Here is a 72,089-nt window from a genome sequence, read left to right as displayed (position 1 = left end):
GTATTGAGTATCCTGGTTGCATGAACTTGCCTAAGTCACAACCTCATTTCCTTAATCTGTAAAAAAAAATACAGAGTGCACAGCTGATTACATGAAGGAAGAAGACTGAAGCAGATGGTTTCTTAAAGTCCCTTTCAGTTCTCATATCTGATGCTGGGAAGCTATTTCTCTTCAAATATGGCACCTGGCTATTTAAGTCATCAATAGCTTAAAAACTCAAGGAATTCACTTAAAAAATGACTTCAAAAACTGGATTAAGATCTGTGACTCAACACACTAATAGTTCCCAAATATAACAGAAGTCTCTGCTGTTTCTTTCTAACAAAAATAAAAACATTGATTTTTAACTGTTTTTGGACCTGGTTCCTAAAACAGTCTGAGATGCTCTACAAGTTCTAGTAAGAACCTCCTGTCTCCCTGCAGATATTAGAAATCTAGAAATTGAGAAGGAAGCATTGGTGAGGTATGAAAATGCAAAATGATTTCAGTTAGGCCAATTTTAGTCACCATCAGGAAGAAATTTCCACTCTGGAGTCTTCATTTCTTCCTCCAGCTCCCCCACCAAACACAGATCAGGCTACACATTAAATTGAGCAAGCACCCAGCAAAACTGACTATATACTTCCAAGGGAAAGTATGGGCATTCAACAAAATAGAAGACTTCCAACTTTTTGCAAAGAAAAGACCAGAGCTCTGTGGAAAGTTTGATACCGAAAATCAAAGAGCAAGGAATACCTGAAAAGGTAAATATTAAGGAAAGGGGAAAAATGTTATCTTCTTTTACTCAAACTCTCTTCTATAAGGACTACATTTATATCAACCTATGTATACTAATATGTGGGGAAAATGTAATGTATAAATAGGGGGTAAAGAAAGACCAAATAGAATAATGGTTCTCACACAAAGATTCACAGGGGAAGGGGAGGGGAAGAAAACTCCTATAAGAAGGAGAGGAAGAGGGGGGGGGTTTACTTAAACCTCAATCTCAGGGAAATCAACTCTGAGAGGGAAAAACATCCAGATCCATTGGGATCTTGAATTCTATCTTACCCAACAAGGGTAAGGAGAAGGGAAAACCAAGGGGGGGAGGGGGAGAGGGAGAACAAAAAGGGAGGGAAAGAGAGGGGGGAGGGGGAGGGAACAAAAGGGAGGGACTAAAAAGGGAAACATCAAGGGAGGGGACAAGGGGGACTGATTCAAAGTAAATCACTGGACTAAAAGGTAGAGCCGAAGAAGAAAAGGTTAGAATTAGGGAAGGCAATCAAAATGCCAGGGAGTCCACAAATGACAATCATAACTTTGAACGTGAATGGGATGAACTCACCCATAAAACGTAGACGAATAGCAGAATGGATTAGAATCCAAAACCCTACCATATGTTGTCTTCAAGAAACACACATGAGGCGGGTTGACACCCACAAGGTCAGAATTAAAGGATGGAGTAAGACCTTCTGGGCCTCAACTGATAGAAAGAAGGCAGGAGTGGCAATCATGATATCTGATAAAGCCAATGCAAAAATAGACCTGATCAAAAGGGATAGGGAAGGTAATTATATTTTGTTAAAAGGGACTCTAGACAATGAGGAAATATCATTAATCAACATGTATGCACCAAATAATATAGCACCCAAATTTCTAATGGAGAAACTAGGAGAATTGAAGGAAGAAATAGACAATAAAACCATACTAGTGGGAGACTTAAACCAACCATTATCAAATTTAGATAAATCAAATCAAAAAATAAATAAGAAAGAGGTAAAAGAAGTGAATGAAATCTTAGAAAAATTAGAATTAATAGACATATGGAGAAAAATAAATAGGGATAAAAAGGAATACACCTTCTTCTCAGCACCACATGGCACATTCACAAAAATTGACCATACATTAGGTCACAGAAACATAGCACACAAATGCAAAAAAGCAGAAATAATGAATGCAGCCTTCTCAGATCACAAGGCAATAAAAATAATGATTAGTAATGGTACATGGAAAACCAAATCTAAAACCAATTGGAAATTAAACAATATGATACTCCAAAACCGTTTAGCTAAAGAAGAAATCATAGAAACAATTAATAATTTCATCAAGGAAAATGACAATGGCGAAACATCCTTTCAAACCTTTTGGGATGCAGCCAAAGCGGTAATCAGAGGCAAATTCATATCCCTGAAAGCTCATATTAACAAACAAGGGAGAGCAGAGATCAATCAATTGGAAATGCAATTGAAAAAACTCGAAAGCGATCAAATTAAAAACCCCCAGCAGAAAACCAAATTAGAAATCCTAAAAATTAAGGGAGAAATTAATAAAATCGAAAGTGATAGAACTATTGATTTAATAAATAAGACAAGAAGCTGGTACTTTGAAAAAACAAACAAAATAGACAAAGTACTGGTCAATCTAATTAAAAAAAGGAAGGAAGAAAAGCAAATTCACAGCATTAAAGATGAAAAGGGGGACAGCACCTCCAATGAGGAGGAAATTAAGGCAATCATTAGAAATTACTTTGCCCAATTATATGGCAATAAATACACCAATTTAGGAGAAATGGATGAATATATACAAAAATACAAACTGCCTAGACTAACAGAAGAGGAAATAGAATTCTTAAATAATCCCATATCAGAAATTGAAATCCATCAAGCCATCAAAGAACTTCCTAAGAAAAAATCCCCAGGGCCTGATGGATTCACCTGTGAATTCTATCAAACATTCAGAGAACAGTTAACCCCAATACTATACAAACTATTTGACATAATAAGCAAAGAGGGAGTTCTACCAAACTCCTTTTACGACACAAACATGGTACTGATTCCAAAACCAGGCAGGTCAAAAACAGAGAAAGAAAACTATAGACCAATCTCCCTAATGAATATAGATGCAAAAATTTTAAATAGGATACTAGCAAAAAGACTCCAGCAAGTGATCAGAAAGATCATTCACCATGATCAAGTAGGATTCATACCAGGGATGCAGGGCTGGTTCAACATTAGGAAAACCATCCACATAATTGACCACATCAACAAGCAAACTAGCAAGAACCACATGATTATCTCAATAGATGCAGAAAAAGCCTTTGATAAAATACAACACCCATTCCTATTAAAAACACTAGAAAGCATAGGAATAGAAGGGTCATTCCTAAAAATAATAAACAGTATATATCTAAAACCAACAGCTAATATCATCTGCAATGGGGATAAACTAGATGCATTCCCAATAAGATCAGGAGTGAAACAAGGATGCCCATTATCACCTCTACTATTTGACATTGTACTAGAAACACTAGCAGTAGCAATTAGAGAAGATAAAGAAATTGAAGGCATCAGAATAGGCAAGGAGGAGACCAAGTTATCACTCTTTGCGGATGACATGATGGTCTACTTAAAGAATCCTAGAGATTCAACCAAAAAGCTAATTGAAATAATCAACAACTTTAGCAAAGTTGCAGGATACAAAATAAACCCACATAAATCATCAGCTTTTCTATATATCTCCAACACAGCTCAGCAGCAAGAACTAGAAAGAGAAATCCCATTCAAAATCACCTTAGACAAAATAAAATACCTAGGAATCTATCTCCCAAGACAAACACAGGAACTATATGAACACAACTACAAAACACTCGCCACACAACTAAAACTAGACTTGAACAATTGGAAAAACATTAACTGCTCATGGATAGGACGAGCCAATATAATAAAAATGACCATCCTACCCAAACTTATTTATCTATTTAGTGCCATACCCATTGAACTACCAAAATACTTCTTCACTGATTTAGAAAAAACCATAACAAAGTTCATTTGGAAGAACAAAAGATCAAGGATATCCACGGAAATAATGAAAAAAAACACATATGATGGGGGCCTTGCAGTCCCAGACCTCAAACTATATTACAAAGCAGCAGTCATCAAAACAATTTGGTACTGGCTAAGAAACAGAAAGGAAGATCAGTGGAATAGACTGGGGGAAAACGACCTCAGCAAGACAGTATACGATAAACCCAAAGATCCCAGCTTTTGGGACAAAAATCCACTATTCGATAAAAACTGCTGGGAAAATTGGAAGACAGTGTGGGAGAGACTAGGAATAGATCAACACCTCACACCCTACACCAAGATAAATTCAAAATGGGTGAGTGACTTAAACATAAAGAAGGAAACCATAAGTAAATTGGGTAAACACAGAATAGTATACATGTCAGACCTTTGGGAGGGGAAAGGCTTTAAAACCAAGCAAGATATAGAAAGAATCACAAAATGTAAAATAAATAATTTTGACTACATCAAACTAAAAAGCTTTTGTACAAACAAAACCAATATAACTAAAATCAGAAGGGAAACAACAAATTGGGAAAAAATCTTCATAGAAACCTCTGACAAAGGTTTAATTACTCATATTTATAATGAGCTAAATCAATTGTACAAAAAATCAAGCCATTCTCCAATTGATAAATGGGCAAGGGACATGGATAGGCAGTTCTCAGATAAAGAAATCAAAACTATTAACAAGCACATGAAGAAGTGTTCTACATCTCTTATAATCAGAGAGAAGCAAATCAAAACAACTCTGAGGTATCACCTCACACCTAGCAGATTGGCTAACATTACAGCAAAGGAAAGTAATGAATGCTGGAGGGGATGTGGCAAAGTAGGGACATTAATTCATTGCTGGTGGAGTTGTGAACTGATCCAACCATTCTGGAGGGCAATTTGGAACTATGCCCAAAGGGCGACAAAAGAATATCTACCCTTTGACCCAGCCATAGCACTGCTGGGTCTGTACCCCAAAGAGATAATGGACACAAAGACTTGTACAAAAATATTCATAGCTGCGCTCTTTGTGGTGGCCCAAAACTGGAAAACGAGGGGATGCCCATCAATTGGGGAATGGCTGAACAAACTGTGGTATATGTTGGTGATGGAATACTATTGTGCTCAAAGGAATAATAAAGTGGAGAAGTTCCATGGAGACTGGAACAACCTCCAGGAAGTGATGCAGAGCGAGAGGAGCAGAACCAGGAGAACATTGTACACAGAGACTAATACACTGTGGTATAATCGAACGTAATGGACTTCTCCATTAGGGGCGGTGTAATGTCCCTGAACAACTTTCAGGGATCCAGGAGAAAAAAAACACCATTCATAAGCAAAGGATAAACTATGGGAGTGGAAACACCGAGAAAAAGCAACTGCCTGAATACAGAGGTTGAGGGGACATGACAGAGGATAGACTTTAAATGAACACTCTAATGCAAATACTATCAACAAAGCAATGGGTTCAAATCAAGAAAACATCTAATGCCCAGTGGACTTACGCGTTGGCTATGGGGGGTGGGGGGGAGGAAAAGAAAATGATCTATGTCTTTAACGAATAATGCTTGGAAATGATCAAATAAAATATATTTAAAAAAAAAATTGAGCAAGCACTTATTAAGTTTAGACCTAATGTTAGCCAAAGAGGATACAGAGGCAGATGAAAAACAGTCCTTGCCCTAAAGAGGTTTACATTCTACTGGGGAAAAGCAACCTATACACAGATAAGTAAATGAGAGAAAATTTGACTACTGAGAATACATTAACATTAATATCCAGGCATCTGGCAAAAGCTTCCTGTTATCTGTGGAACCTCAACTAAGCCTTGAAGGAAGCTAAAGATTCTAAGAGGCATTTCAAGCATGGAGTAAAGGGCTAAAAAGTGGTAAAGATTTAGCCCCAGGAACTAGGGTCATTTAAGAATCCAATAAGTCAGTAAAGGGATTTATTATTCGGTCATTTTCCAAGTTGGACCTGACTCTGCATGGGTCTTCAACTCTTCATTTGGGGTTTTGTTGGCAATGATAATGGAACCGTTTGCATTTCATTCTCTTATTCATTTTACAGATGAGGAAACTGAAACAAACAGGGTTAAGTGGCTTGCCCAGGGTCACATAGTTGAGAAGTGTCTGAGATCAGATTTAAACACAGGAAGATGAGTCTTCCCTGACTCCCATTGGGCCACCTAGCTGCCCTAGTGATAGAGTTGGGAGCAGTGAGGGAGTGTGGGGAGCAGGGGAGCCTCATATGTACTTTAAGCCTCCTTATACTACTGGCCATACTACTTATGCCTTTGGTATGGCATAGATGGTGTGTCTGTATTAAAAGAAAATCACACAAAATACTAACATTAGCAAAATTCACTTGTAGACTCATCCAACCAAGTTAACCTCTCAGGGCAAAATTAGGAGTATTCATTCAATAAATATCAAGGTGTTTTTTTTTCTTTTCCCATTTTTCCTTTTGCTTTCTATTGGATTAAAAGAAAGGAGACATACACAGAATTCAAGCATGGGGTATATGGAAAGATGAATCCAGACAAACTCATTATTGACTATTCAAATCCTACACTCTCCTAATTCCATGCCTTTACTCTTGCTGTTCCTTATGCTGGCATGCCATTTCTAGCCCCCCCCCCCTCCATCTCTGAATTGGGCAAAGTTCATTTATCCCTGGTTATCAATCTTCATGATCAAATGACATTGCTGAGATTTGCTTTTGCAGAAGATAAAATTTTAAAAAAATTAAGGGAGTGCAACTGTAAATGCCAGGATTCAGGTGAATAAAATTGTCCATGCTGTTTGACTTTTCAATATTAAAAACCTTCAGTTGTACCAAATGTACATACAAAACAAGATGAGATAACAAATAATCCCCTCTTAGTCATGCACAAGGATCTGATGTCATCAGGTTGGACTATAGCAGAAATCAAACACCCAGTGGTAATAAAAGTGATAGTGATCGTCTATGCTTATTCAATTCATTTCCTACAAGTCTGTGCCTCAGGTATACAGGAAATTCTGTACTCACAGACTGTAGTCCCATATCTTTCAGCTGTCAAATTACCACTGAGTTTCTGCAGCCCCATATTAGCAACCCAAAACTGCAGGAATCATTTGAAAAGCTAGTAATAATCATGCTAGTTGTAGTCTCTTCCCCACAGCGATAAACAGATTGTTTCTCTTCATGAGTGTTAATGAATTACTGAAATGAATGACAAACCACTTATTAAGCACTTTCTACATGCCAAGCATTTTCCTGTGTTCGAATACAATACAAATACAAAAATAGAGTGCCTGCTCTCACAAAGCTTATATTCTAAGAGGAAGAAAAGAATACCTTGTAAAAGAGAATGATACCCAGGTAAAAGAGTTTTGGTCTGGGGAATCCAAGAGATAATGGGTTGATCTAGAAAGGAGTCAACCAAAATGCTCTTTTCAAGAAACAATGGTAGAAATGGCCCAATGCATGGAAAGTAGAAAGTGGGAAGAAGCCATATGTATGCTCAGGGACAGGCAGATGACAAAATTGCTGGCCAAATCACTGGGTGGGATATGAAGATGAAGTATTGCTTTGGATCATCAGCTAGCTATAGTGGATTAAGTGAACTAATTTACACTCAGTCATCAATTAGGACAACAGGTAAGAGTTCTAAAATAAGTGACTTAACTCATATTTCCAGATTTGCTAAAATATAAACTCTACCTGACATTCCAGGCCCTCCATAATCTGGCTCCAACCTACCTTTCCAGATTTATTGCCCATTTTTCCCATCAAACATTTTGCATTACAGCTAAATTCACCATCTCATAGATAGATAGATAGATAGATAGATAGATAGATAGATAGATAGATAGATAGATAGATAGATAGATAGATATCCTATACTTTGCTATTCCATACCTTTATTTACCATTCTTTATAACTGAAATGCAATTTCCAACATCTCTATCCATTGAAAAACCTGCCTATTCTTCAAGCCCAACTTCCCATGTCATTTCTTCTTTGAAGCCTTCTCCTATTCTCTGAGCTCTTATTCTCTTTCTTTAGATCTAACAAAACACCATGCTTGTTTTGTGCTTTCATCAATTTTTTCATCATGGACTTTAGTTAGTCCAAAAAATTCTTAAATTATCTCTCCTGGATTTTTTTTCAGGTCAGTTGTTTTCCTATGAAATGTTTCACATTTTCTTTTCTTTTTTCATTATTTTGACTTTGATTATTTCTTGGTGTCTCTTGAGAAGTATTAGATTTCATTTGCCCAAATCTAATTTTTAAGATATGGTTTTCTTGAATGAGCTTTTGTAACTCCTTTGCCATTTGGCCAATTCTACTTTGTAAAGAGCTCTGTTCCTCAGTGAATTTTTCTACCTCTTTTTCCAAAGGTCCAGGTCTGTCTTTCAAGAAATTTTTCTCTTCAGTTCATTTTTGTATATCTTTTGTCCATTTGGGTAATTCTTCTTTTTAAGAAGTTCTTTTCTTCTTTCAATTTTTGTGTCTCTTGCCAATTGGCCTATACTATTTTTTAAGGTAGTAACTTCTTTAGTATTTTTTTGTTCCTCCTTTCCAAAGCTGTCAACTCTTTTTTCATGATTTTCCTGAATCACTCTCAGAAGTTTTTCTTCTATCTCTTCTATTTGATTTTTTAAAGCCTTTTTGAGCTCTTCCATGAATTTTTGGAGGGGGGGAAGGGGAACTTGAGAGCAAATTTTATTTTCCTTGAAGGCTTTTGGATGCAAATTTGTTGGCTTCTTCTGATTTTGAGTCTATCCCATTACCAAAATAACTTTCTATGTTGAGTTTCTTTTTTTTATGTTTGCTCATTTTACTACCTTTTCTTTTCTTTTAGTTGTTAAAGTTGGAGTCCTTAACTGGGGTGAAGAGAGCTCTGTTTCAAGCTTCAGCTTCTTTGTACAGCTGCTTTCAGGGCTAGCCCTGGGGATTCATCTGCTTTCAGTTTTTCCAAGGTGGCATGATGTAAGGAGAGGTATATTTGATACTCTCTAAGCCTGTGCTCTGGTCTATGAGTAACCCCAAACACTCTTGGAACCCCTTGGAACTTTGACTAGGTCCCCTGCTCCCCTGTGGCTGCAGGTACTGATGTATGCTGATATTCCTCCTCATCCTATGACTGTGCCCCAGTACTGAGACCTGGTGCTAAGTATGGGCAATACAATAAAAGTCTTGCACCCAGAGCCAATAAAGGGACCCTGTTATCTCCCTCCGAACAGTTGTCCAACCATTCTTACCATCTGTGGCTGAGAGTTCTAGAAGCATTGGCTATTGCTTCAGTTGCACCCAATGTCTGTTGCCTTGGTGGGGCCTGCCCTGGTGCTGAGTTCTAACTCCGTCTGGTGTACTAGATCCCTCATGGCAACCTTTTAAATTGTTTTGGGCTGAAAAATTACTTTATCCTGTCTTTTTGTGGGTTATTCTGCTCCAGAATTCATTTTTAGGCATTATATAATTGCTTTTGGGGGAGTATTTTGGTAGAAAACAGCTGGGTCCCTATATGCGTTCTTCACCATCTTGACTGTACCCCTCCTAGAGTTACTTGTACATCTAGTTCACAACTAGTCCATAAAATTTATCTCATGAAGTAGTCACATTATTTGAATTTTCATTACACATTTTCTTTGGGCTAGAAACTATTGCCATATTTTATGTGTAATTTTAACATTGAATAGTATGAATTCAAATAATATTCCCACTTCCTAGGATTCACATTGTTTGTGCTAATGGGGATCTGGCTGAACCTGTATCAGATTCCCCCACTTATGTTCCACAGAGGCAAAAAATGACATTTTATTCATCTTTGCATCTTCTCCAATTGCTAGCCCAGGGGCTCATAGCAAGTGCTCAACCAATGTTTGCTTTATTTGCCCTTGTTGAATTGCTCTTCTTTTGAGGATTTCACACAAAAAAAAATCACCCCTGGCCCAAACTCCCTGAAATTACCTTAAATGGGGTGGCTAAATACGAGGTGATAAAATGTTATCAAGTTGCCTTTCATTTTCCCTTGAATGTATCTTTTAGGTTGAAACAGTAGGCCAGACTGCTGTTCAGATTTTATATATCCTAAAAGAAGTGGAGATTAATTGGAAAACTGTTTCAGAGAGGTATACATTTAGAGACTCTACATACACACAGTCCCTCAAATATAAAAATTTAAGAGAAGGGTGAAGAGAGGAAGGGATAAACAATCAATATTTATCCCTAAATGTACATTTCTGCTCTGGCCAACCTTTGCTGAGTCTCTGATTAAATATCAATGATTTCCTTGACAGTTTCAAGATACAGGAGAAGAAAGAGTCAAGAGGTTTGCTTAAATGAACAATGAAGTCATACATTTTAGGACAATAATGGAAGATTCAATAATAGAATGAATGCTACCTTTCCCCTTCAAACTATAGTAGCTTCCAGTATCAAGTGGATCATTCACATCCCAAGGCCTTAAATAGTATTTTAAAGCTATTCAGCAGAATGCTCATCCTCCCTCACTCCCCTAGTTTGGCTCCACTCTAACTCTTATTGAATTTATTCAGGGTCTACTTCATACTAATTTCCCATTTTTAACACTAACCTTAATCCAGATGCTAATCTAGACCTTAAACTCCTGCCTGAGCCAGAACCTTTTATCTGACAGTTCATGGACCCACACACACAAAGCTTTTCATTGATGTAAGGTGATATTGATCAATGGCTTTTTGGTAGTTCCACCTTCAAGAAATTTAATCAGGTACCCACTTTACATTGTTCCACCTACTCCCCAAAAGAATGCTCTTTTTCCATGAAGAAATGAAAGTCACTCCTCCTAATCTATATTGATTCACATCCCAGGATGTACTGCCCTGAAAATCGTGCCTTGGATTTAGAGTCAAGAAAATCTGGATTCAGCTCCCAACTTTACTAATTATTTACCTGTATCAGCCTGAACAAGTCATTTACTATTCTTGCACTTTTGCTTCCTTGTCTATAAAGGGAAGGGGTTGTACTAAATGGTCAGCCTCTGAGGTCCTTTCCAACTATGGATCTAGGATCCTGTGATCTCTAAGGTCCCCTCCAATTCTAAATCCCTGATCATATATGATTCTAACCCTCTTGGGATTCCTTGCACAAACTACCTATCTTTCATCTCATATTCATGGGAGTGTGTTGCTATTGAGTTTTGTTTTGTCTTGTTTTAATTTTTCATTCTACTCGAACTACTACTCTAATGGATAGGTCCTCCTTATTGTTCCAGTAGATAAAACACTGGACTTGGGGGGGGAGGGGGGCACAGTGGATAGAGCACCAAGCTTAGAGTCAGGAAGACCTAAATTCAAATCTATCTTCAGACACTTCCTAACTGTGTGACCCTGTGAAAATTACTTAAATCCATCTGCCTAGCCCTTGTCCTTCTGTTCTAGATTTCATCATTAGGACAGAAAGTAAGGGTTGAAAATAAATAAATAAAGCATCAGACTTGTGGTCTACCAGATCTGGGGCCATAATCCTTCCTCTGACACTATCTCTGTCTTGTCAACTCTCCCTCTCCAATATCTTATTTCTGTCTTCTTCTCTTTCTATTCACACCCCAATAACCATAATCCAAGCCCTCATTTTCTCTAGTCTGGGCTATTGCATTAGCTCCCTGATCAGTCTCCTTGTATCCCATCTCTCCTTTCTATAACACATTCTCCACAAAGCTGCCATATTTATACATATTTATATTCCCAAGTTTGGGTCTAACTAAATCATTCCTCTGCTCAAGAAGCTTTAATGCTCCCTTTCTGCATCCTCTTTTCCTTTGGTTTAAAATGCAGCCTCTCGTGTCTGGCGCCAATCTACCTTTCCAAAATCATTAGACATTGTTCTAGACAAATCAGCCTGCTTATTCTTCCTTGTATAGAATATCTTGCTTTCCATCTCTGTGCCGTTGTGTAAAATGTTCTCCCTCCTCACTTATTCCTCTCAGAGCCCCCAGCTCCTCCAAGGCTTATCTCAAGGGTCATCACCTTCAAAGATTTTCTCCCTATTTATTGTGTGTTCTGGTGGTAAATATATCATGAGCTCCTTGAGAACAGCATTATCTTTTGCCTCATGTTATATCTCCAGATATAAGGTACTTTTAGCACAGTGCCTAGAGTATTAAAGGTACTTAATAAATGCTTACTAATTCATAGATTTATATAATTCTTTATGTATCAGACTTTTATATGCATATATTTTCTACGTGAACATACTTAATGTGTATTTATGGAAGAGTATGTGAATATATTTCTATATGGGCATCACATATGTGGCACATATATTCTTATATGTGTATTAATATATCCCTATGTGTACATTACATGGGTGGTACACATGTTCCAAATTGTATATCACATGGGTGGCCTATATCCCCAAGTGTACATCACATGTGTTACACTCATGTCACCTGCATGTAGATACATGATTGTGCACGTGTCAGAGCTGGCTGACAAGGGGTCCTACCTGAGGCTTATGAAACAGAAAGATTGAGTAATGCAACGAAGCTTCATTGTGGGAAAAGAAGGAGGGGGGGAAGGGTATAGAGGCTTTAATGGAGAGACAGAGAAGGGGGAGTCCCCTCCCGGGTGGGGGAGAATGAGGAAAAGGAGCAGCGAGGGGGAGCCAGGTGCCAAGAGAATTGGCTATGGAGTCCCATCTGAGTTGGGGAATTGAAATGATTAAAATAAGAAAAACTCTTTTTATATTATTAATTTTAATAAAGTAAGAAAAACTGGAGTTTCCCCCAGCTGAAATTAACTAACTCCCTAAAGCTTGAATCTAGTTAGATTCAAAAATTCCCTCCTAGGTGTGGGATTGATCCTCATATAGATCAATCCTGTTCCTGGAAGTAGGGGGGCGTGGCCCCACCGTAGCATGGGATTGGTCCAATTCAAGACCAATCCCACACCAGAAAGAAAGGGGGGACTCCTGGGGCGCTCTGGGGATTCCCATGGGATCTTGAGATCTTATAGTAGTAGGGGGTGGGATGTTGTTGGCAACAGTTAGCCAGGGAAGCCTTGTGTGTTGGCCTGTTGCTTAGTTGGGTTTCTTGGCCTTCTGTTGCCTAGGCTGGAGTTGTTTGTTTCCTATTGCTTAGCTAGGGTCTCCAGGTTCATCATTCTTTGTATAAAAAAGAAAAAAAAACAGGGGTGGGAGATTGAGGGGGGGTTGGAGAGGGTCCATGAGTCCAAGGGGAATGAGCAATGTTCTTTCTCATCAAAACTGCTTCCTGCTGAAGAAGCCACGATGTTCTCTCATGGTCCCCTCCACATCCCTCAGCCTGGATGGGTGATGATGGTGTCTGGAAGATCTCAATAGGAGAATATTATAGAGGGGGAGGGAGAACTGAAAGGTGCTGGGGGTCAAGGAGAGGTTGAGTGGGAGAGAGGACTGGCTCAGGGTGTAAGAGATCAGAAGAAAGAAAAAGGTTGGTCAGTATGGTATGTGTGTCCATACATATGTATGTAATTATATTTCTGCTGACAAATGCTTACTACATGATCCTGGGCATGCATCTAAAGCACTTGTGCCCCTGGCAACTCAATCTACATGACATAGGAAATGATACACCAGTCATTTCATAGATCCTGTAAAAAAAAAAAATCCTTTACTTAGTTATCTGTGAATATGTTACATCCTTGAGCAAAATGCAAGTTCTTTCAGGACAAGAATTGTCTTGCTTTTTATCCCCAGTATGTATATAGTAGGAGCTTTAAAATGTTTCTAGATTCTGTGACCATGGACAAGTCACTGAAGCTTCCTAAACCTCAGTTTCTTCCTCTATAAAAAAGAAATAACAATACCTGCAAGAGTTCCTTACTAGGATGGGGTTCAAATAAACGATTTATGCCAAGAACTCTACAAATCTTAAATCACTATGCAGACTTCAGATCCTATTTGTTCTTACAGACTCACATTCCTATGGCTCTAAAATCAGCATCAGGGATAAATATCAACACTTCCCCAAATAGTTCAAAAGGCCTGTAGCAAGTGAGAGTCAGCCATGTTCCCCATGACCACCACTTGGATTAATCAGGCACAGGGTTGATCTCCCTTCAGACAGTATCATGTTTGCCACTTCATACCTATGTGACCTTAATCAAATCCTTGGATCTCTGTGAATGAATCTCAGTTTTCTCATTTTTAAAATAGAGTCTGGACCCTTATGTCATTTATTTTGTAATCCACTGGATGGACTGATTTCCTTAGGAGCAAGGATCGCTCTTTTACACTATTATAAATCCTTCAGAGTATTTGGGACAATATCTTGTATATGGTGGATGCTCAATAATTATTCAATAGATCAATGAATGAATGAATGGACATGACAAAGATGGACCCAATGTTATGAAAGAATGACTCTTGAAAGTTAGTTTCCCAACAAAGTTACTTTTCAGTTAAATAGTGGTCTGGAAGGTTCTCTAATATATTTATTTCAAATCTTAAAATAAATCTTATAGAAAATGAACCTATTAAAAAAAACCTTTTAAATAAACTTCCTTTTCTATTTCCTTCCCTCCATTTAATTTGCCTGCATTTTTCAGGACTTAGAGTAGATAAAACTCAGTTCTAACTCAGCACTCTTTCTCAAAGATAAAACTTCTCATTTATTTCAATCAGCTTAATATTTAAGGCCCTGAAGAAACTCAGTCATCCTAAATGCATCACTTTGACCTGTTGGATTTTAATTATAAGAGCTAACATTTATATAATTGTATAAGTTCTATCTCATTTGAGACCCCATAATAACCCAGGAAAGTAGGTCTTAGTACTATGCCCATCTTTCAGATGAGGAGGCTAGAGATGAAAGGTCAAGTGAGTCACACAATTAGGAAGCAGATGAGGCAAAATTCAAATCCAACCCTCTATTCATTTTGAACAATGGACAATTACAAGATTTCCTTCTCAATTGAGGAGTCAAATTTACCATAAGCATGTGTTTGCTTTTCTTCAAAGAAGGAGCAATTAAATTCTTCTGACAAATATCAGCTAGCATTTAGATCTTTTAAAACTTTGTCCCTCTCTGGGATGCTCTTATGTTTACTAGGCGTTACCATGATAGAGGGAGGAGGTAAGTGGGGAGAGAGATTGTCTTCAGGAATCAAATCCCTGCCCCTCCAACTCCCCAAGAAAGACTAAGTGAAAATGAATTTAGTAGTTTCATCAAGATCCAGGCGAACATTTGTCTGGCTCATAGAAATCCCCACACAAATGTAATTTAGAGGCTCAGGAGGAAAAGTGCCAGAGCCTAGAACTAAATATACCTTTCAGAAAGCTGAGCCAAAAAGCCAAAAGGCTGAGAATGTGTGTGCAAAGCTGTATCCCAGAGGAGACTTTAAACTGCAGGGTGTGGGAGGGAGAAAGAAATGAGTAAAATGAGAAGTCGACTTTTCCTCTCCCTCCAGAATGATTAGTCCCCACATCCCCTTTCATTTCCTGCTTAAATGAAATTTAAAATTTGCATAAACACACATAGAACAAAGATGTCAAAAAGACTGACATCTTGGTTTCACTCTAAATGGGTCATTATGCAACCGAATTCTATAGATTGAGTATTTAAGCATTGGTGATTTCAGTTGATCTAGGAGAACATGATCAAGTTTTTCTTTTGTTTTCTTCTTGCAGGTCCAATGAAACTGGCTTAAATTATTTTATGTTTAACTGCTTTGCCTCAGTGCTTACAATATGGAACTCTCGGAACAGCTCAAAACAAGTCTGTGTATATTCAGCCCAATTCTCTTCCTCTACCAGAGGCTAGAAAGCTGTCTAAAAGGCAGAAAAAGAATGCTCTTAGAGTCTCCTTCCCTATAGCTTTCCTTTAGGGACAGGATGATATATTTCCTGCCATTAGTAGCACCAAGATTTATGTAGAAAAAACGCAACCTACAATTGTGGAACAGGCACAGGAGTGTGAAAAAGCAGGCTCCATAGCCAACGAACCAAGGACAGCTCTGCTCAACACCAAGAATTGTAGCTCCTATCTCCTCTTGGCCGCCATATGCATCACTGAATTAACAAAACCACCAGTGCAAGAGACCCTTTGCAGCTCCAGAATACGTTTGTTTTGAGTGGTTCGGTGTCAGCATATTTGTGTCCCTACATTACGTTTATTTTTTTTTTATTTATTTAAGGTGAGGTTAGCCTCGTAGAGCTTGCAGCAATAGAAAAAATATCTTCCGATTATCCTTTGCCAGCTTTTACTGCTACATCACACAACATGTTTTCCAGGGCTGAAAGTGGGAAAATTTTAGTGTACCTCACAAGGATTATGTGTGTGATCCGTATATTCACTGTATGCATATATGTGTACTATATATATATATATATATATATATAACATATAAGTATGTATACACATTTTATATAGATACATATACATATATGACATATGTAATCCATGTATCCATATGTAAATCCACATGCTATAGATATGAATATATTTATGGACATGCTAATATATTCGTGCACATGTCTATAGAAGAATCTACACATATATGTCTACATGTGCATCTATATTTGTGTGTTATAGACATGTGCTACATATACTTACATATAAATGTGTATTGTTTATGGTGTAAGTGCATATTGTATACATGCATATAGCCATCAGACAGACATATAACCAACTCTGGAAACTGAGGAAACTTTGTGCTTAAAATTTCCACACTGGGACCCATTGACTAGTTTGCTGTCAGTCAGCCTGCTTCATGGGATTCAAAAGCTTAAAGGTTTTCATCATTGTCTAGAAGCAAACAAAATAGAAGGCCCTGAACAAGCCCATGCTTATCCTCTGCAAGTATTACAGCCCAAATATTTACCATGATAAGACCTTTTATTGCCTTTGCCTCACCTAAGATGGAGATCAATGATGCACTTGGAGGATTCTATAAAGAGCTCTTCATATAAAGCTAATTTCAAAAACTGAAATTTTACCAATATGATCAGCTGAGAAGGTCATTGTTGCTTAGGTTGCAGCACTAAGTCGTTTGTTTCTTACACAAACAGTTCATAATTAAGTCTTCCAATGGTGCCTTTTGACTGAACCAAATTTGACATTTCTAAGTGCTGCGTCCTTTTTTCTGTAAAGTCGAAGGGGTTAATGAGGAAGGAAGCAGAATCAGGACATCTTCCACTGGCAGGGGTTTGAACAAGTTGGGAGAATGAGGCCAGCTGGCACACAGAAAGGCTTGCAACTTGCAGATGCTTGGGCAGTCTCCGAACGTGACAAGGCTCTTTGTCTAGCTCAGCCCCTCATCTGTCTCCCATCAGCCTGAAAACTGGACCTTTCTTCTTGCTAGCCTCCCTGCCAGATCCTGTTGTAAAGATCTATGAGTCTTTTCCCTAAATGGTCTCCCATTCTTTCTCGTTCATTGACCTGTCCACCTGATTACTGTCATCATGCTCTTGACCTCATTTTGCATGGGAACTTTCATTATTTTTATTTCTCCATTCCAAAACTGGAGACATGAACTAGTCATGGCTCCTGCCAAATTCCAGCCCAGATCCTATCCAAGAACTGGACTGAGTGCAAGCCAGTGCAAGGCACTAAACCAGTGAGAGAACATCACAAACTTTAAAAGAGGAGGTTCTATTAAGAAGTGACAATTACCCTCAGGAAAAAAAAGATAGCCCTTGTCCCAGCAAGAAACAAAGGCAATGTAGGGTCAATAGAACAAAGAAAATGTGTGTTCAATGATATTTGTGGATCAGATGTGCCAACATTTCCTCATGTAAAAAATTGTGGTATATGATTGTGATAGAACACTATTATGCTATAAGGAAAGATGGTCAGGATGATTTCAGAAGGAGCCAGAAAGATCTACATAAACTGATGCAAAATGAAGCAAGCAGAGCCGGGAAAACATTGTACACAATAATAGCAATATTGTGGAAGGATCAAAAGTGATAGATCTAGCTATGATCATCAATACAACGATCCAGGACAATTCTGAGGGACTTTATGACAAAGAATGCTATCCACCTCCAGAGAAAGTTGTTGGAGTATAAATGCAGATGAAAACACAAGATTTTTCACTATTTATTTGGGTCTATGTTTGGGGGTTTTGGTTTTATATGATTATTTACTTACAAAAATGAACAATAAAAAAATAAATATTCACTAAAAAATAATGGAAAGCTATTAGAGGGCTAGGCTATAAATGATTTGGAATGACAAACAGCATTTTTATTTGCTCCTGGAGGCAATAGGAAGCAACTGGAATTCACTGGGAGTGGAAGGTAGAAGGGGACACAGGGTAACATGATGGGGACATGCCCAAATAGAAAATCTCTTTAATTGCTGAATGAAGGATGAATTGGAGTGGTGAGGAACTAAAGGCACACAGACACATCAGTAGTCTATGGCAATAATCCAGGAATGAGGTGATGAGGGTCTGTATCAGAATAGTAGAAGTGTCAGAGGACAAAAAGGGATTCAAGAGATGTTGTAAACAATATTTCTCATGCTGTAAATGATGATATCTTGGTTCTGTTCATTACACTCTTTATCAGAGAAAGAACTGATAAATAGAAACAAGTAAGACATAATTTTATGTATACTTATATCTTTTTGTCAAATGATGCTTTCTCTAATGAGAGGGAATCAGTGAGTTAACTGCTAATTTTAATGTAACAAACAAACAAATAAATTTAAATTTGTTAAAGAGATGTTGCAAAGGTGGAATCAAAATATCTTGGTAACAGATTAGATATGTGGGATGAGAGATAGAAAGAAAACCAGGATGACTCCTAGGTTACAAACTTGAAGTACTGGGAAGTTGTTGTTGCCCTCTACAATAATAGGAAAGGAAAGAGATGGGGATGATTTAGGGGGAAAGACAATGAATTCCATTTTGGAGATATTGAGTTTAAAATGTCTATTGGATATCCAAATTAGATGTCTGAAGGTAGTTGGAGGTATGAGACTGGGAGTCAACAAAGAGTTTGGGGCAATACAGGTAGACTTGAGAATCATCAATATAGAGATGGTAATTAAATCTATAGGAGCTGATGACATCACCAAGTGAATATACAGGGAGAAAAGGACCCAAGACAGAACCTTTTAGGGCATCTATAGTTAAAGGGGATGATCTAGATGAGAATCCAGCAACAGTGACTGAAAAAAAAGCAGTCAGATAAGTAAGAGGAAAACCAGGAGAGAGTGGTATCTCAAAAAACCAGACACAAGTTAGCATTAAGGAAGAGAAGATGATGAATGGCATCAAAGACAAAAGAGAGGTTGAGGAAAATGAAGTTTGAGAAAAAAACACTGGATTTGGCAACCAAAAGAACATTGGCAACTTTGGAAGAAAGAGCAGTTGGAAGGAAGCCAGATTATAAGGAGTTAAGAAGAGAAAGTGGAAGCATCTATTTTAAATGTCCCTTTTCTAAGATTTAGCTACAAATTGTGAATACAGGAAAATAAATATAAGGATAAAGTGAGGGTTTTTTCGGCATATTTGTAGGCAGTAGGAAAGTAGCTAGTAAACAGGGAGAGACTGAAAATAAAAGAAAAAGAGTAGCTCAATGGCTCATTGAATAAAGAGCCAAGCCTAGAGATAAGAAGAGTTCAATTCTGACTTTAGATACTTCCTAGCTTTGTGACCCTGAGCAAGTCACTTGACCTCAATTGCCTTGCCTTTACTGCTCTTCTTCCTTGGAACCAAATCTTAGTATTAATTGTAGAACATAAGGTAATGGTTTAAAAAAAAAGAAAAATGAAAGAGTAGGGCTGACAGAGGCGATAGGATGGAATAGGATCACTTGAACACGTACAAGGGTTAACCCTGGTAAAGGGAAAAGTCATTTTATCATGTGAGACAAGGGTGGAAGGGAAAGTGGTAGAAGGCAGAGTGATGGAAGGAAAAGATAGAAAGAAGGGAGAAGAGAAAACACAGAGTAATGGACTCAATTTTTCTGTAAGATATGAAGTAGGGTTCTCATCTGAGAGAGTAGGAGGAGGGGGACATTGGAGATTTGATGACAAATGAAAGGATTTGTAGAGGGAGTAATAGTGAGTTGATAAGGAAAATATAGTAAGATTACCCAGAAGCATTGAGGACTTAGTTGAGGTTATATAACAAATTTGTAGTGGGCCCAGTTAGAACAGTTAGAAGAGTTTCATGACTTACTCCATCTTCATTCAGCAGAACATAGTTAGTAGTGAAGGAAAAGGATGATGGAAGGGATCCAAGGGTGGGGCTTGGCTAGTCATAATCAGCAACATGATAAGGTTGCTGGAGAGTCAAGAGAGGAGGACAGTATAGAGTGGAATTGGTTTACCAAGAGGTCAAGATGGGGAGAAGAGAAGAGAATGACTAGTGTAGGGAAGATGTTCTCGTACGAAATTGAGAGTCAAGAAATTGGGGGCCACAATATTGATGAAGAGTGGGGCTTGGTAAGAGAAAACAGAGGAAAGTCAATACAGTTGGATAAGGGTATTTCAGAATTCTTAAAGGTAGAAGTGGTACATCTGTAGTTAATAACAAAATCAAGGGTATAACCATCTTTATGTGTGGCCAAGGTTGGGTAGAGAAGTAGCCCCTGGGAAGTGACTAGGTTGAAGAGCTAAGTAGAGTATTTGAGGGAGAATGAATATACATGTTGAAGCTCCCTAGCATGTGAATAAGAATTGGTGAGGAGAGAAAAATTATGAGCCAAGTATCAAATCCATTGAGGAAAGAAAGGCAATGACTTGGGTATCTATAAGCAAGAACTCAGATTTGCTTGACTCCTGAGTCCTGCATTCTCTCTACTGCACCACTTAGCTGCCCACAGTGAGAAAGTCTGGCATTCAAAATCCATTATAATGAGGTCCAAAATAATACAGCCATTCTGGAGAACAATCTGGAACCAAACTCAAAGGACCATAAAATTATATCCTTTGACCCAGCAATACCACTTCTAAATATGTGTCACAAAGAGTCAAAGAAAAAGGAAAAGAACATATAGTATAATATTTGTAGCAGCTTTTTCTGTGACAGCAAAGAATTAAAAACTGAGAAGATGTCCATCAATTGGAGAATGGCTGAAAAAGTTATGGAATATGATTCTAATGGACTACTATTGTGCCATAAGAAGGAATAGAAAAACCTAGAAAGACCTATATTAATGATGCAAAGTGATGTAAATAAAAGTTACAGAAATGATCAACTGTGAAGGACATCAATAATGCAAGGGTCCAAGAGAACCCCAAGGGACTTATGATGAAAATCTTATTTATAACCATAACAGAAACTGATGGAGTCTGAATACAGGTCAGAGCATACCATTTTCACTTTATTTACTTTGTGGGGTTTTTTTCTTGTATATGTAATAAGTTTCTTCTTTCATGACATGAGGAATATGGAAGTTTGCATTTCATAATAGCACTGGTATAACCTGTATCAGATTATTTACCATCTCAGAGAAAGGGGCAGGGAAGGAGGAAGGGACAGATTTTGGATTACAAAATGTCAGAAAACAATTGTGAAATTTTATTTCTACATGCAATTGAAAAAAATGAAACAAAAATTAAAGTTAAAAAAAAAGAATGAGGCCCCAAAAATATCAGAGCAGAGTCAGTTAGGGATGTTCATTATAAACATTGAACTAAAACCCTACAATTATGCCATTTTCATAGAACTCATGACAAAACACCTCCAGATAGTCATGAGTGATCATCAATGCAGGTTGAAATCCAGTCATTACAAGATGACCAAAAAGTCAATCAAGTGCCTCCTACGATATTTCCTCACAAGCATTTGAACAGTGACCAAGAATTCCTCAAGATGACAATAACTATAGAATCTTAGCAGCAGAAAGGTCAGATTTAGAAATCATTGAAGGAACAAAGACCCAGATAGATGAAGTGGCTCATTGATCGCCACATCACTAAAAAATGCCAGGGAAAGAATCCAATCACTGTCTTCTGACTTCAGGTCCAATGCTTTTGCTCCACTACAGTCAAGGAGATTGCTGGAAGGCAGTTTCAAGTACTTGTAACCTCTCACCTGCAATAGCCTTCTGGTTGGTCCTCTTGCCTCAAGTCTCTGTACTCCAATCCATTCTCCACACATATGCCAAAGTGAATTCATTGGCACAACAGACCCCAATGTCTGTCTTTTACTTCTTAGATCAAATATAGACTCCTCTGTTAGGCATTCAGTACTCCTAGACAACCTGCCCCAACTTTCCAGTGCTGTTTCACATTACCCTTCTTCATGAACACTGCAGTCCAGCCAAACTGGACTTCTTATTGTTCCTCATATATAGAATCCCATGTCCCAACTTGATGCCCTTGCATTGACTGTCTCTCTAGCCTGAAATACATTCTCTTTTCATTTCCACTACTTAGAATGCCTGTTTCCTGTCAAGGATCAACTCAATCACAATCTTCTACATGAAGTCTTTTCTAATTTTCCAAACCTTTTCTTACTTTCCCTCAAAAATTGTCTTGTATCTCTTTTGTATATATTAATATATGTACATATTATCTCCTCTGGATAGATTATAAACTCCAAGAGGGCAAGAACTATTTCATTTTAATCTTTGTATCCCCAGATCCTAGCATGATCCTTGGCACAAAATAGGTACTTGATAAATTCTTTAGTGTTTCATTGGCCCCTGGCTAAAAATATATTGACAGCTCTGTATATTTTTTAAAGCAATGGGCATCTATTTAAGCAAAGTAACCTTAAACTAGTTATTTATGCCAGGTGTGAATTATAGCAGTATCAATATTCAAAATGAAAGGCAAAGCAAGATTTTGTGACCCTAGGTAAGTCATGCTTCCATTTCTCCATCAGTGAAATGGGGGCGCAGGACAAGAAGATCTTTCTGGCCCATAGAGATCCAAGATCTTGTGAAGAGTACTACAAAGAAAGACTTAGACAGAACCCATGTCCAGGCATACCTACTTTAAAACTAAGGCAAAAAAGGTAAGGCTCACTGGAGGTATTCAATTTCTATCATAATTTCCTCCCACTGATGGTCTGCATATCTAGGGTCCACAACCAATCAATTCTTTACTCAGTTGTGAGCTTTTAGCAGACATTGGGGATAGAGACTAGAGGGGATCATTTTCAAAACTGGATATTATCCAAACTTACCAATGACTGACCAATGATGCCACTATAATCCCTAGATGTAAGTCATCAAAAGATAAGCTAATTTTTTTTTAATTTCTAGCTTTGCTGTCCTTGGAAATTTCTAAAGGTTCACAGAGACCCTGACTTCCAGGATTCTATATGATGAGCCATATTTCAATGATTTCATGAAAGCCACAAACCATGAACTTGCAGAAAGACTACAGGGTATAGTGAAAGGGATTCCTGTTCAAAAAGAGATGATACTTGGAACTAGATGCACTCTAAGACCCCTTCCATACTCAAGATTCTGAGATCCTAAGTTCTGTATGATGATGTATATTAAGTGTTTCAATAGAAAATAAGAAATATGGTACTAGAATACCCATGGTCAATTATCTTGTTAGACTCCCATTGATATTCATTCCATTGAAGATAAAGTACTTGGGAACTATGATGCACCTCTTCCAAAGACAAATCCAGAATATTAAGACTCCTGGGGACTACTTATTTTCAAGCATGTTTTTTTCTTCTAGAAAACATATTCATTGCCAAGTCATTTCATTGTCTACTGGATAAAGACATGCAATGAGTTAAAGGAAGAATTTATGACTGATAAAGAACATTGATAGGATGCAGAATGGGTAATTTTGATTATATTAAATTAAAAAGATGCTGTACAAACAAAACCAATGCAACCCAAACTAGAAGGAAAGAAGAAAACAGAGCAGCTAGGCTCTTCAGTGGATAGAGAGTTAGGCCTGGAGATGGGAGGTTCTGGGTTAAAATCTGGTCTCAGTCACTTCTTTGCTATGTGACTCTGGGCAAGCCACTTAACCCCAATTGCTTAGCACTTACTACTCTTCTGCTTTGGAACCAATACTTAGTATCAATTCTAACACAGAAGGTAAGAGCTTGTAATTTAAAAAAAGAAGGAAAGTAGAAGGCTGGGGGGGAGGGGAATTACAGCAAGTATCTGTGATAGAGGTCTCGTTTTTTTAAATATTTAGAGAACTAATTCAAATTTATAAAAATATAAGTCATTCTCCAATTGATAAATAGCTAAGGGATGTAAGTATAGAATTTTCAGATGAAGAAATCAAAGTTTTATACAGTCATATGAAAAAAAGTTCTAAATCACTCTTGATTAGAGAAATACAAATTAAGACAACTCTGAGGTACCATCTCACACCTATCAGATTGGCCAATATGACAGAAAGGAAAACGACAAATGTTGAAGGAGCTGTGAAAATTAGGATACATGCACTATTGGTGGAGTTGTGATTTGATCCAATTCTTCTGGAGAACAATTTGGGTACCTCCATACCCTTTAACCTAGCAATACCACTACTAGGTCCTGTATCCCAAAGGAATCAAAAAGAAAAGAAAAGAAAAAAGATCTATTTGTACAAATATATTTATTGCAGCTTTTTTTGTGTGTGGTGGAAAAGAATTGAAAGTTGATGAATTGTCCATCAATAGGGAAATGGCTAAAGAAGTTGTGGTATATAATTGTAACAAAATACTATTATGCCATAAGAAATGAAGAGCAGGATGATTTTGGAAGAAGCTAGAAAGATTTACATGAAATGATGCAGAGTGAAGTGAGCAGAACCTGAAGAACATTGTATATAGTAAGCAATATTTTTCGATGAACAACTGAATGCTTAATTATTCTCAGCAATACAATGATCCAAGACAATCCCAGAGACACATCTGCCCTCAGAGAAAGGACTAATGGAGTCTGAATGTAGACCAAAACACGCTATATTTCATTTTCTTTCCTTTTCTTTTTTTTTTGTTGAAATCTCATCCACAAAATGACTAATATGAAAAATGTTTTACATGGAGTGCTCATATAAAATCTATATCAGATTACTTAACATCTCAGGGATTGGAGAGGGTTTGAGGGAGGGAAAGTGGGAAGAACTCGGTTTTTTTTTAATTAATGTTTTTAAATTGTTTTTACAAAGACTTCCGGTCAAGATGGCAGCTTAGAGAAAGCTAAAGTTCAGAGCTCCAGAAACCTTTCCTTACCGATCTCAAACTGAATGCTCCTAGGGTACCGGAATTCAAAACAAACAACAGAATAGACCCCGGGAATACTCCTCCTGGACCTGGATCAAAAGGTACGGCCCCCCAAAAGTCAGAACCCGAGATCACTCAGATCTAAGGAGTAGGCAAAAGGAAGGTCCCAGGACCCATCCCCCCCAACCCAGAGCACTGAATCCAAGGCAGCAGCAGGAACCTCAGGGCAGGCAAAAGGGCCTCGGGAGCTGGCTATTCTGAAGGCCGCACCCTGAAAACAACCTGAGCCAGTCGAGGGGGCACCCAGACAGCAGGGAAACAGAGAGAGACGGGGGAGCCTGTAGCCCCCTGACCAGATCCTTCCATCTGAGTCTCAATGAAGGTCCCTGACTCAAGGCATACTCAGTCTGAGGTTAATCCTATCACCAGCTCTTGGAGGTCCAAGAAGCCACGGCCCCTCCCCCTCAGAGTGCAGGCTCCTCTGGCCAGCAAAGGCATTGAAATACATCTGAGAGTGTCAAGCCAGGCGCAGAGCATAGAAGTAAGGCAACAGAGAAGCATCAGGAGGGAACTGAGGAGGGTAGTAACACCGAAACACCAACCAGCAATTCCGGGCTTCCTGGGGAAGACAGACAATTTACCTGGGGCTAAAGCCACTGAACACCAGACAGATAACAGAAGAGCCAGCCCCCCTCACTCAGATAGAGATGGCAAACAGCACAGAAGCAAAAAAGCCTCAAAACAACAGGAAAAACAAGAAGGGGGGCAACTTTGGACACATTTTATGGAGCAGAAATACAAAATACAGAGGAGATAGAAGAGGAAACACAAGCAAATGCGCCGAAACCTTCCAAAGGAAATGGAAACTCTCCACAAACTTTTGAAGAATTTGAATCAAAAATGATAAAAAAAAAAAAAGATGGAAGCCTTCTGGCAGGAAAAGTGGGAATTAATGCAAAAGAATTTCACGCAACTACAAAACCAGTTTGACCAAACTGAAAAGGAAAACCAGGCTTTAAAGGTCAGAATTAGGCAACTGGAAGACAACGAGCAGGTAAAAGAGCAAGAATCAATAAAGCAAAGCCAAAAGATCAAGAAATTAGAAGAGAACATAAAATATCTCACTGACAAGGTGACAGACTTGGAAAACAGAGGAAGAAGAGATAATTTAAGAATAATTGGATTACCAGAAAATCCAGAAATAAACAGCAAACTCGACATCGTAATACAAGATATAATCAAAGAAAATTGCCCAGAGATTCTAGAACAAGGGGGCAATGCAGCCACTGAAAGAGCTCACAGAATACCCTCTACACTAAATCCCCAAAAGACAACTCCCAGGAATGTAATTGCCAAATTCCAAAGCTTTCAAGCAAAAGAAAAAAATCCTACAAGAAGCCAGAAAAAGACAATTTAGATATAAAGGAATGCCAATCAGGGTCACACAAGACCTTGCAAGCTCCACTCTGAATTATCTTAAGGCATGGAACATGATTTTCAGAAAGGCAAGAGAGCTGGGTCTTCAACCAAGAATCAGCTATCCAGCAAAACTGACTATATACTTCCAAGGGAAAGTATGGGCATTCAACAAAATAGAAGATTTCCAACTTTTTGCAAAGAAAAGACCAGAGTTCTGTGGAAAGTTCTATATCAAAAAACAAAGAGCATGGAATACCTGAAAAGGTAAATATGATGGAAAGGGAAAAGGAGAAAATTGTTATCTTTTCATTTATTCAAACTCTCTTCTATAAGGACTACATTTATATCAATCTATATATATATTAATATATGGAAAATGTAATGTGTAAATAGGGGGAAAAGGTGAGAGCAATGAAAGCACAAAGGGCAAGGAATTTAAGGGCAGAGTACAGTATAAAGTTCAACCAGTAAACTAGGAAGTAGCATAAAATCAGAGAGGTATATTAGGCTAGAAAATAAGATGGGCAAGTGATGTAGTAAGAGTCAGGGATATGACTGAGGCAGTGTACATACCTCACAAGTATCTATGTAATATAACATATAGAGGAAGGTCTCTCCAGAATAGTGAGAGACCTTTTGTGCAGGATTTAAGATAGGATGTAGACTAAAGATTCACAGAATGACAAGGTATGAAGGTGACAAGATCTGCCATGACTCATAAGGATGAAATCCCAGATCCAATGAAGCAAGAAAGCCCAAAACTGATTCTCTATAACTTCTAGGTATTGCTCCCAATTCTAACCTTTGAGGCCAGCAGAAAAAACCTTATAACGCTTCTATATGAAGACATTGTTCTCCTTCTTTTTGTCTTCTCTTCTCTAGACCAAATATTCCCAGTTTCTTTGACACATTCTTACACAACATAGCCTTGAGATTTTTTTACCACCCAGCCAGCTTCCTTAGATCATGGTCCCCTTTGGCAGAAAGATCTCCAATTGGAGAAGGAAATGGTAAACCAATCCAATATCTTTGCGAAGAAAACCCCAAATGGGATCACAAAGAGTCAGACACAACTGAAACAAATAACAACAATAATCCCTTTGACAGTCTGGTAAAGCCTAAAGGAATCTCTCTTCAACTAGGACCTTTCAATATGCTGCATGACAGGGATGAGCACCTCAGATAACCAGAGGTTTCCTTGTTTTATATTTTATGATATTAATGATCAAAAGGTCATTGAACAAGATTACCTTTGTTTTATCTTTCAAGGAATCTTGTATACATTTCTTGTCTGTTTCACTCCCTTATTTCATAAACTCCATTGACTTCCCCTCTCTTCTAGAATCAAATATAATCTTCTCTATTTGGCATGTACAATTCTTCATAAACTAGTCCCCTCCCACCTTTTCATTCTTCTTACACATTTTTAAATTTTTATTTATTTGTTCTTTTAAAATACCCAGTTAATGGAGGAATTCCATGGAAACTGGAATGACCTCCAGAGACTGATACAGAGCAAAAGGAATAGAACCAGGAGAACATTGTACACAGAGACTGATACACTGTGGTACAATCAAATGTAATGGACTTCTCCATTAGCGGCAATGCAGTGATCCTGAACAACTTGAAGGAACCTACGAGAAAAACCACTATACACATTCAGAGGAAACACTGTGGGAGTAAAAACACTAAAGAAAAACAATGGCTTGAATACATGGATCGAAGGATATGGTTGGGGATGTAGACTCTGAATGAACATCCTAGTGCAAACAACATCATTGAAATAGTTTCTGATCAAGGACACATGTAATACCCAGTGAAATTGCACATCAGCTACTGGAAGGGGTTGGGGGGTGCGGAGGGAGGGAAATAATATGATTATTCTAACCAAGGAATAATGCTCTAAATTGACTAAATAAATTAATTTAAATTAAAAAATAAAAAAATAAAAAATAAATTTAAAAATTGTTTTTACATTAAATTGGGGGTAAATATTTTTAATTTTTAACTAAATTAATATTTTATACATATAATTAATTTTGCTTTTAAAAAAGACATGCCATGGAGTTTTCCAGAAATGAAAAGTATTGCTGACTTCTGAGTCTGTGCTAGTACAGTACAGTCGACATTTATTTACTACTACCTCTTACCACTGACTTTTCACATTGGAGCACTGGAGTTGTGCTAAGTATTAAATAACATGGAACCAATTAAACAAAGAAAATGTAATCTGAAGAATGGATTTGTGAATAAACTGACCAAGAAACCCTCTTTGTTCTATGTCTTTAGAATCTACCAAATAAGGACTATGACTAAGATGAGCAGGAATAATAGGTAGTCTTGTTTTGAGTAATAAGGTGAAAAAGAGGAAGTTGTGAATCAGAAAGAAACTTTGTTGCTAGATTAACAAACAAGAGAGTCCAAAACAAAAATTATAGAGATGCTACACCAATGAAGATAGCAAAGAAAAGCAGTCAAGGATTGTAGGCTATAGTACACCGGATTTAATCAATTAAGTGTTTAATAAGTGACTATTTTGTGCCACATACAATAAATAAAACAAGCTCCGTTCACAAGGAGCTTCCATTCAAATAGGGGTCCCAAAATTTTTTTTATAGTTTTAACTTTTAATAGCTCTTAGTAATGATAATGATAACTAACTAACATTTATATAATACTTTCTATGTGTCAGGCACTGAACTAAAGCACTTGACAATTAATAATATTTCAGTTGATCCTCTCAACAAACCTGGGAGGTAGATTAAACCTGCAGTAAAACTTTTTGGTATACCTTGTCCATTAGGAAGTATATACAAACTATAAGGAGAACAAGTAACTGAGTCACATATAGTTTGGGAAGTGAAGCTCTGGCAGGGGAATCTATAAAGACTACATATAGGAGGTAATAATGCTAATAGCTGCATCTTGAAAGAAGAGAAGGATTCTAGGAGTCAGAAGTGAGGAGGGAGGGCAATCCAGACAGCCAATGCTGAGGCATAGGGACAAAAAAGATGGAAAGGAATTTGACAGGGAAGGAAATGTCAGAACCAACTAGAGGTCCAAGAATTAAAAAAATCAAGAAGATCAAGTCAAATCAGGAACCAATCCATATTTGCTGTTATTTCTCTGAGATCTCCCTACACTGAGTTCATTACAGTTATTCCTTTAAGAGGCTTTGTAGTAACACAAAGAGGGTCTGGAGCCAAAGTTTGTTCTGATTTCCTATTACTTCCACAATGTCTGAGTGTGCCCATGTGCTTACGTTCCTTTTCACCGAGGAGAAAGAACAAATCTATCAAAAATCTGTTATCATGGATAGACTATTTCCCACGCTCACAGTGCATTCCAACAAAGTCTTTTTTATGATGGAAGTTCACGTACTGGCCATGTCCTCTTAAAAGGTCCATGGGTAACAGAATGGCTATTCTTGCTATTGTTGAAGTGGTGAGATTCTCTCTTTGCAATTTCTATTAATCAAAGGTCCCTCATGGGACACTTCTAACGATAACATCCTTGCACCCTAAATTATGTCATCCTATACTCAGCGGTAGTCTTTTCCCAGTATTTATGACTATAAACTCTCCACCATCGAATAGCAATGTCCTAATCCATCTGCCACTACAGACTCCAATTCACACTGCTTGTACTCACTGGAAATGTTAATGTTTGAAGAACTCTCTAATACGTCTCTTCCGGCTGATTAAAACATAGAATCTCAAATCGTTCTGGGTGTGGAAGGTGTACGTCATCTAGAAACTAAGAGTTCAAATGACTCACAAATTAACAGATCATTTATAGAGAAGCTTTGTTCAGACAGAGTTTTTTATGTGTGTTTCTCATGTTACCTTAGCTACACTAAATATATCATATTCAAGAAATACTAACATAAAAGCATTGTATTCGATGCAAGAAATAATTAAGTGCCTACTATATGCAAAATAAGGACCTATAAGAGGGTTTGGGTCTGGAATCAGAAAGACTCATCTTCCTGAGTTTAAATCTGACCTCAGACGTTTATTAGCTACATGATCCTGGGCAAGTCACTTAACTCTATTTGCCTCAGTTTTCTCATTTGTAAAAATGAGCTGGAGAAAGAAATGACAAAATGCTCCAGTATCTTTGCCAAAAAAAAAAACTCCAAATGGGATCATGAAGTGATGGACATGACTGAAATGAACAATAGGAACAACAATGGGCAAAACACAGTATTAGGTGCTAACAGTCCAAAGACCAAAAACAAAAATACTCTGCTATAAAGGAATTTCTATTCAACTACTGAGATACAAAAATATACATAGGTTAAAAAAAAAGTTCAAAGCACTCAAAAACTATAGTAACCCATTTTGAAGACAGGGGGGATGATGTATGAGAAAAGACCTCATGTGAGGGCACCTGAATTGTATGCTGAAGCATGTTAAAGATTATAAAAGGGAAAGGTAAAAACCATTCTTGGCATAGGATTCTCTTTACCTGTGAAAATGTAGTATGGAAGTTGGAGATCTGATGCCCAGAATATGCTTGGATATTGAAAAGATAATAAAGGAGTATAGCAAAGGAAGGAATGCTTGCTCTAACCTGCCAGTTGTGGAACTGGTTTAACCCACACCACTTCTATACTGCCCATTGGCATTATGAATTTTGTGGAAAACATCGAATAGCTTGAGTAAATTTTGCCTCTTCTCTCTACCCCATGCCAAACCCCAAAACCCAATTAAATTATTGATATAGGACTATTGCTGGGACTTTGGGACCAGAAACATATAAAAAAAAAAAGTCTTAAGGCTTTGGAGAGGACTCCTGAGCCTCCAGGGTCTTTGCCAACAGTTTTTAACCTGCTTTTGCTTCCCCGTTGACTATCTGCTTACTACCATGAGGACTGCTTTTATCTGGGGACTTCTGATGTGTTTTTTTTTCCTCCAGATGGCATGTTGGTACAGTTTTCAAAAATTGATTTCTGATGTTTTGCAATCTATATCCACTCCCTCCCTCCCATTTGTCCCCCTCTCCAAGAAAACAGGTAATATGACATAGGTTGTGCATGGTTCATCTTGTCATGAAACAAGATACTTATAGCTTATATTAAAGAAAAATTCATGGAAGAAATGAAGTGAAGAATGGTATGTGTCAATTCTCATTCAGAATCCATCTGTTTCTTCTATGGTGGTAGATAGCCTTTTTCATCATGAGCCCTTTGGAGTTGTCCTAGATCCTTGCCTTGTTGATAATAGTTAAGTCATTCATAGTTGGTCATCATACACTATTGTTGTTACTATGTACAACATTCTCCTGGTTCTGCTCACCTCACTTTGCATCATCTGAGTCTTTTGAGGTTCTTTGGGATCATCCATTTGTTATATCGTATGGCACAATAGTATTTCATTACAATCATATGCTACAACTTATTTAGCCATTCCCTAATTGATGGACATCCCCCTTCAGTGTCCAATTCTTTGCCACCACAAAAATAGCTGCAATAAAATATTTTTGTGCAAGCAGGTCCTTTCCTCCTATCTTTAATCTCTTTGGGATACAGACCTAGTAATGATATTGCTAGGTTAAAAGGAAATGCATAGTTTTATGGCCCTTTGTGCATGTTTCCAGATTGCTTTCCAGAATGGTCATAACAGTTCACAATTCCACCAATAGTATATTAATGTCCCAGTTTTTCCACATCCCCACCGACATTTATTGTTTTCCTTTTTTGTCATGTTAGCCAATATGGTTCTACTGAAAGAATTCTTTATCTTATACCTCAGGACTTAGAACCTTAACTGAGATGTTACCAAAAGCACCATTTTTTTTCATAAGAAGTATCTAAGAAGCCTTAATCAAGGGAAGGTAAAAAGATATATTGATTCTTAGTGTTGGTGGGTAACAGAATACTTGACTAAGAGTAGGGCATATGAGTCCTAGTCTCATCTCTGGCATTTATTGCCTATGTGACCTGGGTGAATCATTGAATCTTGATAAAACTCAGATTCCGCATCTGTAAATAAAGGGATTGTACTAGATATCCTCTAAGATCCATTTCAACTCTGACTGTGTGAAGCTATGAACACGCCTTAAAGAGTCCAGAAATTTAAAAGAAAAAGATGATTAACCCCCTAGAAATGGATTGCCTATTTTCACCTTCTCTCCCTTCCAGAAGAAAAACCTAAAACTGATAAATAAGACTTAACTGTCCTCAATACCAGAACCCAGTGAAGCAGAACAAAGCTTAAAACTACAAAGGGGGGGCAGCTGGGTAGCTCAGTGGATTGAGAGCTAGCCCTAGAGACAGGAGGTCCTAGGTTCAAATATGACCTCAGACACTTCGCAGCTGTGTGACCCTGAGCAAGTCACTTAACCCCCATCACCTAGCCCTTACCACTCTTCTGCCTTGGAGCCAATACACAGTATTGACTCCAAGACGGAAGGTAAGGGTTTAAAAAAATTAAATTAAATTAAAAAACTGCAAAGGAAGAAAGAATATAGTTCAAACTCAGGAGAACCTCTTCTTAAACTCTTGTTTAAGGAGATTAGCCAACTGGAGAGGGTCCAAAGGGAGGCAAGCAGAACAATGAAGTACATTTAAGTTCATGACATATGAGGTTTAGGTGAAGGAGCTGGTTGTTTAGCATAGAGAAGAGAAGACTGATAGCTAGCTGTCTTCAAATATTTAAAGGGCTTTCTTGCAGAGGAGGGATTAGATTTGTTCTGTTTGACCCCACAAAGCAGGAGCAGAAATTGTAGAGAGGCAAAATTCGTCTTGATGTCAGGAAAAATTTTCTGAAACTCAGAGCTGGAAGAAAAAACTTCAAAAGGGGAAGGACTGGTTCTCCCACCCTGGAGATCATCAAACAAAGGTTTGTTTGTTGAGCCCATATGGAGGATTTTTTTTGTGTGGGAGATGGACTAAATATTTGTTAGGTTCCCTTCTACATCTCAAGTGATTTGGGAACTGAAGGTCCAAAATGAAAGGGAGAGATGATGGGCAATAGGGGAGAGAGGACTGGAGGAGAAGGAAAGAGGAGAAAGAGAGGAGAGGAGGAGGGCTGTGTGATGTAGTAAATAGAAAGTCAGCCTCAGAGCCAGGAAAACCAAAGTTCAAGTCCAGTTCTCATGCATGCTGCCAGTGAGACCTTGAACAAGTAACAAGCTCTCAGAGATCCTAGCAGCTCTATAAAGTTATATAAGTTGCAGAGCATCTGCCAAGCTTCATCAGTAAAAACAAATTTCTTACTGGAAGTTCTCTATACTAACATCTGGACAGATGCATTCCTTCAAGAGCACACACACACACACACTCGCCAAAAGAGAGAGTCACCAAATTTAAATGACCTAAGTTCACCCAAGTAGTGACAGAAAGTTTTTTAATTCAACTAACTCTAATTCTATTTCCCTTTTCATTGCACCAGGCATATCTAGCTGAGAGAACTGCATATTATCATTAGTAAGCATCAATAGAATGCTTTTAACTTTCCAAGAAACATATATCATTGCTACAAAGCTGAATTAATGCTTAGAGATTTGCTCCTCAGTTGAGGGTTTTTTTTTTTGCTTTTAATTAGTTTATGAGAATAAGACAGAAACTACAGCCACCAGCTGTGAAGATTTGTTATGTTAATTAGCAACGTGATTAGGCAGGAAAACCATCATGAAGTTTGATCCAGCACAGCAGCCTCCAGACAGCTTCTGTAGGGCCAAAGGGGGGCTCCTGATCCCCTCTGCACCCCCATCTCCACTCCTCGCTATCCCATGGTTGAAACAGGCACCAGGGTCTGAGATGTGAACAGGAACCATTACCACCACTTCAACAAAGCAAATGCCTCTGCCAAGGAGAGAATGCCTGGCAAAATCAACCTGAAGCAAACTAGAGCTAAAACAGCACAGAAGAATTTTTGTTACAGCCACAAACACTTTGCCAACTCAAATCACCACCAGAAAGCTTTTCAGCCACTTCACAGTTGTATTTTATATAGACTTTAAGTGTAGGTTTATAAGAGAGGATAAATGGGTTCCTGAGAAAGAGAGATCGGTAAGGGGAAATATGGAGAAGGGTTGAGAGCAGGGTGATAAAGAATAATGGATCTCTATTATTAAGGAAGTAACTCTGCTTTTTAAAAGGGTGTTGCAAGTCTGGGTGGCCTGGTAAGTGCACTTGAAAAGAGCTTGATGGCTTGCCTTTAAGCCTCTTCATTTTTCCTGAACCTGAAGAAGCCATCTTGCTAACACATCTGCCTCTTAGATTAAGCTAAGGTGATTTATCTCCTTCCTAGCATCACCCTGGCAAACAGGATGGGGGGGGGGGTCAGAGAGAGGGGCCAATAGAGAGGCTACTACAGTAACACAGAGCTCGGTGATTTTCACCTTGCAGATTAAATAAATTGTGATGATGGCAGGTCAATAAGCAGAGCTAGGGGTTTGGTTTTCTCCAGTGGTGAAGTGGAAAGAGTGTTGGATTTAGTCTGTCCATCAATCAATAAACATTTATTAAGTATCTACTATATGCCAGGGAGTTCACACCTGGACTCTAACACCCATAGAAATGTCGATGAATCATTTGGTCTTTTAAAGCCTCAGTTTGCTCATCTGCAAAATGAAATAGTTGGACCAGATGACCTCAAAAGCATTTTCTAGATATTGGTTCTATGAACCTAAGCAACCAATATTCCAAAGCCAATGGATATCTTAGACAGGGATTATGACCAAGCTTGCACCGCCATTTTCTGTCAGCAACTCTCTTTAAGCTAAAGGAGAGACTAGTCATTCATGCATTCAATATTAAGTTTCCCACCCTACTCCCCCATGTTCAAGACACTAGGTGAGGGAATGTGGGAGATACAGAAAGGGCTAGGGAGGATGCAAAGAAAAATAAGATATGGTCTATGTCTTTAAGTAACTTATAATCAGGTAGGGTTAGACCAGATGCAGAGTCTCATGAGTTCTAATATTTCCCCTGCTATATAGATTTCTGCAACTCTAGAAGTTAAAGGAGTGGTGATTATTATACTTGGTCTCAGAATGATGATAATTATGATAATTTTGCATTTTCACAGTCCTTTCAGGTTGCAGGGTACTTTGATTACACATATAATATGCTACTGAATAGTATTTTATATAATAGTATTATATTTACATATGTTTAATATATTGTTTCATTAGATTCTCACAAAAATTCCATAAGATAAGTGGTACAAGTGGGTTAGAGTTGCTGGGGAGTTTGATCCAGGCCTATGATTTCAGTGGAGAGAAATCCCTATACATCTCTGTCTTCTATTCTTAAAGAATTGCCTAAGGCATGAAAGCTTCAGTAATTTGCCCTGAGTCATGTAATTAATGTGTATTGGGGAAGCACTGGAACTCAGGGCTCTGTGTTTCTAAAGTCAAACATCTCTAATAGAAGTTTTATTCTCATTTTACAGATGAGAAAACTGAGGATCATGAAGGCTAATCGGCTTGTCCAAGATCACATTAGTGGTAGATGCTACATCCAATATTCCAAAGTCTGCCCTTGCCAAGATTATTGTTGTAGCTGTTTATCAATCCTTCCCCATCCTGCCTTTGGTGCCCTCCCTCTCCCTGAGACACAGTTCATTCATGGTGACTTTTGGATGTTCAGGATTCCCAATCCCTTTTCCCTTCACCCCATATATACCCTCTTTAAAAACTTCCTGCAAGATTATCTGAATCTTTTTCCCTGCACATTATTTTAATCAATTCAAATATCAATAGTTGTCAGTGTACATACTCCCTCTACAAATGTGGATGGTAATAATTCCTTCATGCCTTAGTAGTGATCATCATGAGTTGAACATCAAAAAAAAATGTTCACCTGGTGCTCCATCTGCCAAGCATATACCATTCTGAGCTTAGCTAGATTGACTTTTATCTGTTAAGATGCTGTTGTTAGGGCAGAGAGAACAGCTAGATGAAACAATGGATGGAGCATTAGGTCTAGAATCAAGAAGACCTGAGTTCAGATCCAGCCTTAAAAATTACTAGCTTTGTGATCCTGGGCAAGTCACTTAATACAGTTTGTCTCCGTTTCCTCATCTATAAAATTAGCTGGAAAAGGAAATAGCAAACTGTTCTGGTATTCTTGCCCAAAAAATCCAAATGGGTCATGAAGACTCCAACACAACTGAAATGGTTAAATAACAACAAAACCTACTAGAGTTTGTGCTGTGCTGACACAACCTATGAGAATCAAAGATGATCTCTGTGACACAGGAAGTCATTGAAGTTAAGACTTTAAAGAAAAGTCAACTCAGAATAAGTTATTAATGCTTATGGTATTAACAGGTCAGATCACCAAATTCCATGTTCCTAAAGAATTTCAAGACACTTCAACCCTTTTCAACAACATTATCTACCAATAGTCAATTAATCTCTTCTTAGAGAATTCCTATGCTGAGAAACTTTCTACCTCCCTTTTAAGGCATCTCATTCCACTTTTGAACACTTTAAATATTAACTGAAACCTCTGTCCCAGCAACTTTTACCTGTTCTAGATATACCTTCTGGAGTTGATCAGAATAAAGCTAATCCTTCATCTAGATAAACACTCTTCAGATACTTAAAAGTATCTGTCCCTCTCAAATATTCTCTTCTTCAAGTTAATCAGTCCTAGTTCTTTCAACCAATAATCAAATAAAATGTTTTCCAGGACCCTCACCATCTTGATAGCCCTTGCAGATTGGACATAGGGAGTCCTATTTTGTCTAGCCAGGGCCAGTTTGTTGTGATAAATAAAGCATTTGAATTTTACCCAAGAACAATTACTCCCAAAAAATGATCATTGAAAGTTTTTTAAACCATGGGAAACCCTCAAAATTTCCACTGACTCTTTAAAAAGTCTATATCCTTTTACCTAAGACCCCTCTGCTAAGTATGTATCCAAGATAAAAAAAAAGAAAGGTCCCCTTTGCACGAAAATATTTCTAGCAGTACTTTTTGTGGTACCAAAGAACCAGAAACAATAACAGCAAAAGTCCACCAATTGGGGTATGGCAAAACCAAGTATGGTGCATGAATGGAATGGGATATTTCTGTGCCATAATAAATTACAAAAATGAAAATTCAGGGGACCAGAAGAAATGAACTGGTACAATGTGAAAGAATAAGAAAAATAATATATGCCATTATAACACTGTAAATAGAAAACCCAAACTTGGCTCCAAAGAAGAGTTGGGAAAGTCCATTTCTCTCTTTTCTTTAAAGAGATGAGGGTCTAATGAGGGATGCCAAAAAAACCAGCCTTGGAAAAAACAGGCCTTACTTAACAAAGCTGGCTGGCCTTGGGAGTTTGTCAGAACCATAAATATGCCAGCTGCAATGGGTACCTGATAAAGGCCAAGAAGACCCCAATAACATAAGAACCATAAACATGCCAAACCCCAGCTGTAGTGGGTACCAGATAAAGGCCAGGAAGACCCCAATAAATATGCCAAACTCCAGCTGCAGGAAGACCCCAATAATATAGAATTGTCAAAGTTCCAAGAATAGTAGGAAGCAGATAAGAGCCATACATGGGGGCAAAATTCCAAGGATGGGATATAGTAGATAAGGGGCTAGAAAACCGTGCTTACAGAAAAGTATTTAAAGCCCAGCCTGTCAGAAGCAACTCGGAACTCTGATGATAGAGGTTCCCACTGATGCGCATCAGTTCAATAAATGGCCTTTCTCTGCCTGTTTGCATTGTTCATGGACTTCCTTGGTGGTGGGTGAAATCCTGGACCTTAACACTATAAGTATAGAATGCTGCACATTCAATCAGATGTGGTTGATATGCTTGTTGTTTTTGCTGAGCTACTTTTCCATTCTCTTCCTTTAAAATTATTGTTATAAGAGCTGGCTCACTGGATAGAAAAAAAGGAATAATATAATCAGAAACAAATGTTATATTTTCAAAAAATTATCTATAATGATAAAATATTTGAACCCCACCATCCTAGAACTTATAAGCAAGTAGCATGAATAAAGCACAAAATATACAAGGCAAAATACGGGAAACACTCAAGAATCAGTAGAATTTTGACTAGGAGAGATATAGGTCATAGAGTTTTCTAGGCTAATGTAATATCATGAGTTAAGTAATGGAGGCAATAATGAAATACAAATGTTCTCCCTGTAAAGAGTAGTGGTAAACAATTCCACAATCTCCAAAGAATCAAAGCTGTAAGTGGCCATTGTTGATGTTGTTAAGATGTATGGTGGGTACAAAAAGGACTGAAGTATTTTCCAGTAATGTTCTATGTTCAAGGCATTTGGGAAGGAACAATGATAAGTCCTGTCATTTGTATTGCCTTGCATATGGCTCTTTCTCTTCTCAGACACCACCACTACCAGAGTGTAGGTCCTTGTCACCTCACTTTTGTATTATGGCTGTTAGTTTTCCTCCTCTTTGTCCATTTCTTCTTTGTCTCTTTACCATGATGATGATAATGATAATGAATGAATTCAATTACCTTTAGGGTTCATGGAATTTTTAATATGTATGTGGGTGTGTTTATTCACACACACATATACATATATATATACACATATATATCCTTAGGGATTCCTTTTTGGAGGAAAACCTTAACACTGTATTTTATTCTACTAAATACAAAGCTTTTTTCCTAATGAATAAGCAATAAACACACTAGGATTTTGTATTCTTTGTACCTATCAGTCAATTATGTTTCTGTACAAATGTTATCTGGTTATTAAAAATAATTTGTGAAATTTCTCTCATATTTCCTGCACAAACCTCAAAGGAAAGAAAAAAATCCATCTAGACAGTGAAGTAATAGGATAATAGGATCGTGGGTTCTCTGGATGCTTTTTTATCGTAAGTGATATTTTGCTGCTTTCATAAAGCCCCAGAACATTGTAGTAACTTCTCAATGAGATCCATCCAACAGTGAGTCAACTAGAATTTATTAGTCATCTATGTGCCAGACGCTGTGCCAATCACTGGAGAGTAAAAAAAAAAAGGCAAAGGACAGTCCGTGCTTTTAGGGAACTCACAGTCTAATAAGGTACACAATATGCAAACAAGTATGTACAAACAAGATATATCCAGGATAAAGTGGGAGGTAGAAGAATTTCTAGAAAAAAAGGTGTTATTTTAGCTATGACTTGAAGGAAAGTAGGGAAGGAAGAAGGTAAAGATGAGAAAGATCATTTCAGTCATAAGAGATAGCCAGTGAAAATGTTCAGAGTCAAGAGATGGAGGGTCCTGTTCAAGGAATAGTAAGCAGGCTAATGTCAATGTATATACACTGTACAAGAAGTAAAGTATAAGATCCATGATCATATATGTGCATGTATGTAATATATGTATAAGTATATATGTGTGTATGAAAATGGGTTTCTTTAAACTATTGCTCAGGGATAGACATGAAGTTCAATGGTCATTAGTACATGTTTCTGGAGCCTGATGGATAATTAACTGAACAGGAGAGAGTAGATTGGGTTGCATCTGGAAAATTGTACAATGCTTTTAATGATTCCAAGCAGCTATCTGGCATAAAATACATCTTTCTGATACAAATGTTCTCCCTGTTTAGAGTAGTGGTAAACAATTCCACAGTCTCCAAAGAATCAAAGCTGTAAGTGGGCCATCGTTGACATTGTTAAGATATATGGTGGGTACAAAAAGGACTGACGTATTTTCCAGTGCTCTTCTGTGTTCAAGAAGTAGCAAAAAGGATGCCATCAGCACTTGCAGGATGGAAGAAGAGGTAAGCCAGTCAAGTATAAGAACATAATAGGATGACAGCTGGACAGCTCACATGTTTCACCCATAAAATATAAAGACCTAGGACAGTTCTTAATCAACAATACATAGAGCCTCCCAAATAGTTTATGGATACATTTCATGGGATTAGGAATTTCTATGAGAAAAAATATATCTTTAATTCAATATAATTTTTTTTGTTTTCCTAGTGTTTTATTTAATGCAGTTAGGAACATTATTCTGAGAAGGGGGCTGAAAGGTTTCACCAGATCATCAAAAGGATTTTAGCACATGGGCTAGATCAATTGTGAGGGGATTTGGGGATAACATGGATTAGCATCCCACAGGATAATTGCAATCTAAAATAGTGGAAGGAATATCGTGATGAAAGAGAATACATTAAGATATTACACATTCTACAGACTCTATACTCATACCTACCTTTATGCCTTTACTCACCTTGTTCCTCTCTTCCCAAATACTTTCATCCTTTCCCTCATCCAAATCCTAACTGTCCTACAGAAGAACTTAGCTCAAGTCTCACCTCCCCCAGAAAGGTTTCCCCTGACTATCCCAATCCATTTAGATTAGCTACCTTCTCTGAACTCTTATAACACATAAAGCCTGTCATATTTTCTGATTCCTTCATACATGTTAGTCTTGTACCCCCAACTAAAGTATAAGCTCTGAAAGACAGGAGTACATGCTCAGCAACTAACTGTTTGAAAGAGAAATTGTAGCATGTGGTTTAGAGGGCTAACTGAGCAGGTAATAAGACTGAATTTAAGTGATGAAATAAAGAGAAAAGAGGAAAGAATCAGGCCAAGAACTGAAGGATAACATATGGAGTGGGACATGAGAAAAAAAAAACTGACCACATCTTAGCCATTCTTCTCTCTGATGCAATGGTTATCCCTTCCTTTTTTTGCTAATGCTATTACTAGTTCCCTAAAATTCAGGCTTCTAAGTGTTGAAGAAAATGATGACTAGACAACATCCAACAGTTATGGCAATTAACTTGGATAAAGGTATAGATGTTGTGTTTATCCAATTAAAAGATTACTAGGAAGGATAACAAACACATTTGATATTTAGTGTCTGGCACATAGTAGGCACTTAATAAATGCTTATTTAATTAAATAGATGAACAGAAAGATATCAACAAACTAGAACAAAAGCTAAATTCAGTACAATGACATTTAATAGGAATGAAATGTAATGTTCTTCCCTTTGTTTCAAAAATTGATTATTCAAGTAAAAATATCTAGGAAGCAACTCCTAGAATCTTGAGTCATTGTGAGGAAGTAAGATAAGAGACAGTAACTCGGAGTCTTCTGTAGTCACCGAATGGCATAAGGGTATACTGGCTGCTTGGAATGTGAGCAAGAGACATTAAAAGTAGTGAAAGCAGATGCCAAGGTACCATCAATGACAAATTGCACTTATAATTTTGTCTTTAGAAGATGGAAACCTGGACCTGATGGCCTCTGAATGTCTCTTCAAACCTAATTACTCGGAGAGTTCCTTAATCACAATTGGCATATCACTAAAATAGGACACTTTATAAGTTTGAATAATTAACTTGATCCCATTATTCCTACCAAATCCGAAGGAGGAAAGCTTAAGAATATTTACTTTCCCTAATATCACAAGGCAACAAGTACCTTTGATTTGCATCAGCCTGCAAGGACAATTGAAAGGCTTCAGCTTTACATGACTTCTCCCCAGAAGGATATACTAGGAGAAGGTTAAGGGCTGAAAAGGGAAGGAATGTAAAACTTAATCAGTCCCAGAGAACTTAATTTTCCTTCAATTTCCCAACAATTTTCAGAAAGAAGGCCAAATGCACTAAAGAAAACAAAGTAAGCAAGAATTTATTCTCTCTCTCTTGTTATTTCTTCCCAGCCCCTCAGCTCAACCACTTAGCCACCTATCTAATGAGGGTCATATCCTCCAGACCATCACTACTCAAAAGAGTTCAAAAAGCCTTTTTGAAGGTCTTTCTCTTTTCAAGGTACTAAGGACACAAAGATCCTTAAGATAGACAGCCTAATGCAAAGAGGGCCAGACTTGGAGTCAGGAAGGCTGACTCCAACAGTTAAAAATCCTGTCTCAGATGGTTACTAGTTGTGTGATCCAGGGCAATCTCTTACCTTCCCTGTACCTTAGTTTATTCATCTATAAAATGGGAATAATAACAGCTCTTACCTGACAGGGTTGTTTTCAAGTTCAAAGAACAGTTAGAAATCCATCTTGGCTGGAACAAAGAGTAAATAAATGGGAATGTCAAAAGAAATAAGTCTGAAAAGGTAGGTAGGAGCTAGATTGTGGAAAGTTTTAAATGCCAGCCTAGAGAACTTATATTTAATCCTAAAGGCAATAGAAAACCACAAAATATTCTTGAGCAGGAGATTAATGTGGTTGAAATTGTGTCAGCATGGTGGCACAGGGGATAGAGGGCCAGACCTGGTTGGAGTCAGAAAGACTCATCTTTCCAAGTTCAAATTTAGCCTCAGATACTTCCTACCTGTGTGACCCTGGGCAAGTCATTTAACCTTGTTTGCCTCAGTTTCCTCAGCAGTAAAATGAATTAGAAGAGGAAATGGTGAACCACTCTGGTATCTTTGCCAAGAAAACCCCAAATGGGGTCATGAAGTATTGGAAATGACTGAAAACAACTGAACAAATGAATTGTGGGAAATGAAGAATTCTTTGTTATGTAGGATAGGATCATAACAGGAAATAGAGGGTATTAGGGAAGTGTTGACTAGGAGAGAACAGGTCTAAAGATTTAATTAGTCAGGAGGCATGGAGCAGGCAAAAAGTGTTTTGGGGACACGGATTGTCCCAGATAAGGACAATGCCCTAAATTATAGAGGCAAGATGTCAAACTTATGGAAACCAGCTACGACAAAGGTACCCCAGGACATGGGCAGGGTACAAACTCCAGAAGATTTAGCAGTTTAAAGGATGGTCCTAGCTAGCAGGAGACCTGATGCTAAGCTCTGGTTCTAGGGCAAAGACTGTCTCTAGTGAGCCTCCTTTGATATCCCCTACCTTGAAGGAAAAAGAAAGAGTTCAGAGGTGTGTATTTTTAGCCAGAAACAGAGCTAACCTTGTAGGAATAACCGGCCCCTGTTCAAGCTAGATTTGTGCAATTTACAATGCTTTCTCCCAGCAAAGACCCTGATTACATTTTCTCGCACCACCCTGTCCCCAGGAAGTGGAGAAATATGCCAGGAGGAGTTTCCTGTTGGGTGTTAAATTGCCCGAGTTTGACTTGAGCACCCCCCCTTCTCCTCCTCCCAAGCAGATGACCTATTTATCAAACCCTGCATACTTATCTGCCAGTGGAGAAGCTAAAGAAATAAATTATATATTGATCTTCAAAGGGTGTTGTCAAAGCCAACAGGCACCAAATTTAAATCAAGCCCCTCCCTCTGCAGACAGATACACACAGACAGACACACGGACAGGCACAGAAACACAACAGGCTCTCCTATATACTCTGATTCTCAAAATTGCCTGGTACCATCTTTCAAAAAATACTTCCTCCCTGGCAAATTCCCTACTTTGGCCAATCCCCCAGTTACTAGGAAGATTGACTGCTCATACAGCTGAAGAAATGGAATGAATAGATACTGTTCCACCATAGGAGCTTAATGTAAAGGGTCCTTGGTGGCCAATATCTCTTTTCCCTTTGCTAGAGAGGCAGGAAGGTGCTCTGAAATCCCTGGGTTTCATCTGGCTCTCATCATGTCCAGAGGCAGAAAGCTATTGTTAATAGTGTTGGGCTTGCAGTCCGGAAGACTTGGATTCAGTTTCTCTCCTTGATACTACTCCATGTATCATATTGGGCAGATTAAACTTTCAGCACTGTAGGCAATATTCTGGAATCTCTCTACTAAATCTGAGGTGGTCTATTAGGTGAAAATAAATCATCAGGGGCAGCTAGGTAGCACAGTAAATAGAGAGGCAGGCAAAGAACCAGGAGGTCCTGAGCTCAAATCTAACCTCAGACACTTCCTAGCTATGTGACCCTGAGCAAGTCACTTCAGCCCCATTTGATCTGCCCAGTTCTTGTCCTTCAGTCTTAGAATTGTTACTAAGACAAGTGAAGATTAAATTTAACTCTCCTCTGATTGTGAAAATGAAATTAACTTTCCCCTGATTGTGAAAATTAAATTAACTCCCCTGCCCATTTTTAGATTTAATCACCAAAAGTGTAAACATCCCACTTAATCATTTAGTGGGAAGGTCTGTGGCCCATGTGTGCAAGAGTGAATAATGAATCAGAATCAAACTGACTGACCCGTGGGCCATCCTAAGCAAAGCTTCAACTGTGATTGGCAGATGTAAAATTAGGGGAAGGCACAGAAAGCGTCTTTAAAAGGGAGTTATAACTTGGAGGGGGGGGGGGGGAAGAGTCAACTTGGACTTCTGCTTCTTCTGGAGTTCTGAGTTTGAGGCTGGTGAAGAATCTGCTGACTGGACCTGAGACGCTGTTCCTGGTGAGACTGTCCTTGAATCACTCCCTTTGGGGAGACTGACACATGGTGAGTGGAAGAAACTGACTTCTTTCCTGGATTTTCTGAAGCAACTAGCCTCAGGAAAGACCTTCCTCTTGAGAGAGACTTCCTCGAGTCCTTGGCTTTGCCGAGGTCTCTCTGGCTAAGAACTAACTCTCCCTGCCTGGGTTGAATCAGGGGCTGGGAGTAAATTACTTAGTGCTTAAGCTAGATATCTTACCCTATCCTCTCTCTGATTTCCTACTTCATTCTTTCTATATTTTGTAAATAAATTACAAATAAATCTCTTTGGAATTAATTAAATTCCTGGAGATCCTATTCTTAAACAATCCAGTCCAACCATTTTTATAAATTAATCCCTATTTTCCCCCTTACAGACACAAAGTAAGGGATTAAAAAAGAAAAGAAATTATAGCTCCTTCTACCTCAATCAAAGTCCTGCTTTACAATCCAGACAAGCTAACATAGCCACTCTCCTCCCTGTTTCTCCTAAAAGGATACCATTAGGAACAAACATCTGGTACTTTGGAGTTTTGCACTTCAGTGTGAAAATTCAGGATGTGCCCAGCCTCCGTCTTCCTCCTGCAGCCCACCAGAGCTTATTTGTGTCGACTGACCAGAGTCTGCAAATCCTCTGCTCTGGGGCCCCTCCACACCCTCCCCATCCCAGCTTTTTCCCTTTTGAAAACACTAAGAATAATGTCCTTACATCAATTTTTACTAGAACTTGGAACAGAGACAGTACCCATTCTTATTTGGAGATTGCCCTTAGCCCTAATAATCATGCAGTCCACAACATCAAAAGAAGAATGGGAACCAATGGATGAAAGCCCATGAACTGAAAGAGCACAATGGACACATCACAGGTATTGACTGGGCTCCCAAGAGCGATCATATTGTAACATGTGGGGCAGACCGCAATGCCTATGTCTGGAGTCAGAAAGATGGAATCTGGAAGTCAGCCTTGGTGATCTTGAGGATTAATCATGCAGCCACCTTTGTGAAATGGTCTCCCCTGGAGAATAAATTTGCTGTAGGCAGTGGAGCTCGGCTGATTTCTGTGTGCTACTTTGAGTCTGAAAATGACTGGTGGGTGAGCAAACACATAAAAAAGCCAATTCGTTCTACTGTCCTTAGTTTGGACTGGCACCCCAACAATGTTTTTGCTGGCTGCTGGATCTTATGACTTCAAATGCAGAGTATTTTCTGCCCACATTAAAGAAGTTGATGAAAAACCAGCCAGTACTCCATGGGGTACCAAGATGCCTTTTGGTCAGCTGATGTCAAGAGTTTTGTGGTACTGGAAATGGTGGTTGGGTCCATGGGTTCAGTTTCTCTGCCAGTGGGAACCGCCTGACTCGGGTCAGCCAGGATAGTACTGTATCAGTTGCTGATGCCTCTAAAAACATGATGGTTTCACAGCTAAAAACAGAGTTCCTCCCACTCCTGAGTGTGTCATTTGTTTCTGAGAATAGCGTGGTGGCTGCTGGCCATGACTGCTACCCGATGCTGTTTAATTATGATGATCGTGGCTCCTTGACCTTCATCTCCAAATTACACAATCCAAAACAGAGCATTCAGCGCAACATCTCTGCCATGGAATGCTTCCACAACATGGACAAGAGAGCCACAACCGAGGATCACAACACTGCTCTAGACACACTACACCAGAACAGTATCACCCAAGTGTCTATTTATGAAATGGACAAGCAAGACTGCCGCAAATTTTGCACCACTGGCATTGATGGAGCTATGACAATTTGGGATTTCAAGACTTTAGAGTCTTCGATCCAGGGGCTACGAATCATGTGAAGCTGTATTTCCACTCTCTAGCATGACAGACATTTGACAGAATGCAGCTGGAGCATTTGCATGAAGATGGGAAAGACCCTACACAAGCCAACACTGAGAAAATACCCCCTTGAAGATGTTTTGTTATTGTTGGTTTTTGAACATAATTGGTGATCGTATTGGTTTTTAAAAAATTAGCAGTGATGTCTTTTTGATTGGCTGTTTCATTCCATTCTTGACCAAAGCTTCTTTTAAGTAGTTTATTGTGGGAACTTGTCACACTAAATTAAAGGAGGATTTTATGTAAATTGTCTGCTAGAAAAAGAAAAAAGAAAAAAGAAAAAAAAAGAAAATTCAGGATGTAAGAAATATAAGGTTAATATTTTCTAATGATTCCACACTGTGGATTGTAGGAATTGATTGCATGGTGATTCAAGTCTCCATTAACAAAGATTTTTAGACCAAAACCTAGGCCTTTTATTTCTCATGCTGAACTTGACTTTACTGATAATATTTTAAGACATGGAACAATAGGAATGGAAGGAATCTTAGGGACCATTCAATCTAGCCTTCTCATTTAATAAACAAACTGAATTTTATAGTCAGGAGTTCTTTACTTTAGCTTCAGGAACTAGATTAGAAAATTGGAAAATTTAGATTCTAAATTAGAAAATTAGATTCTAAAAAATTAGGAAAAAATTTAATTTATTATATTTGGTTTCCTTCATGAACTTATGAATTTTATTGTATTTAAAAAACATTATTCTAGTAGGATTTACCAGGCTGCAAAAGGGGTCCATAACTCCAAAAAGTTTTAAAAAATTACTTGCCCAAGGACATGGGGAACCAAGCATATAGTATAGTAAGTATAACCCAAGTCTCTTGACTCCCATTCTAGTCCTCTTTTTATTCTTAGAATGTATTCAGTTTCATGCCTAGAACTGGCTCTCTCTCTCTTCTTAACTCTACCTCTGAGTTTCCCTGACTTTCTTCAAGTCTCATCTAAATTCATACCTTCAAAAGAAGCCTTTCCAAGTCTGCCTTAGTCCTAGGACTTTCCATCTTTGGTTTATTTCCATTTAATCCTGATAACATCTCGTTCATATATAGCTGTTTGCATAAAGTTTCCATCATCAGACTGTGAACTCCTTTAGAAAAGAGACTATTATTTGGTTTCTTTGTATCCCTAGCAGTTGGCACAGTGCCTGGTACACAGTAAGTGCTTAATAATGTTTGTTGATTTGACTTGTTGACATCAAGTTTCATTTGGGCTCTTTTCCCAAAGCCGATCACATATGGTCCCTGGGACATAGGGCAAATACATATTTTTTGAGTTGAATTCTAGTATGCCACACTATTGCTCTAAACACCTCAAAAAAAATCAGGCCAAATCAGTTAGTTCCTTTTTTATTTGATATTTACCTGGAGACAATAACTCAATGTCTCCATCTTCTTTAGGGTAAAAAAACTCTAAAAACAAGTTAGTCATTTCTCTAAAAGTTATGAATCATCTCAAATCTCAGCAAACAGGGCATCTCAGCACTGTAAATATTACTGATAGAATTCCACTGACATTGGGTTTAAGATGGTAGGACTACCCGGTAAGCCAATTTCTTGAAAAACATTCAAGTATAAACAGCTAAGGAAAGCAGAAAATAAAATAAGGGCTTATAAAACTTCCTAGGAACACTGCCTGATTATCAAGAGAAGAACTCCTTGAGAATCTTCACAGCTGAGGTTCTTTTATACCAAAAAAAAAGAAGAACTTGTTATTTGATATAAAGTCTACATGTATAAGAAATAAAAAATACTCTTAAAAGAAAAAAACTTGAATAGGTATAAATATTGATTAGACTGCATACAAGTGCCTGGAAATAAAATGATTTTCTAAAATTACCAGAATGCATTATTTATTGTACATGTCACTAAGGTAGCAGAATAGCATATTAAGAAAACCAGAGGGGTTATAGGATTTTAAAAAACAGAATGGAAATTTTGAGAAATTCCTCTGTGGCATAGTCCAGGGAAGGCTGCATATTTCTGCACATTTTCCATCCAAGAATTATCAGCACTGCCCTCTATGCCTACTCCAGAGGTACCTTACCAAAAGGAAAGAAGACAATGTGTATATGAAGTCAGATGATGCATACAATTTCCAACCTCTTTCTGAAGCAACCCTAACCCCCACCCCACAAAGGTCAGCATTTAACCATAGGAGAAGATTGTCAGCTACTCTCAGTAAGGAGTGAAATAGAATGACAGAAATGGAGAGAAAAACAAAATAAGTATCATAGCATCAAGCCTGAATCAAGACTAGGGACCATGACGAAGGACACCCAGTAAGAGAAGCAGCAGAAACAGAGATATCAGGAGCACTAGAGCAGCTTGAAAAAGTTGAGTAGGCAGTTAAGCTTGGGGCAAAGATGATCAAAAGTCAGAAACAAACCAAGGTCCAAATATCAAGGGAATAGTTCCATCATGGAGTCGCTAGAAAGATGTGAAGAACAAGACAAGTCACCATAAATCCATGCTTTTATAGCATGGTTTTCTGTTAAGTCCAAGCCAACTCACACCTTCCTGAATCATAAGGAGACTGGTTTGTCATTAAGAAGGTGACATTATATCTCACTGCTGCCCAAAAACCATGTAGGAAGTGAAAAATAAGTTTTCATCCTCCAACAGTAATAATAACTACCTACATTTATATAGTGCTTCAAACTTTCAAAGCATGCTCATGTGACTTAGCAATAGTATTGCCAGTGAACTTCTGAGACTTTTCCTTAGGTCTCTTCTTAGTCCTCATCTTTCTGGATCCCTCTACCCTTGTTTGCAACCATCTCCTTCTTGATATTCTCACCACTATTGGGTTTTTCTATGAGTCACAAATTGCTCAGATTTCCTCCTGACTCACTGACCCTTTTCTGACTCCTATCCTGACTTTTCTTTCTCCATCCACCCTCTAAAGGTAGGCAGTTCCCAAGGGAGCCATCTTTCTGCCCTCTTTCCTTTGATGTCACTTTCACTTTTAATCTATCCCTTCTATATAAATGGTCACCAAAGAATGATTTCTCTGTTGAGTTGTAATCCCATACCTCCATTCTCCTGCCAGAAATCTCTGCCTGTTCCATTTGATCTAATGTGACCACAAACTCAACATATCCAAAAATGAACTTATCTTTCTTCTAAAGCCTGCCCCTTTCAGACTTACTCTTTTTCTGTTGATTGTACTATTATCTGATCCATTATTTATTAAATTTGCTATGGCAAGGCATTGTAATAGGAGCTGGACAGATTTGTTTCAGTCTGTAAATGGATCTCTTCATAATTATATGGGGATAGACTATGTTTATACAGATCCCAACTCATCCATACCTTCCTATCCTAAGTGTGTCAATGTCCATGGCTTTCTATAAATCCTCCACAGAATATCTGTCCAGTATGCTGAAGGCTTTCCTCTAGGTCTTTTAGCATTTCACAAATACCAGTAAAAACATTTGGACTACTCATTTGTTACCCTTTACTTGCTATATATGAGCAGCCCTCCTTTTTTCAAGTTAGATCTTTGATGTTGACTCATGTCATATTTTGCATGCAAGACATAGGTTGCGTGGATTTCTTATGCCAATTGCCCTTTGAGTAACCAATGATTTCAATTTGTCCAGAATCATGGTGTTTTATAATTCATAGCCAGACAATATCACCAGCACTTAGCACAGTGCATGACATATAAATAGATACTTAGAAAATGCTGATGGCTAAAGTTTTTTTCTTTTCAAGATTCTTTTTTTTTTTTACTTTTTAAACATTATTTTATTTGGTTATTTACAAACATTATTCATTGGAAACAATGATCATTATCTTTTCCTCCCCCCACCCCGCTCCCACCACTTCTCCCATAGCCGGCACACAATTCCACTGGGTTTCACATGTGTTCTTGGTTCGAACCCATTTCCATGTTGTTGGTATTTGCACTAGAGTGTTCATTTAGAGTCTCTCCTCAGTCATTTCCTCTCAGCCCCTGTAGTCACGCAGTTGCTTTTCATCTGTGTTTTTACTCCCAAGGTTTATCCTCTGCTTGTGGATAGTGTTTTTTAGATCCCTGCAGATTGTTCAGAGACATTGCATTGTCCCTAGTGGAGGAGTCCATCACCTTCGATTGTACTACAGTGTGTCAGTCTCTGTGTACAATGTTTTCCTGGTTCTGCTCCTCTCACTCTGCATCACTTCCTGGAGGTCGTTCCAGTCTCCATGGAATTCCTCCACTTTATTATTCCTTTTAGCACAATAGTATTCCATCACCAACATATACCACACTTTGTTCAGCCATTCCCCAATTGAAGGGCATCCCCTCATTTTCCAATTTTTGGCCACCACAAAGAGTGCAGCTATGAATATTCTTGTACAAGTCTTTTTCCTTGTTATCTCTTTGGGGTACAAACCCAGCATTGCTATGGCTGGATCAAAGGGCAGACAGTCTTTTATTGCCCTTTGGGCATAGTTCCAAATTGCCCTCCAGAATGGATGGATCAATTCACAACTCCACCAGCAATGAATTAATGTCCCTACTTTGCCACATCCCCTCCAGCATTCATTACTTTCCTTTGCTATCATATTAGCCAATCTGCTAGGTGTGAGGTGAAACCTCAGAGTTGTTTTGATTTGCATCTCTCTGATTACAAGAGATGTAGAGCACTTTTTCATGTGCTTATTAATAGTTTTGATTTCTTTGGCTGAGAACTGCCTGTTCATGTCCCTTGCCCATTTATCAGTTGGAGAATGGCTTGATTTTTTGTACAATTGATTTAGCGCTTTGTAAATTTGAGTAATTAAACCTTTGTCAGAGGTTTTTATGACGATTGCTTCCCAATTTGTTACTTTCCTTCTGATTTTAGTTATATTGGTTTTGTTTGTACAAAAGCTTTTTAATTTGATGTAGTCGAAATTATTTATTTTACATTTTGTGACTCTTTCTATGTCTTGCTTGGTTTTTTTTTTTAAACCCTTACCTTCTGTCTTGGAGTCAATACTGTGTATTGGCTCCAAGGCAGAAGAGTGGTAAGGGCTAGGCAATGGGGGTCAAGTGACTTGCCCAGGGTCACACAGCTGGGAGGTGTCTGAGGCCAGATTTGAACCTAGGACCTCCCGTCTCTAGGGCTAGCTCTCAATCCACTGAGATACCCAGCTGCCCCCCTTGCTTGGTTTTAAAGTCTTTCCCTTCCCAAAGGTCTGACGTGTATACTATATACTATATACTATACTATACATACATGCATACTATATATGTATACTAAAAATACAAAGGAAGGGGGCCTTGCAGTCCCAGATCTCAAACTATATTACAAAGCAGAGGTCATCAAAACAATTTGGTACTGGCTAAGAGACAGAAAGGAGGATCAGTAGAATAGACTTGGGGCAAGTGACCTCAGCAAGACAATATATGATAAACCCACAGATCCCAGCTTAGGGGTCAAAAATCCAATATTCGATAAAAACTGCTGGGAAAACTGGAAGAGAGTGTGGGAGAGATTAGGATTAGATGAACACCTCACACCCTACACCAAGATAAATTCAAAATGGGTGAGTGACTTAAACATAAAGAAGGAAACTATAAGTAAATTAGGTAAACACAGAATAGTATACATGTCAGACCTTTGGGAAGGGCTAAAGTTTTTAAGTGTCTTTGGGGGAAAGGAACAGGTTGAGACCATTGGAAATGCTTTACAGTTTCCAAAATGCAATTCAAACTGTTTGTCCATTCATAGTGCCTCCTGATAGACTAACTCAGGGGGCTTTTCCTCTTACTACTAACATGGGAAATATTAATATTTGCTCTCCTAATTTTTCCCATGTAGTCACAAGGCTAATCTTTCTCCATAGCCATAGATCCCATTGAGAAGACCATGTAGCATTTGGGAATACATTGCAATCAGTATAATGTCATCCACAAAACAAGAATGTCAATAGAATTTCAGCATGTAAAGATACTTATTCTCTGTAGAAATAGGTCAGTCAGTCAATAAACAGTTATTAAGTCCTTACTATAGATATCAGGTACTGTGCTAAGCACTGGGAATACAAAAAGAGACAAAAGACAGTCCCCACGATCAAGGAGCTCACTGTCTAATGAGAGAGGCAACAAGAAAATAAATAGGTACCAACAAACTATATACAGGATAAATATGAGATATTTGGGCAAGAGAAAGGCATCAAAATTAAGATGATTTGGGGAATAGTTTCCTAGAGAATATGAGATTTGAGGTAGAAATGAGAAGGGAATATATTTCAGGAATGAAGGACATGCCCATTACTAAGAGATGGAGAATACTATAGAATTAAATTGGCTCAACAAAGGGTTGACAGGGAAAGGGTGAATGTAGAGGAAGAGGCATTGGAGAGTATTAAGGGGTTGAGGTATTAAAGATTAGGGTATGAACAAAGAGAATAGCATTTAGTAAGAAGAAACAGAGAGAGAGGTGAAAATCAATAGATTATGTGTTTGTATAAGGACTTTTTAATTCTTGAATAAGGAAGTGGATGATTATTGGTGAGGGATAGATCAAGGGTTTGATCATCTCTTTATGTGGGGCTTAGGATGGGTAAGTTGAGGAACTGAGTAATTAGGATGTTTGAAGAAAAGTCAATCTGAATGTTGAAGTCCCCTAGTAATAGGGAAGGAAATGAAGAGGAGAGAAATTGTGAGCCAGGCACCAAATTCATCGAAGAAGGATGCGGAATAATCTTGTGAGGTCTGTAAATATTAGGTATCAGGATTTTGATTGGATTGTAGACTTAAATGGATAAATGGCATGAACTTCAAATGAAAAGAGGTTACTGAATGATGGAAGTAAGGAGAAAGCCTGGAAGTGGCAATAAAGAGTAAGATTCCAAGTCCCCTGCCCCAACTAGTGAGCTAGGGGAATTGAAGAAAGTACAACTAGTCCTGGAAAGAATGACCAGACAGAGTACATTCTCAAGTGAAAGCCAAATTTCAACAACAGCTAGTAGATAGAAGGGATAAGCAAGGGAAAAAATTTGGGATGAAGGGAAACATTTTTACTTAAGGCACAGGCATTCCTGAAGGAACAGAGGAAGGTCTGGATGGCATTTGGTTAGAAGTCTGGGGTGGGAGGGTTGAAAAACAGAATAAGGAATTGAGCGATGGGGATGGGGAATAGGGTTTGGATTATGATCTGCAGGGGCTCAGAATCACTGGGCTATGTAGGGTATGAACAAATATGAAAATGCCCGGCATTGATTAAAAGACGCCTCTTCCCAAAGGAATCTGATGATTAGGCTGAAGATAAGTGCAGAATTAAATAAATGAGAGGCACATGGTTAGAGAGGAGGCCCTACTTCACTACTCTTCTCTCCAAAAGCTAGAGATTAGCCAGGAAAAGGTGTAGTAGGAAATGGAAGTCAAGCCTAAACAATAGAAGGAAGGGCCATTCCCCGAGCAATCTACCTCTTCCCCTTCTCTTAAGAGAACAAAGATAACAGGAGATGGAAGACTTAAGGTGAAAGAGAAGATTGCTCCTCTTTGCACTGGATAGTCTCCATATCCTAGCTATGAGGTCAGGTTGGCAGCAAGAGGTAGAGATTGTCTTGTACTGGCAAAGATGGAAGTCTTTAATTTGGGGCCCCTTGCCACCTTCCCTCAGGGGGCACACTGTGAAGCAAGAGATGGAAGGTTCACAGTTAGAGGAAGGTTTGACTCTTTTCTCACCTGAGGCTGAAGATTAGGTAGAATGAGCAAGAAATATCTGAAGGAAATGGGCAGCTTTCCTCCAATAATTTTATATTCTTAGTCTCACAATTGAAAAATACTGAGAATACAAGATCCTTTTGCTTATTTTTAATTCATTACAGAAAAGCATCCTATTTAGGGAGATATGAATAAGCAGCAGTTAGTCTGAAAATGATCTGTACATTTTAGTGACCCACAAACAGTATGAGTTGAAGGCTCATGGCATCAAAGAAAATTAGTATAATCTTAGCCTACATTTAAAAAGGCATAGAGAAATAAGTGCACAAAACATAACAGAGGGAGTTCAAAAGAAGACAAAGACAAGCAGGGCTTCCTGGAAAGTAGCATTTTTAATTTATCAACTCCTTTTTTAAAAGCAAGCTATAAGTAATACAGATTTGTAGTTTCCTATGAAATTATTTTTTCTCCTTCTGGTTTTTATTTAGAAGTGCTCTTTTTTTGCCAAGTTCAGAATAAAAATAAATTTTACTAAAGAACTATGGTTTCTAGGAGTAGGGAGGTGCCAATTCAGATATAACATGCCATAGGATAAAGATTTATAACCTGGGGGACACAGACCCTCAAAGGTATTAGGGCACGGCAACAAGCATTTTTTAAAAACATACTTTGTCCCAGGCAATGAGCTAATCACTAGTTATAAAAATACAAGCAAAAAAATGTTCCTGTCTTCAAAGAGTTTACAATCTAATAGGTAAAGACAACACAGAATAAAGAGCTAGGAAGTTGGGCTGGAGTGGGGAGCACAAAAGTACCTAGTATGGGAGAGTACAGTGTTAAAAATCTAGAAAAGGTGGGTGCATAGCCAGAAGGGAAATGATGTTTGACTGACCTAAGCTATTGCTAATAATGAAGGTTCTAGAAAGATCTTGCCAATGAGAGAATAAGGCTGGCACAGGAAAGGGATGTTCCAGCCTGAGAAGACCAAAAGAACTGATGGATATTCCAGAGTCAGATTGCAAATGAAACAGCTGGATGGAGATTGATTTCATTTGATCCATAACTTGGATAGGAGAAAAAAAATTACATGTTTATGCCTCTAACTGAAATTTAGCATTTCCTTCAATTACAAAGTTTTTAAATCCACTCTTCTGAGAAAGAATCCTTAGGTTTCAGTCTTGGACACTGGCATGTCACAAAAGTTTAAAAACTCTTGGCTTAGGAAGACCAAACTTGGAGCACCACATTCAGCCATACTCTTGGAGTGACTTTGATAAACTGAAACCTGTCCAGATGAGGACAATTAGGATCATAAATTATCTTGATTTCATGCCATGTGAGGATCCATTGAAAGTAATTAGTATATTAACTTGGAGATAAAAGATTTACTGTGGTCTTGGAGGGGTGAGGCAAACACAAAATATCTGTCTTGAATGTTCAAAGACAATTCTCACATAGAAGACAGATTAGACTCATTCTACTTGTTCCAGAGGGCAGATCTAGGATCAAGGGGGGGAGGGCAGGAATTGCTAAAGGCAGATTTTAGCTTTATTTAAGGGAAAAATAATCTTAAGATTAGAATTATAATTGGGAATGATGATACATGCCTACATGCTTCTGGGGAGGCTGAAGTTGATGGTAGATTGCTTGGGATAAAGCTATAGGGTGTCTGTAGAAAGGCTAGCACCAACTTGGTAAGTCTTCAAAGTGGATGGGGTGCCACTAGATAGCCAAAGGGGGGGGGGGTAATTGGCCCAGGTTGGAAAAAGAACTAGGCAAAGTTTCTTTAACTGGTCAATAATGGCACCAGACCTATGAACGACTGCTATTCTTTTAAGCCCAGGCAACACATGGACACTAGTATTTCCTCCACCCAATCCCCCACTCCAACTCACACCCCAAAAAAAAGAAAAAATAAAGAAAGAAAACTATCCAAAAATAAAATGGACTCCTCTTCACTGGGTTTCCCTTTTCCCTTGACTGGAGACCTTTAAGCCAACACTAGACAACTGCATTTCAGAGTGGTATAGAGAGGATTTTGGTCCGTGGTTTTTGTAAGACTAAATGGACCATGAGGTCTGTTCTCCCAACCCCCACCCAAATTTTAAGATTCCAATGAATGCCTTTTTGAGAGCTTATGTCTCCTTTTTTATGTTTTACTTGATAATAACATGATTATCTCTTTCATATTCACATAGATGTGAGAGACAACATAAAGGAGTATATTTTGAACTTTTCATTGGTGATAGACTAGTTTAGAGGAGTTAAAAACCAGAGGACTTGAGTTTGAGACCTAGGTAAGCCATTACCTGAGTGACCATGGGCAACTCAAGTCATATCTCAGGGTCCCAGTTTCCTCATATACAAGATAAGGTTGTGTTTATTGATTTTTTATGGCCCCTTCCAGCTCTAAAACTAAGATTCTATCAACATACAATGCAATCTGGCATTCTTTCTATTTCTCAGACAAATATATGAATATGAAGACATCCTATGCTGTAAAAGAATTGTCTGAGAAAACATGTCTCTTTCTTCCTCATATTCTTATCAGAGACACCCTTGGCATGTTCCTAGAACAACTCCATAAAGAATTTCTAGAAATAAAAAGACAGAGCACCTCCTTGGAGATCTTCAAGCAAAGACTGAATGACAATTTGCCAGGAAAAGTAAGGATTCACTTTATGTATTGGTAGAACTAGATAATCACTGAAGAACCCTCCCACACTCAGATTCTGTGATTCTGAATGTCACCTAAGCTGTTTTAAATGATTAATGTTTATTGATTTGATTACTGATATGATTAAATATTTAAAATGAATTATCATTTGTTATCTTTTCCACTCTTTTCAGAATGTTATCTTCTTTGTATCATATTGAAAACTGATCGAAGATTGCCTTGAAAATTCTATCTCCTCCAGCATAGATTTCTTCTGGGTACATACTTGGTGTGTTTCAGGTTGAAGAACTTAACTTGCATTTATTTCATTTAATTTCTCCTTATATCATCTAATATAAAACTAATTCATCTTATATAATCCTTTAAATAATATCTGTAACTAGAATGTTAGAAAGACTAGTCCTAGTTGTTAATTAACTATGTATAAGTAGTGTTAGATAAGGAGTTAGATTAAGAGCTCCTATTATAACCTTCTTACATTAAGTACACATCTTTACTATCTTCTGATTCTGAATAAAGATAACAGAAGCTATCGTACAGTCAGTTGTAAAAGTAGGAATCACATTTGCTTTTCTAGGAATTTATGTCAGTAGCAGGATCCTCAGATTTTATGACTCAGAGAGATGACGCTGTTTACCTTTTTTATCTGAGGGTCATAAGATCAATAAATTGCTTCGACCTTGTACTAGAATTTATCAACTATTAGCTAACATACTTTGAGTATTTGGGTTTTGTTAATCAATGATCTGTATCAACTGTTTAAAGCCTATAAAAACAACTATGAATGTCCACAGGATGTCTTTCATTACAGACTGGGAATGATGAGACCACTGACTCTATTTACCCATCAATAAAGTTAGCTTTTCAGCTCAGAAATATTGCCCAAAGATTTATTTATTTCTTACAAGGTCCTCTTCATAATTTCATTACTTAGACATAATTTTCATTTCTTTCAATAGTAGATTGGAACCAGATGTGTTAAAAATTTCACTGTAGTGGTTTTGCTGTCATCTTTCATGAGAATAATTCATTGTAGAGATGCCAGCAGATATTTTCCATTTTCCATTTATTGTCCTCCTCCTAGTTTCATTTATAAATACTCTGGGGATGATCAGACTTCGTTGAGTCTCATGCCAGGTTTTCAACAGGCTTATTTTTCCTGGTTTATTTTTTCTGTTTTAGGAGATAGTACTACTTATATTCTTCTTTCATCTTCCTATGTAAAGTTTTGCAAATGAGCTTGTACTACATAACCCTGTTACCTTTGACTGCCATGTCTTTCTGCTTAGAAAGAAAATCATGCCTTCTGGCTGACTAGCTTTCTGGGTTGCTTTGGTTTTCTCCTTATATTTAGTGTTTTATATCTACTAAATTTCTCTATGAAATGTGATGATACAAAGTTGAAAAATAGGACAGTCTGATCCTCAAGGAATTATAATCTAATATGGTAGGTAAGCATAACCTATTAAATTTGATACAAAGCAGAAAATAAATACAAGATAGGGTACTTTGAGAAATAGGAAAAGGGACATCACTTCCAGCTGGGGCTGAAAGAAGAAAGTTTTGATGGAAATTGCCTATGAAAGAAAACCATCTAAGAAACCTGAGGAGACTTGTATGAACTGATGCAAAGTGAACAGAACCAGAAGAACAATTTGCTCTATAATAATATACTATAACATCATATAATGACACTATAGTATACAACAATGTAAAAATGAACAGTTTGGAAGCACTTAACTCTGATCAATGATCAACCATGATTCCAGAGGACTGGAAGAATGCTACCCACCTCCTGACAGAGAGGGGTTGTACTCCATATGTGGAACAAGACAATGTTTTTACTTGTGGCTATTGAAGGGCATTTGTTTTGCTTGACTATGTTGGCTGGAGACTTGGCAGGAACATATAGAGAGTAGTTGAGGCTAGAAGGGAAACAAAATTGTGGAGGCTCCTGAATGTCCTCAACTCAGACTAGGGAGACATAGGATTCATAGATCTAGAAATAGAAGGGACCTTGGAGACCATCTAGTTGAACCCCCTCGTTTAATTTCTTTGGCAATTTTGGCAATTTAATTATCAATAATGGGCAAGGATACTGAAGTCCAAGGAGATTAAGTGACTTGGCCAAGGTCACACACCATTTCTCCCTCCTCCTTTACCTTCTCTTCATCTTTAACCAAATCTCCAGTCACAACACCCCTGCCCATCTCTTGCCTCCCTTTGAAGTCCTGATGCCATAGTTACCCAGTTAAACTTATTGTTCCCTCTATCTTTTGCCTTCTCTTCCTATTGCTGCTAATTCCTTTCCAAATCCCAATTCTGGTCTTCTTTAATTTATCTCTCAACCTCACCCTTTATATCTAATCCTGTGGGTTTTCCTTTTAATCAGAAGCGATTTCTCCCTCAGAACTCCATCAAATTTTATCAGCAGTTTTTATGTAGTCTTCCTGGTCCATTTTCTACTATACCTATTTAGGAATATGCAGCTTCATCTCTACTAGACTGCAGCTCCTAGAGGGCAAGTTTTACACCATTTATCTTTGCCTCTCCCTCGAACAGGGAGTCCGTACTTGCCTAAGATTAACTGTTAGTATCAACTATGATTAATAATTAATGATTGGGGACAGCTAAGTGGCTCAGTGGATTGAGAGCCAGACCTAGAGATGACAGATCCTGGATTCAAATCTGGCCTTAGACCCTTCCTATGCCTGGTCAAGTTACTTAACCCCAATGATCTAGTCCTTACCACTCTTCAGCCTTGGAACCAGCACTTGCATTGATCCTGAGACAGACTGCCTCCAATAATTAACTACTAACTATTAGTCAGCATCAGAGCCAAGACCAGGATCTCTATATCCCAACCAGCACCCCAGGCTTCTCTCACAAGTCTGTGGGTTTTCAAGCCCATTTTGGTGTAGGCTCCAGCAACAGCACAGCTGCAGAGTCTTCACAGAGGTGGGATGTGAGGAGAGGGTGCAGAATTCACAAGTTCTAGCTAGGCAAGCAGCCACAGTTCATATCCTACAGCCACGTGTGACTGAGCCCTCTGTCCCTGACCCCAGCTCGAATTTTCTAGAGCTGATTTCTGGCTCCTCCTTGTCAGTAACTCTACCACAGGACTCTCACTTACTACCCCCCAAAAAAGGAGGGGCTAGCTTCAAATCAGACTTTGGGGGACTTCTGCCTAAAATGTTCAGCCACAGGTCTACAACATTTCCATCAGACTCCAGGGTTCCATAGTTCTTTTCTAGGGTTCCGTGCTGATATTTTTATCAATGGATTTAAGCTTTGTTTGTTCCTTTATTTTATTTTCTTTCTAAAGGGTGAGAGGGAGAATTACTCAGTTTTTAGGACACAAGGTATATAAAGTGGATAAAGCTGGACTTGGAGTCAGGAAAACCTCAGTTCAATTTTTGTCTCAGAAACTAGCTGTGAGACCCTGAACTAGTCACCTTAATATCTCTCAACTTTACTTTCCTCCTCTGTAAATTGGGGATAATAAAAGCACTTGTTTCATCTGGTTATTATAAGTATCAAATGAGAAAATATTTATAAACTTTCCAAATCTTGTGGCACAATAGATAGAAGTGCTGGGCCTGGAGACAGGAAGACTCCTCTTCTCGAGTTCAAAATTGCCTCACACACTTGTAGTTGTGTGACTCTGGGAAAGTCATTTAACTCTGTTGGCCTCAGTTTCCTCATCTATAAAATGAGCTGGAAAAGGAAATGCAAACTATTCTAATATCTTTGCTAAAACAACCCCAAAAAGAGTTACAAAGAGTCAGATGTGACAAAATGATTAAAAAACAACAAAAACTGCTATCTATTTTTCTTTTTAAATCCTCGTCTTCCATCTTAGAATCAGTGCTGTGTATTGGTTCCAAGGCAGAAGAATATTAAGGGCTAGGCAATGGGAGTTGTGTCTTGACCAGGCACACAATTAGGAAGTCTTTGACTCCAAATTTGAACCCAGAACTTCCTTTCTCTAGGACTGGCTCTCAATCCAATGAGCCACCTAGCTTCCCCTTACTTCTTATTTTTTTTAAGATATTTAAATTTATGTAAAGATATTTCTGAATCTAGTTTCTTTTCTCTTGTTCTGGCCAAATCTTATCCTCATCTTCACCCTGTTAATGTATATTTTTCTGCCTAGGGCAATCAAGGACCCACCCAGAAAGCAAAATGTCACAACCAAAAGAAAATATATTTATTATGTGATTGATTCCAGATCCAACTCTGAAGCATTCATCTATCCAAGAACCAGGAAGAAAGCAAAAGGTTGGAGGGGGAAGCCTCTAAGCAGCCAGAATAGGTCACCAACTTTACATAGTCAGTTTCCTGTATTGTATTTATAGTGATAGATCCCATCATTCCTCCACAATGTGATAGAGGCTGGCACTAAAGAAAACTGTGCCAGACTGAAGAGTACGTGAAATTGATGGGGGGGGGGGGGGGGGAAGGGGCGGGGTCCAGCCTCTATCACAACAAGGTCCACTGTTTTACTAATAACAGCATTTGTACAGCACTTTAAGGTTTAGGAAAGCCAATTCCTTCACAACCTTGGTGGGTGAGTCATATAAGTATTTTATCCCCATTTTACAAATAAAGAAGTGGTTTGCTCAGGAACGTACAGTTTTGTCATGTCAATCAATGCCTCTTGAGCTGGAAGGAATCTCAGGGACCACATTTTGCAGAGGAGGAAACTGAAGCCTGCTAAATTTAAGCGACTTGACCAAGAAGTATCCAAGAAGTAACTATATCATCAGTGTGCTTTGACTCTCTTCCTCTGCCTCCACTGTCAATGCTCTTCCTCTTATACCCCGTGTAGGAATTTGAACCCAAATGCTCTGACTCAGGATCCTCTTTTCATGGAACCACCATGCGTCTTCTGACCTAAAGACTGCCCAGTGTCCGTTTCACTACGCTGAACTGAATGGAATTATCAAAGAATTCCTTAAAACAACCAGCTCGTCCAGTCCATTAAAAGTTTGATGTGATTGCTAAAACTTCAATTTCGACACCATTTTCCAGGGACACGTCTATCCGAATGAAATCACAGCTCAAAGTCTATCCCCATGTTACTATGGGAAGGAAGAGAGCCTTTGTAGTTCCGTTATCATTCTCCCTAGACTCTAGCAGAGGGCCGTGTACCTGGGGCCAACTTCATGGGGGAGGGGGAGCCTCGGAGCATCCCAACCCTCACACACATTGGGGATCAGAGTGGCGGACTGAGCTGAGCTTTTGCCAAGGCTTCCAAGGCGATGAGTCTCAGGGGCTGAAGGAGTTCCGGTGCTCTGGGCTTCCCTCTGCCACTGAAACCTTTGGTCCATCCCCATCGTTCTATCTTCGCCTAAGAGAAAGGACCGGATGCTTGAGACACAGGAATTAGCCCCCGCTCTGCTAATCAGGGTGAAATGTGAGAAAACCCAAGCTGCCCTCAGTGGCCTTACTTTAAGTCACCGGGATACTGAAGCCCCAAGGCTCTGAGAATGCCAGCCAAGAAATCCGCAGGGAAGCGGTCATTATCGACCAGGGTCAGCAGGTGGCAGCAAAGAGCTGAGAGGCGCAAGACCCGACTTAGGGTAAATTCGGTAGCCTGTAAAGTTCTTTAAAGACAAAGGAAGAAACAACTGGCTCCCCTTTGATGATGGAAAGATCGTTCATTTGCAGTCAGGCGACCTGGAGTCAATCTGCTTTCTGTACAGTCTGGTACTTTCTGATTGTGTGAGCTTGGTCAAGTCACCTCGCTTCTGAGCGGAGAGGGACAGAGTAGGAGGAAGAGAAAAAGAAAGGTGAGGAGAGGAGGGGGGGGAGAGAGAAGAGGGAGAGACAGAGACACAGACACGGAGAGACAGAGAGAGAAAGGGAGAGAGAAAGAGAAATGAGGAGACAGAGAGAGACAGAGATAGGCAGAAACAGAAAGAAGGGGAGAGACAGAGACACAGACACAGACACGGACAGAGACAGAGATAGACAGAGACAGAGACAGAGCCAGGCAGAAACAGAGAGACAGAGACAGAGAGAAGGGGAGGGAAGGAGAGAGGGGGAGAGACAGACAGAGACAGAGACAGAGAGAAGGGGAGGGAAGGAGAGAGGGGGAGAGACAGACAGACAGACAGAGACAGACAGAGACCGACAGAGACAGAGACAGAGACAGAGAAGTGAGGAAAGGAGAGGAGGAGTTGGGTTCCATGATCTCCAAACTCCCTTCTAACTATTCCCAAGACCCTTTTGAAAAGTTTCATGCATCACTTATGTTTCCCTTTCTTATGCTTAAGTGATTGTTTGTCAATCATGAGGTAGTTAAGTGGTGTAATGGATAAATTCCAGATTTAGAGCCAGGAAGACCTGAGTTCAAAATAGATATTTATTAGATGTGTGACCCTGGGCAAGTCATTTAATGTCTGTGCCTATTTCCTCATCTGTAAAATAATAATAATAGTCCTGCCTCTCAGGACTGTTAAAAGGATTGGATGAGATAATGAATATGAAGTGCTTTGCAAAACTTAATGTACTATATAAATATTACTATTATTATTATCTAACTATCTAATGGCCAGGATGTGACAGAGTCTAGGTAAGAAATGCAGTGGTCCTCCTTCCTTTAATAAATCCCAAATAGGAGAACAAGATGCAATAGAAAATGAAGCATCTATCTTCCAGTCAATAAAGTATTTCTCTCCTCCAGGCTAAACATCCACAGTCTTTCTGTCCTCGTGTGACAGCATTTCCCATCTCTTCATTATCCTCTCCCACTGACTATTTTCTGGCTAAACTTATACATGTCAAAGTCTGTCTGAAAATGAGTGAAGTTCAGTACTCCAAAGGTGGTCTGAATAGCATTGAATAAATACAAAGGAAATATTACTTCCTATGGTCTATGTTCCTACTTCCCATGCTGTGAAAATCTTATTTCCATAATGCTATATTTGAAATATTCTATCTATAATCTGCACTGAGAATCTGGAAAATCCAAGGCCCCCCTGGCTTGTGTGTCTCTCCTACTTTCATTGCTCTCTCCCACAGAAGTCTGGGCCTCAAGAACTATCTCTAACATTCATTAACTGTGTGACAGGGGGAAGTCACTTGTTTGGTTTGGTGGGAAAATGGATGTATTTGGAGGCAAAGGTCCTGGATTTGAATCCTGCCTCTGACATTTGTGATCTGTATAAACTTTGGCCAAATCACTTAATCTCTCTGGGCCTCAGTTTCCTTATCTAAAATGAGTGGGAGGTCTACATGCCCTTTGAGGTCCTTTATAGCTATTTATCTATAATTCTAAGACATAAGTCTGAGCCTCATATTAAATTACCTGGATGCTTGAGACAACAACAGCGCATGTACCACCAGTTTGGGGCATACTAAGTTTAAAATGTTAGCAGGAAGTACAGACAGAGGTCCCCAACAGGCAATTGAAAATGACTGGAAATCAGGAAAGAGGTTGAGACTAGAGAAGCAGATTTTGGAGCTACCCATGTAGAGCTCTTCAGTAAAGTTATTGGGTCTGACCTAAACCTAGAAAGACAACCCAGAAAGAGGACAAACACAAAATATTGAAGAAAACTCATATTTAGGGAACAGGAAGAAGAAGAGTTGGTGAAGTAACAAAGAAGGAACAGTCAAAGAGCAGGAAAACATTATAGTGTCATAGAGGCCAAGAGAAGAGAGGGTAGGAGGTGAGGTGGTTAAAATCATCAAGGAGGACCAGGAGGAGAAGGACTGAGCAAAGGTTCATATTGTAAGATATACCCATCATTAGTAACCTAGAAATATCCATTTCAATATGTATTGAGTACTGGTCAAGGGAAGGAAATTATGGAATAAATATAGACTATGCTTTAGAGACTTGGCAGTGAAGTATATACATATGTACATACACTTTACTTAAGGAAGGTCATGGTGTCAAAAGAAGATTTGCATTTTGTTTGGACAGAGGAGACCTAGGTCTGTGCATAGATGGAAGGGAAGGAGTCAGGAAGATGGAAGATGGAAAAGAAAATGAGATAATTGATGAAGAAACATCTAAGAGGATATGAGAAAAGCTAGAATCAAGGGCATAGTTGGAGAGATTAAACTTGGCAGAGAAAAGAGGTCATTTCATTCTCTGAGATATATAGGAAGCCATAGTAGGAGACTGAATAATAGCTAATATTTACATAGATGTATATTCATTATTTCTTTCCATCTTTATACTACCATACAGCCATATTAAATGGGTTGAGCCAGTACCCATTATCCCTGCTTTAAAGATGGGGAAACTGAGGCTCAAAGACAGAAATTGGCAGCACTGTTTGCCTCAGTTTCCTCTTTTGTAAAATGAGCTGGAGAAGGAAATGGCCAACCACTTCAGTGTCTGCCAAGAAAACCCCAAATGGAGTCACAAAGAGTTGGACATGACTGGAATGACTGAACAACAATATGGGATGACTTTCTGGGAGGAGGCAGGAGAAGGATCCAGGGGGAAATTTCAGGACTGTAAAAACAAAATATATTATCAATAAAAATGCATTTTTGAAAGAATTACTAAAGGAACCCTTTGTCAATCTAACAATAAAAGAGGTCTTCTATCTTTCCCATAGCAATACAGGAAATGCAAGGAAACCTCCAAAGAGTATTCCAACCCAGGACTTCTGATCCCTGACCTTGAGCTCCTGCCCCTATGACACAGTACCTAACTGAAGACAAGCATATTCTGAGAGGTGGATATGAATGAAAGGAGTTCCAATTTCCTTGCTTTAATATTTTCAGTAAAGCAGAATATGTAATCATTTACTAAGAATGACCAGCCCTGCCCAATTTCATGGGAGAAAGTGTAAGACTTCTCTTCAGGAAACTGATCTCATCCACATATATTTCCAAAAGTAAAGTCAGTTGTCCCTGGCCTCAAATAGCTGAAAAAGTGAGTACCATTGAACTGAATTATTCCCTGTTGATCAGAGAAACTACCAGAAGCAAAAATAATCACAGAACAAAGGATGGTGGGAAAATGACAACTAAAATTAGAGGCAGAATAGATTGTGTATTCCGGCTGAGAGCTCCCATCCCACCAGCTCTGTCTGCTCAGCAGGTCTATACATCACTTCTCCTGACTGTTAATTAGAGAGACACCACCACAACACGTTAATTATGAAAACAGAGTGATGTGCACAACATAACATGGAAATGAAGTGACATGCATCCAATTAATTAAACTTTCACAGCTTCAATCGGTTTTAATTAGAGGAGCAATCCTTTCCATTCTCCTCTCAATCAATAAATGAGTTTTGCAATACATACATATATTTAAATCAATTAGTGAATAGAAAGAAAAATGAGGAACCAGGATTGAAAGAGTCCTGTGGGTTATTCCATCAGTTACACCTTTGAAAACTGAGGGATTGTTTTCTATTCATGTATAAGTATACTTGAGATTGGGTTATCCTCAACAAAATACTGAATTTTTTTAAGTTATTGGAAATTTTTCAGCATCTCTGACCCTGCTGGTTTTCATTCTTACCTTTATTCTTTTATAATTCTTATTATTTAAAAATTGCATTGATGCCTTTTTATGCCTTATTTTCCAAAATAATCTTCCCCTCTCCATTCTATTGTACACTGAATCATCCCTTGTGACAAAGGAAAATACTTGAGCAAAACGAGTATGTACGAGGGTACATAGGCAGTGTGCTCCACTGGAAGAAAATCTTGCCTCTAATAGCAAGTGAAACAGACTTTATTAAAATGTATTCAATCTATGCTTATTATTATGGATTACATAATAGAGGTAGATAATAGTGAAAGCTAAGATGGGTTCACTGTACACCAGCACAAGTCAGAGGTAGCAGACTAATAAAAAGAGCACAGTACAGGGAAGAAGGGGTAGATTCTCATCCCATTTATGTCACTATCTGTATGAATTTGGGCAAATCACAGATCTCTTCCCACATCCATAAAATGGGAGAATTAAACTAGACTATTTCTATGGTTCCTTTTAGCTCTGAAATTTCTGATTCTGAATCCAGGGATAGACTTTTTTACATTATCTAGTGGGATATTATCCATGGGTCTCATTCTGCTTTTCAACCCTTACTCCCTCATACTGTTATTCATCTTTTGCCCTTTGAGTAGCAGTTCTTTTTTTTCCAAATAGATCACAAGCATCTCAAGGGCAGGTGTCATGTCTTGTGCATGATTGAATCCCCTCCCCTCCATTAGCTTTGCCCAGTTTCTACTTTACAAAGTGTTCAATAAGTTTATTGATGATGACTCAAGTAGATACAGGGCAATGAGATGATATTAGAGAGTTCTCACTCAGAAAATCATTCAAAAAAAGAGAAAAGGGGAGAAAAGACAAGTAGTCATTGTTGGTCTCTCCCCGGTAAGAAGTACTGAGGCATCAATTGGAGAATAATAGCTAAGGTGTTCAGTGTATAGAGTGCTGGACCTGGAGTCAGGAAGACTCATCTTCCTGAGTTCAACTCTGATCTCAGACACTTACTAGCTGTGATCCTGGGCAAATCACTTAACCATGTTTGCCTCAGTTCCCTCTTCTGTAAAATGAGCTGGAGAAGGAAATGGCCAACCACTTCAGTGTCTGCCAAGAAAACCCCAAATGGAGTCACAAAGAGTTGGACATGACTGGAATGACTGAACAACAATATGGGATGACTTTCTGGGAGGAGGCAGGAGAAAGATCCAGGGGGAAATTTCAGGACTGTAAAAACAAAATATATTATCGATAAAAATGCATTTTTGAAAGAATTACTAAAGGAACCCTTTGTCAATCTGACAATAAAAGAGGTCTTCTATCTTCCCATAGCAATACAGGAAATGCAAGGAAACCTCCAAAGGGTTGGCCAACCAGAGGATTATTACCCATTTCTGAAGATTTGCTTAGATGGGAACAAATGATTCTGTCGAAAGGTTTCTAGAAAAGACTGCTAAATATTATAGTCTAACAAGAAAGTGAAAACCTTAGAGGCAGACATAGTATTTTCATCAACATTATTAATAAATATACCTAGCATTTATATTTAGCTTGGAGGTTTGCCAAATACTTTACAAATCTCATTTGATCCCCACCACAACCCTGAGGGATAGGCTCTCTGAATACCCTTATTTTACAGATGAGGAAACTGAGGGTGAGAGAAATTAAATGCCTTGTCCAGGTTCCCACAGCCAATAAGTGTCTGAGGTAGGATTTGAACTTGGAGAAATCTAGCAGTGTGCCCCCTAGCTTCAGAAAAAGAAATTTTAAGGACTTAAAAATTAAAATGGTAACTTTCAATCAGCAAAAATCTACCTTCCTTCCCTTTCATCTCCTCTATCCTCTCCTCATTCCCTCTGAGAAAGAAAGAAAAGAAAAGCCCTTGTTATAAACATGTATAATTAAACAAAATAAATCCCTCTATTGACTGTGCCCAAATATGGGGGGAGGTGGTTGCAGAGAGAGGAGAACAAAACAGGGCTTAATCTGTACTCAAGGTCCTTTATATCACTGTCATGGGTTGAGTCACATGTTTTATCACTGGACTAGAATCACACTTAGTCTTTGCACATTGAACAGAATTCTAAAGTCCTTTATAATGATTGTCTTTAAAATAATAATATTATTGTATAAATTGTTCTCCTGGTCCTTCTCCCTTCAACTAAATCTGCCCAGATTTCTCTGAAACCATCCCCTTCATCATTTCTTCTAGTACCAACGTATTCCATCAGTTTTGTACGCAGTAATTTATTCAACCATTCCTTTGTTGATAGGCACCTCTTCAGTTTCCAATTCCAAAATATTTCTGTACTATGGATCTTTTTCATCTTTCTTTAATCTCTTCCAAAAATGGATCCAGTAACATCTCTGGGTCAAAGGGTATGCACTGATTAATAACTTTGGGGGCAAAATTCCAAATTGCTTTCCAGAACAGCTGGGCCAGTTCACAGACCCACCAACATTGCATTAATATACTTGTTTTTCCCACAGCCCCTCTAGCATTTATCATTTTCTATTTTCGTCAGTCTGATGGGTATGGAGTAGAACCTCAGAGTTGTTTAATTTTCATTTCTTTAATTATTGGTTATGTAGATTTTTTTAATATTGCTGTCGATATGATAAATAGGCACTATCAATTGGGGAAAGGCTCATATTGTTGTGAGATTTAATCAGTCCCCTTTTTCTATTAGAAATAAGATCTTTAGGGGGCAGCTGGGTAGCTCAGTGGATTGTGAGCCAGGCCTAGAGATGGGAGGTCCTAGGTTCAAATCTGGCCTCAGACACTTCCCAGCTGTGTGACCCTGGGCAAGTCACTTAACCCCCATTGCCTAGCCCTTACCACTCTTCTGCCTTGGAGCCAATACACAGTATTGACTCCAAGACGGAAGTAAAGGGTTAAAAAAAAAAGAAAGAAGATCTTTATCAGAGAAACTGATTCCTGCTTGTCTCTGAGTTGTGTGACTCAGAGCAATGCCCATCTAATAATCACTACCTTTGGGGCAGCCTTCTTATCCCTTGGAAGCAATTTCAGGGGCAGATCTTAAACCCAAACTGGCAGCTAGCTGCCTCGCAACCTTTCCAAAGTTAAGACTCATCCTATCCCCCAAGCAGAACCGGAATCCAGGTCCCCAGGAAGCAGCATCTTCCAGCTGTGACTGACAGCCCAAGACTGTAGCTAGTCTACCTTACCACCAGAGGAGATCCTGCAGTCACTTTTTCTAAAAGTCTCTTTTGAAACTGTTCAAGCCAAAAATTGCCCTGAATATCATACACGCAGGTGCTAGGAATCTCCTTACATGTCCACTTTATGTTCTGAGCAACATAACATTACAAAACTAAAGGAGTTTACTCTATCTGGAAATGATCATCCTTCCACTATTACCACTGCTTTTAATTTTTACTTAACCTTTTCCCCCCACTTATTCTCCCAAGAATCTCTAATTAGCACATTCAGCAGACTGCAGGGTGAGGAAGGAAGTAGAATCATAAAATGTTGGGACTGGGAGGGAACTTAGAGGCCATCTCTTCCAGCCCTCCACCCCTTCCCCAACCTGAAGCACGAACTCAGAGGAGTTCACTTATAAACCTAGCCAAGAGCTGGCCGCTGTTGGGGCTTCATCTTCCTTTGTACAGCTTTGTCCCATCTTGAGCTCCTTTTTTTTTTCCCCAGAAGCTCAGAAATTGCTCCAAGGGAAAAAGCAATGTAGTTTAGGGGAACAAACACTGAATTTGAAATTGGACAAGGAAAGATATCGTCTTGCCGACCAAGGTCCACATACATATAATCCAACTGTGGTTTTTCAAATAGCGACATATGGCGATGAGAATTGGGTTATAAGGAACGCTGAGCACAATAGAATCGATGCTTTAGAATTGTGGTGCTGTGGAAGTCCATCAGACAGCAAGGAGATCAAATCAGTCAATACTTAAAGAAATTAATTCAGACTATTCATTGGGAGGTCAAATACTGAGGCTGAAGATTAAATAGTTTGGCCACATATTGAGAAAGCAGGAAAAGACCCTGCTGTCAAGCAAGACTGAAAGCAAAAGGAGAAAGGAATGGCAAAGGATGAGACGGATAGAGAGTGTGATGGAAATAATGAACTTGGACTTGGAGAAATAGTGGAGAATAGAAGGGCCTGGTGTGAAACGACTAAACAGCTGAACAACAACCAAGTCTAAATTGCAAAGCTCAGTTCTGTTATTCACTACTTGCTTACACTAGTAGCAAGTTACAACGGACAGTGAGGCAGAGTGAATACTCAAGAAGACCCAGGTTCTGTAAAGATTAAAATTGGGGGGATACTGAGGCAGGTAGAAATTAGTTTCATTCTGCAAGGAGTATTATTTTTATGAGGTTTATTGAAGGTCAAGGGTTAAAGAAAATACAAGCAAGAGAAGCCATGAGGCCCACCCAAATTTCACTCACATCTCCTTGCAGAGAGAAACAAATTTCTATCTGCTTCAGTTTCCCAATATTTTAATCTTTACAGTTCAAATCCTGCCTCTGACACTTGCTTACGTGAAGTCCCCTAACCAGACTGAGCTTCAGTTTTCTCATCTGTAAAATGTGAATTTTACCTCACAGGCTGGTTGTGAGATTCAAACAAGATCATATTTGTAAAGTGCATTGCAAATTTTTAAGCCACTTTGTGAAGGTTGATTATTTTGGACCTAATAGACCAGTTATCGGCCTCATTTGTGAGCCCTATTTGTAAATAAAGGATCTGAACAAAATGAAACTTAAAAATAATTTCCATCTTTAGTTTCTTTAATCCTATGATTTTATCTATTCTAAATACAAAGGTCAAACTACTGCTATACCATATAGTATATATTCTGTTGTCCTTACAGAAGCATTATTGGATTGAGCTTGGAGTCAAGCAACAAGGGTTCAAATCCTGATTTTGACCCTGACTAGTTAAGTAGTTTATAGTTGTGTGTCCATGGTCAAATCCCTTAATCTCTCTGATCTTCCATTTCCTCATCTAGAAAATGAGGCTGATCATACATATCCCCCCTAACCTTATTGGGTTCCTAGGCTGAAAGTGCTGTGTAAACCCTAATATCAATTTGAGATACTAATATAGCATGACTATGTATTGACCTATCTCTACATCAGTGCAATATTTATAACTCCTGTATGTATTTGCTTCATTTTCTTAACTAGATTGTCATAAAAGGCAGGAATTTAGGCTCTAAACCTCAAGGTTTAGTATAGCAAAGAAGAAGCTTTGACTAGAGAATGGAATTTTTTTTTTCTATACAAGCACTCAAACATTAGCAGAGATCAAAGACTAGATCATCACTTGATTTCCTTTCTCAGCCTTCATTACGTCTATTTTTTTTATATAGAATGCCACCATCTTTTACATGTTCCATTACACTTTTCAAAGCACTTTCACATATATTTTCTCAGTAGAACCTCACAGCCACACTACTGAGTGTTAAGTAGATCAAATATTAAAACCACTTGACAGGCAAAAAAATGAGACACAGAGAACTTACCGTCATTGTTTACTTCTCTTAATCTAGCACTAAGGAGAAAGAAAAGAAAGTGGGATGATGTGTGAATGGCTTATCTAGAAAGTTAAATAATATGTGCAAAGAGTACAGAGATGTAAAGAACAATTGAACTGAATTCTAACTCTAGCCTTCTCATACACAAAAATACAAAAGCTATGCCAACTGACCCCCTGAGATTTATGGTTGGTACTGGTCACTTGTCACTCCTGTATTAATCTTATACTTTTTTTAGTTCTCTTTTTATATGCATATTCTTCTTTTAAAAAGTTCCCATTGTGTCTCATACTAGTGAGGAACAAGTTCTGAGAGGTCCTACAAAGTGACTGTCAAAGGACCAGCCCCACTAAAT

The 72,089-nt window shown here is 38.5% G+C and overlaps 1 pseudogene; it reads left to right on the top strand.

Annotated features, from left to right (window-relative positions):
- The first annotated feature begins 45,104 nt into the window (after nucleotides 1–45,104).
- LOC100012491 (actin-related protein 2/3 complex subunit 1A-like) lies at nucleotides 45,105–46,676 on the top strand (annotated as a pseudogene).
- Nucleotides 46,677–72,089: the final 25,413 nt, after the last annotated feature.

Source organism: Monodelphis domestica, chromosome 4 (genome assembly GCF_027887165.1).
Source record: "Monodelphis domestica isolate mMonDom1 chromosome 4, mMonDom1.pri, whole genome shotgun sequence".
In the NCBI taxonomy this organism is placed as follows: Eukaryota; Metazoa; Chordata; class Mammalia; order Didelphimorphia; family Didelphidae; genus Monodelphis; species Monodelphis domestica.
Note: the sequence above shows the minus strand (reverse complement) of the source record. Positions and strands in the feature narration are given on the sequence as shown.